The sequence below is a fragment of the Diceros bicornis genome, chromosome 5 (genome assembly GCF_020826845.1).
Source record: "Diceros bicornis minor isolate mBicDic1 chromosome 5, mDicBic1.mat.cur, whole genome shotgun sequence".
In the NCBI taxonomy this organism is placed as follows: Eukaryota; Metazoa; Chordata; class Mammalia; order Perissodactyla; family Rhinocerotidae; genus Diceros; species Diceros bicornis.
The window spans coordinates 27,648,110-27,717,680 of record NC_080744.1 but is presented as its reverse complement, the minus strand read 5'-3'; the positions used below and the strand labels follow the sequence as shown (position 1 = coordinate 27,717,680).

At 39.2% G+C, this 69,571-nt stretch overlaps 1 long non-coding RNA gene across 1 annotated transcript; it reads left to right on the top strand.

The window, feature by feature from the left end:
- Positions 1–54,042: 54,042 nt before the first annotated feature.
- LOC131405813 (uncharacterized) lies at positions 54,043–63,407 on the top strand. Its single transcript, XR_009220027.1, has 4 exons — positions 54,043–54,370; positions 54,462–54,576; positions 61,719–61,996; positions 63,101–63,407. It is a non-coding gene; the product is annotated as an uncharacterized LOC131405813 (long non-coding RNA).
- The last annotated feature ends 6,164 nt before the right edge of the window (positions 63,408–69,571 follow it).

Genomic DNA, 69,571 nt, shown 5'->3' with positions numbered 1-69,571 from the left:
TTCCCTGGGCCCTATCAGCCTAGCTACCTTCTTCCCATCACTGATCACTACGGGTGCTTTACATTGTCCCTCAAGATCAGGCTCTTTGCCACGCAAATGGATCAACTCCACATTGCTTATGAAAAAAGACTAGAGAAAGCTTTCCTCTTCTCCTAGTTCTCTCTTTCTTCTCAAGTATTTCCTATATCTCATCACACTGGTCTTCTGCAGACAATGGCCCACTTTGTTGTCTATATCAGAGGAAAGATTAACGGTAGTGTCAAATCAGGGAATTAACAAAGTAGATCTGTGGCAAAGAAAGTATTTTGGGGGCAAGAGAAGTCTTTCAGTTAACATTTAAATTAAACTCATGGTGTCTAGAGCTTGGATTAATATTTATAGTGACATCTTAATGTAGTTACGGATTAATTTCACTACTTAGAAAATTTTCTTAGAGTGTTCACTTAAAGCTTTTGCTCCAGAAAATGATTTTAAATGTTTAATTATTTACATCTGTTACCTTTTAATTTTTTAAGTTCTAAGAGAATGATTGCAAAATTGAAAACTGAAGAACTGACCAAGAATGGAGAGAGGGGTTTATTTTAAATTCAATATGAAAAATTTCACCTGCACAGATAGAAAAGGGTGTGCACATTCAGAACTAGGTCTGAAATGAAGACTTCCGTTCCACATCATTATTTTTTTCCTATTTCTGTGGATCCACGGGAAAAAATGCTTTGAAAAATGGAGACGTGTCCAACTGCAGTAGAAATTTGATGTTAGCTTATATTAAGAATATGGTGCACAAAAAGAAAATCTAGTGTCTATTGAATACATTTCAGAAAAATGGGGGAAGACAATTAAGAGCAGAGACAGAATGAAACTAAAATGTCTATAAAACTCACCCTGGGTTGTTTCTGATGCTCCCAGCACGTCCGAAGAGAACTGAATTGTCACAGTCTTGTAGTTTGAACATCAAAAGTATTATTTTCCGGTAGAAGTGAAAATTTGTTTGAAGTTGGACAAGTCAAATAACCCCATTTACCTTTATTTTTCCATAAGGAAATTCAGAGCCCTCAAAGTTCCTTTGGGTCTTGTTCACAGTTTTTGGTAATAGGTCATAGCAGATCTATTTCGTGATATTTTGCCAGAAGTATTTCAGGATTTCTGCAAAAATCACATCTTTTTGTACCTCTATTATTGTCATATTTTTTCAATATGTAGAGCATGTAACTTTGCACTAAGATTTCCCAGAATTGGTTTCCAGTCAGCTGAAGATGTGGTATAGGAATGGAATATTTTTTGCACTTTTTCAGACTGTAGTGATGGGTAGAAGTGATTAAAAGCCACTACCAACCACTTTTGGAGGCCATGCTGGTTTACCAGGATACTTCTATCTCAAACCTTGACCTAATTATTCAGAACCAGCGTGACTGAAGCATCCTGTTTGCAGCACACTCGCTAGGTATAAGTTTTCTATTGCTAGTTTCAGATGGGTTATTCCCCCTTCAAGTACTGAAGGGGATCTGTAGAGAGAGAAAGCAGCTGGGACTGGCAGCTGCAGCACTGGTGTTTTTCTACGTGAATTATATAGGTTTTATGTTCTTGGAAACTTTTAAGCAATGACATCAGCTTGCCCTAGTCACTAGGAAGGAAAACTTAATTCTGTGGGGACTGAAATTACAGACTGCAATTGTCACAAAGAGAATTTAATGAGAAAGCAGAACTTCAACATCTAAATCTTTAAGATGTGTTGATATATGATTAAATGAACTACTATTTAATGATTACTTATTGTGTGCTAAGTATTAGGTGAGAGGCTTTCATATTTTCTTATTTAATCCATATAAAAACACAGGGATGAGGGATGGGCAATGGAGTTAGGATTTTAATCAGCTCTGTGTCAGAGAAGTCAAGGGTTTGGACTCCGGAGTCAGATTGTCTGAGTGCAAATTCCAACATCCTATATGTGTAAATTTGGGCAAGTTATTTAACCTCTCTGGGCCTCAGTTTTATCACCCATAAAACATGAATAACAATGGTAAAAAATGTTTAGAACTCTTGAAATCTTTGCAAAGCATGTGGCAGTTAGCAAATGTGTTGTCTTTATTAATATAATTATACAATATGCAATTCAAAGAAACAAACAAAGAAGGCACCACCAATTACCAGCCAACTTTTTGGCCATCATTTATTCGTTATTTTGGATAACAGTGAAACTTTAGAACCTCTTGCTCTAATTCCCCTTTTCACTTTCTCTGTTTAGATATCTGAGCTTGGTGGTTTAAGTCGGTGAATGAAGAATCTAAAGGAGAGGGATGAAGATTATACTTAAAAGTTTCAATTTCAAGATTGAATAGTTTTGTGGGATGGTTAGGATATATGAAATAAAGAACATGGAGCTAGAAGTAAGCCTTATAGCCTAGTCTACACGCAACAGTGTGTAGAAGAAAAGATGGTAATAGAGGGAAAGTATCAGAAGTTATCAAAAATTCTTATTCCTAAGGACATGTTTCTCAGGCTCCTTTTCCCTACTTTTCTTGTTGGATATATTATCATTGATCAGAGGCCAGACTTGATTGCATGGAAAAAGCTGGAGCTTCCAGAACTTACAGGTATTGCTACTTGGCCTACACCGGGCTTGTATTGTATTGTCACTTTGGCAATAGGGTACATATTAGGAAGAGGGATATGCTGACCATACTAATTCTAGGTACTTTTGGAACCGAGATACTTTATCATAGGCATAATATGCCACGGGTAACATAGATAGGATGTTCAATTGATTATAGGGCAATTACTATCACCACTGTCATTGATAAAATGCAAAGATGAGAAATTAACATTTGACCTCCTATATTACAGTTTCTGTACCATATATACAGTATTCTGTACTGTATATTATAGTTTCTTTCCCCTTCCTCTTGGTAGACCTCTCTCCCTGGCCCACTACTTCCCTCTCTGGCTGTATACAGACTGCCACTTAGGTGCCCCACTCAGGCTTTTTCTCTCTGAAAGTCCCTCAGCTCCAAAATTGTGTGTTCCTATTTCCTGCAAAGAATAAATGAAAACGATTGTTTACACTTGTAAAGCACTTTAGAGTTCGCAAAGCTCTTTCACATTCATTTTTTTATTTGATTTTCACAGCACTCCTGTGAGGGAGGGAGCATTATAGAAAAATTAGACTTGGTGTTAAGTGATTTTCACAGACTATACATGTCAGGTAGGCACCTGAACCAGGGCTTGAACTCAGGTCTTCTGCTGCTGAATCCAGTACTTACTCTATTACTTCACTTGGACTCTGCACTTCATAGGGGAGCAATAGCTTCAAGGTATGAATGATTGGTTGACCTCACTTCCTATGGAAGATGCACACTTAAAAGAGTTGCTCGTTAAATTATATAGAAATTTTTCATTGGTGGAGGGGAGAGATAGCTTTTTGGTATTCTTTGACCCTACCAACTGACTCTTTACTTCTTCCCTTTCTATTCTCTCCATTCCAAAAGATCAAAGTGATATGGTCCTCATTTCTGAAAGGTCACTGATTTCCTGCTAAAAGAAATCAATCGGCAGTCAATAACCTACGGTGTATACAATATTAGACTTAGTGTAGTATGAGGTAAAAAGATCTGTAAGAGTAATTATTCTTTCCTATGAGGAATTTACAGTATAGTAAATTAAGATGATTTTTATTTTAGAAACTTAAGAAACTCCTTGAAAAAAACTTTGGAGTGATGCCGGTAAATTCAGTAAGACTTAGTGTGATGTGACCTTCTGTCCCAGCCTTCACACCAACAGTTTGCATGCTCCTAGTGAGACCATCATTCCACCCCTCACAACAAACTGTGCAGGAATCAGACCCCAAAAGGAAGCTACCGTTAGATCTCATCACATACCCAGCCCCTCCCAAAAAAGACCAGCCAGTCTAATCTCATTTATCTCTGTCCACCTGTTCATTTCAGTCTTCACAATATTTGTGAACCTTCTGTTTAACCCTACAAACTCAAGGGTTGGTACTTTCCCTAGTCAAGCTCTTATCCTACTCTGACCCTGAAAAATCTTCGTTATGCCCTCTAGGTAGAATTTGTAAGTAGAATCCTCAACCCCTTCTTGGCACGTTACCTTTACATCCCTGCTCTAAGTGGCTGTCTCCTGCAGCCCTCTTACGTAGTGCTGTTTTTTTTTTTTTTTTCTCATATGCTAGGTCTCAAGCTTTGGTAGGTGTTCTTTCTTTCTTTTTTTTTTTTTTTAAACAATTGCTGATTCAGATAATTTTTCTTTCCCCCTTTGTAAAAATCCCTATCCTTTGAAGAAAATTCTATCAGACTATTCCATCTGTAACCCTTTCTTGTTGTGTCCTCAACTGTCCTCCTGGCCATTCCCCTGCCTTCCTTGAAGATTTTGGCACTCGTCATCATCCACATAGATAGTCCATATAATACTCTTGTCTCAGTTCTTCGACCTCTTCTCCAGTGACCTTGTCCTCCGCCTTAACTCAGCCATACAACTTTATAGATGGTCTCACCTTAAAGTTTTGATCACAACCACAAATAGCAATTCTACTACATTTTCCATAGTCAATTTACTTTTTTTTACTCTCCGTGGGGATTATTTTACACTCTCTTTACTCAAATCTTTAATAACCCCTTCTACTTTCATAATCTCAGCTAAAGACTTGCTTATTATTGCAATAAGAAATAGAAGTAATCAGAAGAGAATTTTCACCCCATCCCACTGCTAAATCCATCCACTAATTTGCATCTGAAATGCAAATTAGTAACCTGTATACTCTGCCCACTCTTATAATAGATATCCCGCTCTAAGGCCAACCCCTCAATTTGTACCTTGGATGCCATCCTTTCTTACCTTTCAAGGACTTTGTTCCTCTAATTCTCTTTCTCTTGCATCATCAAATTTCTGTCACTGTTGAATCATTCCCACCAGCACACAAACATGCAGTAATAATTCCAGTATTGAAAAGCCCTTCCTCGACTCCACATTTCTCTCCAACCACCACTTAATTTCTCTATTCTTCTTTATAGCAAAGTCCTCGAAAGAATAATCTATACTCATTGTCTCCACTCCTTTTTGAGAGAGGACACGACACTCTCCTGTTTTTCCTCCTACCTTACTCATTGGTCCTTCTAAATCTCCTTTGCTGGACTCTCTTTCTTTTCCTCTAAATAAAATGCCCCAGTGCTCAGTCCTTGGACTTTTGCTTTTCTCTGATTATGCTTTTTAAGTGAACTCATCCAAGTTCATTGTTTTAATGCCATCTTTATGCTGACAACTCAAATTTTTACCTGTAGCCTCAGCTTCTCTGAGCTATAGTTATATATATCCAGTGGCCTATATAACATTTCTACTTGGATTTCTAATGAGCATCCAAACTTTAAAAAAAGTCCAAAACTCTTAATTTCATGCTATTCCAAAGTGATCCTTCCATTATCTTCCCCATTTTAAGTAACTTATCATTACCTTTCACCCAATTGCTTAAGCAAGAATCTTTGAATACAATCTTGTCTTCTCTCTTTCTCTCATATCCCACATCAACCCATTCATCAGCAATTACAAATGATTCTGCCTCAAAATATATTCTGAACCCCACCACAGCTCAGCCATAGTCTAAGACACCATTATTTCTCTCTTCGACTACTGCAATAGCCTCTTAATCTACATCTCTATTTCTGTTCTTGCCCCCCTACAATCTGTGTTCTCCATTCAGCAGCCAGATTCATTCTTTAAAAGCACTTCTCTCTTTTGCTCAAAACCTTCTTTCCTTTACAATAAAAATAAAATAAAAAGTCTTTACCATGTTTTACAAGACTCTCCTTATTAATATCTATATATTATTATCTATCTCTTTTCTGTCAAAGGTCATCATTTACCTCTATCCTTCTTCTTCTTTTTTTTTTTCAGTGAGGAATATTAGCCCTGAGCTAACATCTGTGCCAATATTCTTCTATTTTGATGTGGGTCACTACCACAACATGGCTTGGTGAGTGGTGTATGTCCACACCTGGGATCTGAATCCATGAACCTGGGCCACCAAAGCGGAGTGCACCACACTTAACCACTATGCCACAGGGCTGGCTGCTACCTCTATTCTTCTTTCTTGCTCTCTCAACTTTAGCCACACTGGCTTCTCTTGTGTTCCTTGAGCACACCCAACATTCTCTTTTCTCCTGGCCTTGGCACTAGCTGTTCTCTTTGCCTAGGACGCTTTTCCACCTTATGGTGCATGGCCCTCTGCTTCACTTTCTTCAGGCTTCTGGTCAAATATCACCTCTTTTTTTTTTTTTTTTTTGAGGAAGATAGCCCTGAGCTAACATCCATGCTAATCCTCCTCTTTTTGCTGAGGAAGACCGGCTCTGAGCTAACATCTATTGCCAATCCTCCTCCTTTTTTTCCCCCCAAAGCCCCAGTAGCTAGTTGTATGTCATAGTTGCACATCCTTCTAGTTGCTGTATGTGGGACGCAGCCTCAGCATGGCCGGAGAAGCGGTGCATTGGTGCGCGCCCGGAATCCAAACCCCGGGCCGCCAGTAGCAGAGCGCGCGCACTTAACTGCTAAGCCACAGGCCAGCCCAAATATCACCTCTAAGAGAGGACTTCTTTGACCACATTTTCAAAAAGGAATATTCTCCAAATCTTAATTTTGCTGTCAATGACTTCCAGCCAATGACCACCAAAAAAAACCTGGGTTTAGTGACTTCTTGCAATGAGAGAGACCACACATCATGGGTATCATGGGGAGTCTCAGTAAGATAATACTAGAAAGGTCTTATAGGATTTGTGCTTATGTTAGGTGACAATGGGAAGAGTTCAAGGAAGCAGGGCTTTTCTCTGGAATGAGGGATAATTTCTCAGGAAGTGGGGACAATTCTCTAATTGGATATCTTGATAATTCTCATCTAGAAAGCAGGAAGATTAGAGAAAACCTAAAATTGTAATTGGTAAAAAAACAATAGTTATTCATATAGCCAGGATAGGGAAATATTTGGTTATTTTTGTGCTTTGGACACGTTCTCATTTTTTTTCTGTGTTCAGACATGATTACGGAATGGTCTTGTTTTTATCTTGCTCCATTATGATACAGAGTGGCCTCTTCAGATACTGGTGTTCTGGGAAATTGCTTATGTTTAACAGGAGACCACTATGGCCTAACTATGAGTGCTGGACTAGATACTAGCCACAATTTCTATACAATAGTACACAGCATGATGATAAAAAAGATTAGGTTATGGACCTGGAGGTGGGGAGATTTTCTGGAATATCTGGGTGGGCCCAGTATAATCACAAGGGTCCTTATAAGTGAAAGAGAGAGGCAGAAGAGGCAGAGTCAGAGAAACAGATGTGATGACAGAAGCAGAGGTAGGAAGGATGACATTGCTGGCTGGGGACCACAAGCCAAAGAATGTAGGTACCATCTAGAAGCTGGAAAATTCAAGGAAACAGATTCTCCTCTAGAGCCTCTAGAAGGAATGCAGTCCTATCAACACCTTGATTTAATTTTAGCCTCATGAAACCCATTTCAGACTTCTGACCTACAGAACTGTAACATAAATTTATGTTGTTTTAAGCCACTAAATTTTTGGTAATTTGTTATAGCAGCAATAAGAAACTAATACATTATGGAAAGTGTCAGAAACTTGGAAAAGAGTATGTGTTATTGTAATTTTGGAGTCTGCAATAAAGGGAGATGAACTACTCGGCATAGCTAGATGTTTCCTGGATGTTAGGAAAGTTAATCTAAAAAAATTAGGAAAAAAATAAGTATAATTTCATGGCCAGAAACACTAAAAGAGAATGGATTATCACAGAATTTCTAAAGTGAAATTATGACAATTTGACCATCTTGTTAAAGGAAGAAAAGGCAGAGGCACCTAAAGATACCGTATGACTGCATAAGTGGTTCTCCATTAGATCAAATTTTAAAACACAAAATGTGTGTGTGTGTATGTGTATGTACTTGAGGGATGTCACAGGTAACCAAGAACGTATATATAGGGTCACTTCTTGAAGTTGTAAGAAAGAGTAAACAAATTTAAAGCACAGAATGAACCAAAGTAAAACTTGTTACAGATAAGAAGAGATGGACTCTGGCATAATTTATTAATCTTGGCTGAGCTTCCACCTTCTAAATCAGAGCTTCACGCCTGATGTGCCCTGCCACATTAGGCACCCTGTTGTATTGTAAGTGTTCAGAGATATTAATCCCTTTGCCCTAGAGTCAGCCAGGTGAGGTCTGGGGTGGCTGGAGTTCTTGGACCAGTTGCCTCTGGTTGCATCTGTTTGTTCTAGCACACTGTGCAAATATTATAATTTTCTATGTGTGACATGATGTAAAAAAGTTTGGGAAACACTGTTCCAAATCAGGGATAATCATTCTAAAACTGAAAATGGTAACACAAATGTGGTTAATAAATTTGTGAAGCCCAAGAAAGGTAAAGAGACACTCTGAAAGTGCCGATCCATTTAAAATTGCTCTATGTCACTGGGTCTAGGTGAAATATGTTCCAGAGTACTGGGCTTGCTTGCAGAGAAAGAGTGTTTCTTTAACTTGTGTTTGAAAAATCCTGGAGAATCAGAGAGATATGAGAAGATTAGAACTGGGAAAACATCTCAAAATTCAAAAAAGTTAGAAGTTTTAACCAAGAAATGACAAATAATTAGCTAGACATCAGTCTTTTCTATATTTCTCTAATGGATATACTAGATGAGGATTTGTGAGTATTTAGCAAAGAAAGCGGTGACTGCTGGCAAGGAGACAATGAAACATAGCGGAAAGGAAGATTTGTGATTGGAGTCAGGGTTCATGCTGGAGCTAGTTCAAATCTTGTCCTTTGTTGGTCACAGCATTTTCACAGTAACAACAGTCTAGAACAGTGGCTCTTAAACTTTAGTATGCACTGGGATCACCTGGAGGACTTGTTAAAACACCAAGTTCTGTTTCAGTAGGCCTAAGGTGGGGCCTGAGAATTTGTACGTATATCTAACAAGTTCCCAAGTAATGCTCATTCTGGTCTGGGGACCACAATTTAAGAACAGCTGGTTTAGAACAATTTTCTCATTGTAGTTTTGATTTGCATTTCCCTGTTAGTTAGTGATTTTGAACATCTTTTCATTTGTCTGTTGGCCATCTGTATATCTTCTTTGGAGAAATGTCTGCTCAGGTCTTTTGCCCATTTTTTAATTGGGTTGGTAGTAGATAATATCAACAATAAACAAACACATAGGGACAGAGATTGGACTGGTGGTTACCAGAGGGGAAGGGGGGAGGGAGGAGGGTGAAAGGGATAATTCGGTACGTGTGTGGTGATGGGTTGTAATTAGTATTTTGGTGGTGAACATGATGTAATCTATGCAGAAATAGAAGTACAATGATGTACACCTGAAATTTTTACAATGTCATAAACCAATGTTACTGCAATAAACAAAAAATTAAAAAAAAAAAGAACAATTTTCTTAGAATGTGGAATTAGAATTTCAATTTTCTCATAGCTTTTGGAAATCTCTTTTGGTATAGTTTGCCTTAGTTCTAGTGAAAAATATACATGGTCCTGGCCAATTTGTATTGTCCTAAATTACTCTTTCCAAGAGACATAGAAATTCTGCTGCTCTATCCCCATCAGTTTACTTCTGCCACATTCACAAATTCTGAAATTCTAGAGGAGGGAAACCAGGATGATGAAGGGTCTAGAAATGAAGCAATGAGAAAAAATGCCTGTCGGAAGAGGGGTTATTTCCTACAAACATGAGAAGAATTAGTGATACAAAAACATTTTGAGGTTCCTTGTGTGGAAGAGGGATTAAAAAGAAGGGTCACAAACTTAGATGTGCCAGGGGCCAGGCAGGTAATATAAATGAATCAAGAGAACTGGGTAGTGGCCATGGCTAACTAAAGAGTGAATGCATTTTCTAAAATGGGTGGGTACTACATAGGACAAACTAACTGTTGCTGTGTGGGTATGTAGGCTAGATCTTCTGATTTTTCCAAAGGAGGTGGCAATCCTGAGTTTCTTGAAAAATAGCCCAATTTTTAAATATTGTTGATTTAAAACACTTAAAATTCATTATGTGGGACAAGCAATATACATCTGCAGCCTCAATTTGGCCCTTGGTCCTACAGCTTGCTACCTTGGGGTTAGATTTACTCAGTGAAGGCAGACACAGGAGGGAGACTATAATTAAATGTTAAAATAATAAATAGCACAGTAAGTAAGAGTGGCTTTGGAGTCAGATGCATCCATCTTGACTCCACCATTTACTATCATTGTGACCTTGAGCAGATTGCTTAATGTCTTTCAGCTTTAATTTTCTCATCTGCAAACTGGGTGTAATAATAATACCTACGCCATGGAGTTGTAGTTGAGATGAATAGATAATGCATGTAAAGTCTTAGCACATAGTAAGCATTCAACAAATGTTAGTTTTGAAAAATTAGAAATGGAAGATGCAGAATAAAGTCTTAAATCTGCCCAATATCTTTCTTAAATCAACCAAATACAACAAAGAAAAGGAGAAAAAAAGAGGAAACCTCATCTGTTTTAACTAAAAAGGGAAGACTTAAAATGCAAAAATATACAAAGAAGAGCTAATCCATGTATTTGAAATTGGATCAGAGTAAGGGAGGAGGCCAAGAGAGGATGACTGCATTACAGAGTTTGGGCAGAGTCATCAAAGCATAGATTTCTCCACAGAGGAATGATTGGCTGCTCTTTTGGAACATAATTAGGAATGGCTATAAGAGTCTCTGTAACCTACGTGGCATGACAGTGTGGCAGAAGAGGCAGGGTTCAATGAGGAAACTTGAAACCCTATCTTTGCAACAGTGGTGCCTGTGGAGGAGAATCTGTGCATGGCAAGCAACTCTATAGCTATTTATGTTTGTTAACCAATGAGAAGGGAAGGTAAAATCATCTTGCAATCTCGCAGACACAAAACATGTACTATCAATGGCTTCACTGTGAGAAGGGAGAATCCTCGCTGGCTTAGAACATTTCTCTGAAGCTTTCCCCACACTATCTTCCAAAAAATAGTTTGACTAAAAAGAAATCTCCTAATTTAAAATGGAATATTATTGGCCCGCCCCGTGGCTTAGCGGTTAAGTGCGCGCACTCCCCTGCTGGCGGTCCGGGGTTCAGATCCCGGGCTCGCACCGAGGCACCACTTCTCCGGCCATGCTGAGGCCGCATCCCACATATAGCAACTAGAAGGCTGTGCAACTATGACATACAACTATCTACTGGGGCTTTGGGGGAAAAAAATAAATAAATAAAAAAAAATTAAAAAAAAGGAATATTATTTTAAGAGGAATCAACACAGGATTTATATAAAACACTACAATCTGAAAATGAAATTAAGAAAATAATTCCATTTACAATAGCATAAAAAATACTTAAGAAAATATTTAACTAAGGTGGTACAAGACTTGTACACCAAAAACTACAAAACATTACTGAAAGAAATTAAAGAATATCTCAATAAATGTAAAGACATCCTGTGTCTATGGATTGGAAGACTTGATATTCTTAAGATGGTGATACTACTCAAAATGGGTGACAGACTCAATGTAATCTCTATGAAAATCCCAACAGCTTTTTTTGCAGAAATAGAAAAGCTGATCCTAAAATTCACATGGAATTGTAAGGGACCAGATGGCCAAAATAATCTTGAAAAATAAAAATAAATTTGGAAGACTCACACTATCAGATTTCAAAACTTACTACAAAGCTACAGTATTAAAACAGTGGGGTGATGGCATATGGGTAGACACGTAGATCAAGAGAACAGAATTGAGAATTCAAGAATAAGCCCAGACATCTATAGTCCATTGATTTTCAACAAAGGTGCCAGGACCTTTCAATGGGGGAAAGAATAGTCTCTTTGACAAATGGTGCTGGGACAACTGGATATCCATACACAAAAGAATAAAATTAGACCCCTACCTCATACCATACATAAAAATTAACTCAAAATGAATCAAAGACCTAAATGAAAGAGCTAAACCTATAAAACACTTAGAAAAACACATACGAGTAAATCTTCATTATCTTGGATTTGACAATGGATTCTTAGAAATGACACCAAAAGCACAAGGAAAAAAAATATATACATTGGACTTCTTCAAAATTAAAAACTTTTGTGTTTCAAAGGACACCATCAATAAAGTGAAAAGACACTCTACAGAATGGGAGAAAATATTTGCAAGTCCTATATATGATATGGGATTTGTATCTGGAGTATATAAAGAACTCTTACAACTCAACAATAAAAAGACAACTTATTTAAAAATGGGCAAAGAATCTGCATAGACATTTCTATAGAGAAGATATACAAATGGCAAATAAGCACACAAAAAAACGCTCATCATATTTAGTCATCAGGGAAATGCATATCAAAATCACGAGATAACACGTCACTAGGACGACTATAATGAAAAAGACATAATAACCAGCGTTGATGAGGATGTGGAGAAATTAGAACTCATACATTGCTGGAGGGAATGTAAAGTGGTACAGCCACTTTGGAAAACAATTTGGCAGTTCTCCAAAAGTTAAACATAGAACTACCATAAGACCCAGAAATTCTACTTCTAGAGAATTGAAATCATGTGTCTAAACAAAAGCCTATAAATGAATCTTCATGGCAGCGTGATTTGGAATAGCCAACAGTGGAAACAACCCAAATATCCATCAACTGATGAATGGATAAACAAAATGTAGTATATCATACAATGGAATATTATTTTCTAATAAAAAAAGTGAAGTACTGATACATGCTACAACATGAATGAGCCTTGAAAACATCATGTTAAGTGAAAGAAGTCATGAAAAAGGCTACATATTGTATGACCCCATTTATATGGATTGTCCAGTGCTATGGGCTGAATTGTTCCTCTCCAAATTCATGTGTTGAAGTCTTAATTCTTAGTACCTCAGATTGTGACTGTATTTGGAAATAGAATCTTTAAAGAGGCAACTAAGTTAACCTGAGGCCAGTGGGTTAGGTCTTAATCCAATATAACTGGTGTCCTTATAAGAAAATGAGATTAGGACACAATCACACACAGAAGGATGACCATGTGAAGACACAGTGAGAAAATGGCCATTTACAAGACAAGAAAACAGGCTTCAAAAGAAACTAACTCTGGCAACACTTTGATCTTGAACTTCTAGCCTGCATAATTGTGAGAAGATAAATTTCTGTTGTTTAAGCCCCTCAGGCTGTAGTACTTTGTTATGACAGCCCTAGCAAACTAACACATCCAGATTAGACAAATGATAAAAACAGAAAGTAGATTAATGGTTGCCAGAATGTGGGGAGAGTGGAGAGTGAGGAGTGACTGCTAATGAGTACAAGGTTTCTTTTTGGGGTGAGGAAAATGTTCCTAAACTAGATAGTAATGATGGTTGCATGATTCTGTGAATATGCTAAAAACTACCAAATTGTAGACTTTATAAGGGTGAATTGTATGGTATGTGAATTATACCTCAATAAAACTATTATTAAAAATATCAAAATGAATAAAAGAATGTAAGAAATTAAACCCTTAAAGTACTGGAAGAAAACAAACAAGGGAGAATTGTTTTGTAATCTTGGAAGGGAAAAGCTTTTCTAGCAATGACACAGTTCAGAAGCTATGCAAGAAAAGACTGATAAATTCAACCACATATAAATAAAATAAATTCCATATGGAAAAAATAACCATAAACAAAGTCTGAAAGACACATGGCAAACTGGGGAAAATATTTGTAACTCAAATCACAAGATAAAGTTTAAAAAAAAATTTTTTTATTGATGTCATAATAGTTTGTAACATTGTGAGATTCCAGTTGTACGTTATTATTTGTCAGTCACCATATAAATGTGCCCCCTCACCCCTTGTGACCACTCCCCAACTCCCTTCCCCCTGGTAACCACCCAACTGTTCTCTCTGTCCATGTGTTAGTTTATATTGCACATATGAGTGAAGTCATACAGTGTTTGTCTTTCTCTGTCTGGCTTATTTCACTTAACACAATACCCTTCAGGTCCATCCATGTTGTTGCAAATGGGACGATTTTGTTTTTTTTTTATGGCTGAGTAGCAGTCCATTGTATATATATACCACATCTTCTTTATCCAATCAACTGTCGATGGACACTTGGGTTGCTTCCACTTCTTGGCTATAGTGAATAAGGCTGCAATGAACATAGGGGTGCATAAGCCTCTTTGGATTGTTGATTTCAAGTTCTTTGGGTAAATACCCAGAAGTGGGATAGATGGATCATAAGGTATTTCTACCTTTAATTTTTTGAGGAATCTCCATACTGTTTTCCACAGAGGCTGCACCAGTTTGCATTCCCACCAGCAGTGAATGAGGGTTCCCTTTTCTCCACATCCTCTCCAACTTTTGTTATTTTTTGTCTTGGTGATTATAGCCATTCTTATGGGTGTAAGGTGATATATTAGTGTAGTTTTGATTTGCATTTCCCTGATGATTATGATGATTATGTTGAACAAAGATGTTGAACATCTTTTCATAAGCCTATTGGCCATCTGTATATCTTCCTTGGAAAGACACAGTTTTAATTTACTTTATATATCCCCAGCTAGCTCAGTTGGCAGAGCGTGAGGTTCTTAATTTACTGTATATATGTAGGGTGACCATATCATTCAAACCACGACCCATTTAAAAGTGCAAAGTGGCACTATTAATTATTATATTGGGATAATAGGCATAGATTAGGACTTTCTCAGATAAACTGGGGTGTATGGTTACCCTTCTTACACTTCAATAATTCCTACGAAATCAATAAAACAGATCAACAGCCCAATAGAAAAACAGGTAAAGGATATGAAAAAAGGATATGATGATGATGATGAGGATGAGAGCAACCACTTATATATGGTGCTGGTCATGTTCTAGGCACTGTTCTTGACACTTTGTGCACATTAACTCTTTTTTATCTTTACAATGGTCCTATAAGGCAACTGAGGTACAAATGAAGAAACAGAGGTCAGAAAGATTAAATAGTGCATAAAAAGACATAAAAATAGTTCTTAAATATATTAAAAAATACCTTATTTATAGTAACAGAAATGAAAAACTACATCTCAATAGTATTTTTCACCTATCAGATTTATAAAAATCTAAAAGTTGGATAATACTGTTGAGGATGTGGAAAAATAGGCACTCCTATAGTGCTGGTGAGAGTACAAACTTTTCCATTGCCTTTGGAGGACAATTTGGCAATATTTACCAAAATTACAAATGTCTTTATCCTTTGAACCAGCTACCACATTTCTAAGAATTTATTCTTTAGCTATGTGCACACATGTAGGAAATTATGTTTGCACACGCTTACTCATTTTGGAATTTTTTGAGGTGGTAAAGATTGGAAATAATCCAAATATCCATCAGTAAGACACTGATCAAATAAATTATGGAACTTCCACACAAAAGAACACACCATAGCCATAAAAATGAAGGAGGTGATCTTTGTGTACTGATAGGGAGGATGGAAATTGGTTGCCTGGGAGGCAAGAGTGGGAGGGAGACTCTATATCCTTTTATACTTTTGAACCATATAAAGATTACCTACACTTCTAAACTATGAATTTTCATTTTCTCTCTCTTTCTACTCCTAGTGCTTGCATGTAGGTGAGAATGGAATTGGTGTCAAGTGGACAGGTAATTTAAAGGAAGCAGAAAGCAGAAATTCCAAATGGCACATAAGGAAATCAAAGCCTGAATAATAGGCATTGATTTTTTAAAAATGAGATAGAATTTTATATTTTCATCACATGAAATAAGTCTAGGTGGTAGAAATTTCAGGAGCGGAATGATAATTATGAAATCAGGGACCTACCAAAACTCCTTCTAGGTCTCTGATTCATCATTTCCAAGCCAAAGACCTTATCCATGTTGCCCAATATGGCTGCTAGAGTTGCAGCCATCACATACTGATGCTGATTTTAAATACTTGATGTTTAATCAAGTATTTGGACAAGTATTTAATCAAGATACGGACAATGGAAGAAGTTATATTTCTGTATTACTTTTCTTCCCAATTTAGTTTATGCCTGCTCAAATCTTAATGAATATTATTATTGAAAGTTTAATAGGTAATTGGAATTTTCTTGACATTGTGTAGAACAATGAGAAGTAAAAGATATAAACATCATGTCAGGTGTTCTGAAAAAGCAGAACTTCACGTTATTTTACGGGACATAGGATCTTATTGCCCTATCTACAATTAACAGGCTAAATCATTCATCTCATCCATGGCGATAGAAATGAGAATTTATTCTTTAGAGGCTTCAAGAATTTCAGGCTAATTATATATACGCTATCCCTCCCATTCGTAGGTGTAGCTTTTCTAGCTCTCTTTCCTTTACTCTCTCTCTTACATACACACGCACACACACACACACAACACACACACACACACACATCACACCACACCACACAGCCAATATTACTGTAAAAATCCACCAGATTAAATGTGGCTTTTGTTTTCTGTAAAATGCTGTAGGAGAAGGATGAGAAAGAGAAAGGAATGGATTAGTCTTTCAACTTTTAACAACATCCTGTGATTTTAAGTTGTGACAGGTTCTAGAAATTATATCCTGATCTAAACTTTCAAAAATATGGGCTTCAAAAACAATGCAAACATGCTTAGATGTATCTCAGTTTTCTTCCTTTTTTCCCAGCAGTGGGAACAGCCTCCATGACACAAAACTGTGACCAATTTCAAAACCACAGATTCACTACTTAGAGGGAGCTTTGTCCCAGCTCTGAAGGAACTGGTTCAGTTTGGAATTTTCTCACCCGCTGATGGATAGTGTGAGCCAATGAGCCCAGGGGGAGGGATCATTTTCTCTCCTTTTCTGGTATAAATAAAAAAGCCTATTGCCTCTGTGGAATCACTGTCTCTAGCTGGTTTCCCCTGATGAAGGAGTCTGCCTTACTCCAGAATGAGACATGAGAGCCAGACTTGGAAGGAGACAATGTGATGGGGCTCTTCTCTGTGCGAGTGTTGGTGCTAAACGAGTTTAGTTATTAGACGTTCATTTTCTTGTTAATGTGGCAATTATTCTATTGAGAAAGATATAATGGCACATAGAAATGCAAAGAAAGTGTGGAGCATTGACTAATAAGCAATGACAATTGTGCTAAATGTTTTTGGGCCTAGTCCAGGAGGTATCTAAACTGACTAATTCCCCATTAATAGAGACCACAATTGCCTCCAGAGGAGACATCACTCTGAAAATTATATCCACTACTGAATATATGCATATAACATGTGCATTTTTATCAATATCTTTTTTTATCATTATCTTTTATCAATATATATTTTTATCAATATCTACATTCTTGAAAACATTTGCAAAAGGCTTATCTGTGGCAACCATGGAAACAGAAGCAAATCAAGATATGATTCTAGTCCATGCCCCAGCTCCCAACCCCCACCCATGCTCCCGTCCTAAGATAGGTTGTCACACTGGTTTGAAAACAAAATCATTAGCAATTAAAAAAAATTGCTTTCATTAGTTTCATCACTGGGACACTGGCAAACATACACAGGATTTGTGGACACAAATATTCACTCCAATATGAAGAATATATTTACAGGTAAGAATTATAATGATGCTTATATGGCAGAAAGTGGCAATGTGGAACAGGGAAGAGTATGGAAATTGATACCACAGAGAGCTGGGTTCACATCCTGACTCTGACTCTTACTAATTGAGTGATCTTGGGAAATTTGCTTAACTTTTCCAAACTTGATTTTCCTTACTGAAAATTGAAAATCGTAATATCTATTTCACAGGATTGATATGAAGATGAATGCATTAATGAAACTATATGTGTACTTTGTGTATATAATTAAAATAAATATATTAAAACTGAACTAATTTAGTTGTTCAAAGAATTAAATAAATTAAATATAATTTAATATAAATCTTGCTTTTTAATTAGATATTCAATAAATGAAGTGTTTAAGAGAGTTACTCTGTGAAATGTTGATGAATACGTGGAAGATTGTGGTGAGGAAGTTATACCAGTTTCTTTTATTTATTTATTTATTTTAATTTTTTGTTTATTGCAGTAACATTGGTTTATAACATTGTATAAATTTCTTCATCTCAACATCTTACAGAATTTAGCAAGGGTTCTTGGAAACTAGGCTACAAATAACATACAAGATTGTGGTGTGGACAGACCTCCTGACTGTGGCTGGGTTGTGGAGTCTGGTTATGGTCAAGAGATCTGAGTTCTAACCTGCCACCCACTAGATGTGTGATTTTGAATAATTCTTTTCACCTTTTTGCTTTTAGTATCTTCTCTTATAAAATCAGGAAGTTATAGTAGATGTCCTCTAAGGTATTTTCCAGCTCCAACATTATGTGTATTTTTTTAGATTTTATTTATTTATTTTTTCCCCCCAAAGCCCCAGTAGATAGTTGTATGTCATAGCTGCACATCCTTCTAGCTGCTGTATGTGGGATGCGGCCTCAGCATGGCTGGAGAAGCGGCGCGTCGGTGCTTGCCCGGGATCCGAACCCGGGCCGCCAGCAGTGGAGCGCGCACGCTTAACCGCTAAGCCACGGGGCCGGCCCTATTATGTGTTTTTTTGAAGGTGAGATGCTGAGTGCACAGTTAAAGATGCTAAGATTTTGACATTCGATTTGGCTATCTTTCAACTCATGAGCATTCTTTTGTATAAAAGTCACAGGCTAATCTTTCTGTTATTCCATAAAATCTTATTTTTTTCTTCCTTCAGTAGTGTGCAGACCTGTTGTCTTTCAAGTTCTATAGCCCTCCCCTTTTTCAGAAAAGAGAAAAAGTCTAGATCTCCTGCATCCACAGTTCCCACATCCATGACATCATGTTTTGATACCAGCAGTCCAAGGAACGTTGGAGAACAGGGCTCCATTTTCTGGGGAATTCAACTGATGTACCTGTAGTAGCTTGAATTTTTCTCACAAAAACTAGAATGTCCCCTAAGACATCTGATCTTTTCTAGGAGGGGGCAGAATATAGTCAGAGTGGCACATATTTCTGTGCCATAACACATACTATGAGCAGAGCTCAGAGACCCATGTACACCAAAACCCTTTGCTTTAGAGTACGCAACAAGGTGGACTGAAGTTAGCAAAGCAGGACCTAGACCTGAGAGAAATTTACAAGGTTTTAAATTGAATTTGTGATCCAAACGTGCCTATGTTCAAAGACTTTAGCAAAATGGTGCTTTAAAGCGAACTTTGTGAAAAGTGGAGATCCTTTTGGAAAACATCGCAGAAGGTAGAATTGGTGTTAAAGACAACTGGACATGTGCACATAGATTTCAAAGTTGTTAAGGAGATTTTCAGAGATATACCCATGTCTTTCATACGTGGGATCATCTTCTAAATTCTTTGTTTTTGGAGAGGTTCTGAATTTTTGTGGTAAATATCTTCCATTCTCCCTTGCGACTTTTTACTCCCTCACTCACTGACATCTTCAATTTTATTCTCACTAAATCAATATCCTCAGCCTATATATATGCTCAGAACTTCCGTATAATTAAAAAATTTCTAATCTTCGTCCTGTTGGCTGATTGGGCTACTATTTTATTTCTTCTTTATTTCACCAACCAGTTATTTGCTTCCAATGTCTAACTATCCACTCACTCTTTACTTCCTGCAATTGGGTTTCTGTACCTGTCTTAGTCTGTTCGGGCTGGTATAATAAAAATACCATATCCTGGGTGACTTAAACATAAAATGTTTATTTCTTACAGTTCTAGAGGCTGGGAAGTCTAAGGTCAAGGTGCTAGCAGATTTGGTATCTGGTGAGTGCTCTCTTCCTGGCTTGCAGATGGCTGTCTTCTCATTGTGTCTTCACATGGCAGAGAGCAGAGAGAGAGATCCTGTATCTCCTTCACTTTTTATAAGGATATTAATCTCACCATGAGGGCCCCACCCTCTGACCTACAGTAACCCTAGTTACCTCCCAAAGGTCCCACCTCCAAATACCATCACATTGGGGTTTATGATTTCATCATATGAATTTTGAGCAGACACAAACATTCAGTCCATAACACATTGGAAACCATTCTATGGAACCCATTCCCTTGAAGGTCACCAGTGACTCCATAATGGTTAGTTCAGAGAGCCTTTTCTCTTTTTCATAACAACCTTATTGAGGTATAACTGTCATACAATAAACTGAACATATTTAAAGAGTACAGTTTGATGAATACCAACACATGTATACACCCAGAAAGCCATCACCACAATCAAATTAATGATCATAACCATCACTCCCCAAAGTTTTCTTGTGCCCCTTTGTAATTTCCCTTTTGGCACTGTCCCACCCTCATCTCCCTTTCCCAGGCAACCACTGATGTGCTCTTTCTGTCGGTATCAATTAGTTGCCCTTTCTGGAGTTGCTGAAATTTTATGTAAATGGACAATATGTACTATTTTTTTTGTCTGACTTCTCTCACTCACCATAATTATTTTGAGATCCACTTATGTCACTTCTTGTATCGATGGTCACTCCTTTTTATTGCTGAGTAGTATTTGATTGTGTGGATCTACTATAGTTTGTTTTTCCAGTTAATATAGATGTGGTTGTTAAAAAAAGGTGGAACATATGTAATTAAAAAGATGCATGGAACGTCAATGACAAGAAGCCCCGAAATAAATGCTGCTATATCTAAGAAACTAATATGTGATTAAAAAGGACAGCATAAGTCAATGAATTAGACAAATTTAAACAAATTATTTTAGAGTCATCGAACAGAAATTTGGAGCAAAAAAATATAATTAGATCCCCCTTTACTTGACACAGCATGGGTAATTAAGCAGTGCAGTGACATTAAGATTATACAGTTTATTTTGTTAAATAGATTGGGATATGACTTTTTTTTTATTGCGGTAACATTGGTTTATAACATTATATAAATTTTGGGCGATTTCTGTGTAGATTACATCATGTTCACCACCCAAAGACTAATTATAATCCATCACCATACACATGTGCCTAATCACCTCTTTCGCCCTCCTCCCTGCCCCCTTCCCCTCTGGTAACCACCAATCCAATCTCTGTCTCTAAGTGATTTTTTGTTGTTGTTTTTATCTTCTATTTATGAGTGAGATCATACAGTATTTGACTTTCTCCCTCTGACTTATTTTGCTTAGCATAATACCCTCAAGGGGGCATGATCTTCTTTTAGGAAGATTATTTGGCAGTGATATTCAGGATAGATTAGAAATAGGAATGACTGGCATATGGAAGCCAAAGCAGAGATTGTGGTAGCACTAGGAACGTGGGTTAATAAGAACAATGGCAATGAGGATGGAAAGGAAAGGGAAACTGAGAGAGATTTCACAATGGCAAAGGAAAAAAAATAGGGCATCGTATTTTCCTAACCACAGTTTAATTAAAGCAATCTTGTAATTTTTTCCCAGCCCTGTTTTCACATGGCAGACAGATTTTCTTTGGAAGAACACTGAACTAGGAGACTAGAGTTCTAGCTTTAGATCTGGTTCAATCACAAACTTTCTGTGTGACCTTAGGCAAGTTGTGTGAACTTCTGGAGCATCTGCTTTCTCTCCTGTAAAATGAGTGGGCTACAGCAGGTAGACTCGAAGACTTCTTCCAGCTCCAAATTTCTTAGATGATAAGAATTTATTATCTTGAATTTCCTCCCTGATTGGGCCTCGGACAACAGACCAATTCAGCTGGAAATGAATAAGTGAATTGTATGGACTAACTACTCACATAGGGCCTGGTGAAGTAGTTAACTATAATCTGGGTTAAAAATCCTCTGCACACTGTGCTTTCTCTTAATGATGGAGGGAGCTGTGCACAAAGGAATAGGGTTGTAGGGTGGTAATTTGCTTCTGCTCTGCTGGGTCAAATGGCACTCAAACTTAGGCGTTTGTAATTGGAGCACACACAAAATTCAGGGAAGGAAGAAGCCTAGAGTTTGGTTACTTTTGACAAATTACAGGTCAATAGGGCCCACCTGTTAAGATGACCTAGAGGAAAATTCAACTTTTTAATTAATCTCCTGTGTTCCTCTGGCCCATGCCAGCATCATAGACAAGACCAGATTATGCCTCAAGCGATTCATTATAACTCTTGCTCTCACTGATTACCCTCTGGTCTCTAAATGCTTCTCTGTGGTAAGAATAGTAGTTAACAAAAGGAGTTGGGTTCCCCAGTGGACCTTATTAAAACCATTGTGGTTATGAGGTGATTAACTTACGTAAATGAACTGTTGTGGCCAATGAACCAAGCCGTGCACACAGTACATGTCCAGGAAGCAGAGAATCACAAAGTCTAGTGAGAACTTGACTCAGGAGAACACTGTTTAGCATTTAAAGGTGAATTCCAGGGGAAAAATGAAAAAGGAACCCTGAGAATTGTTGCTTTGATTTCAGAAAGAGTAAACATGAAATGACAGATGATTAGAAGATCTTTGTATAATATGTGCATGTTGCTTTAGAATAGGTTACTGGAGCAAAAGTAAAAATACCTTGCCATTAGGGAAGGCTGGTCGGCTCAAGAGGCTGTACTCAAGCTACCACTGCATACCTGGTACACATCCTATTTGCAGTCAGCAAACATCACCAGCTCCTTTATTGTGCCACTCATTATATCTCAGGGACAGATTAATCTTACTCTGCTGTGCTGGAGGGGAGAGTTAGCTAGCCTAAGATTTCAAATTTAGGTGCATGGAAGAAACATTTACAGAAATTAAAAGTCGGGAAGAGAGGCTTTGTGTGAAAAAGATAAGTTATATTTTGGCTTGTTTAATAATGTGTCTTGAGTAAACAGAATTGAATTTTTCTGTGAAGAGGTCATTAGTTTCCTCTGTGGTCCTAACTCACTAGGAATGTCAGAGTTAGGGTCATTTTGGCACTTTTATGTGAATTACAATTAGTTGCATCATAGTTGCAATCTACTGATTTTTGTGAGATAAAGTTGCTGGAAAATTGTAATGGAGATACAAATCTATGGGTCTGTGATGTGAATAGTTCTCCTGTGGTTGGGCAGTGCACACTTGCATGACTATACGCAGACCTCTGTCAAGTTAGTTATTTAAAAATAAGTGGTTGACCTACTTCCCCAAAGTTTTGTCTTTGGAGTGACTACCAGAGATACAGGTATTGCTGGGAGATAAAGAGCAGGAGGTAAGGTTTGGAAATGGAACCTGAGGAATGCTCATGTAAAGGGAGAAAAGTCAGGGAAGAAGAATGAAAAGGAGTAGTCTGAGAAGTTTTAGGAGAATTAGGCTTGGCCAGTATTATGAAAGTTCTCAGCATTGTTCCCTCATAGCCATAAGGTGGAAAGCATTTCCTCCTGTTCTGTTTTTTGGAAGAGTTTATATAGGATTGGGGTTAATTCTTGAAGCATTCAGTACAATTCACCAGTGAAGCCATCTGGGCCTGGGCTTTTCTTTTGGGGATATTTTTTTGATGACTAATTTGATCTTTTTACTTGTTATAGGTCTATTCAGATTTTCTGTTTCTTCTGGAGTCAGTTTCAGTAGTTTGTGCCTTCATAGGAATTTGTCCATTTCATATAGGTTATCTAATTTGCTGGCATATAATTGTTTATAGTATTCCCTTATAATCCTTTTTATTTCTGTAAGGTTGGTAGTAATGCTCTCATTCCCAATTTTAGTAATTTTAGTGTTCTCTCTTTTTTTCTTGATCAGTCTAGCTAAAAGTTTGTCACTTTTGTTGATCTTTTCAAGCAACAAACTTTTGGTTTCATTTTTTTCTCTACATTTTTATAGCCTCTATTTTATTTATTTCCACTCTGATCTTTATTATTTCCTTCCTTATGCTTACTTTGAGTTTAGTTGGCTCTTCTCTTTCTAGTTTCTTATGGTAGAAAGTTAGGTTATTGATTTGAGATTTTTTTTCTTTCTGTAATATAGGTTTTTACAGCTATAAATTTCCCTCTAAATCCTGCTTTAGCTACATCCAATAAATTTTGTTGTGGGATTTTATTGTGTTTTTCTTTTCATTCATCTCAATTATTTTCTAATTTTCCTTGTGATTTCTTCTTTGACTCATTTATTTAGGAGTGTGTTTTTTAATTTCCACATAGTTGTGAATTTCGCAAATTTCATTTTTATTGATTCCTAATTTCATTCCATTGTGGTGGGAGAATATTGTTTGTATGACTTCAGTCCTTTTAAATTTATTAATATTTCTTTGGTTCTTTCATAATAATTTCTATCTCTTTATTGATAGTCTCTGTTTGATGAAGCATACATCTTATACTTTCCTTTAGTTCTTTATACATGGTTTTCTTTATTTTTTTATTTTTTTTAAATTTTATTTATTTATTTATTTTCCCCCCAAAGCCCCAGTAGATAGTTGTATGTCATAGTTGCACACCCTTTTAGTTGCTGTATGTGGGACGCGGCCTCAGCATGGCTGGAGAAGCGGTGCGTTGGTGCGCGCCCGGGATCCGAACCCGAGCCGCCAGCAGTGGAGCACATTCACTTAACCGCTAAGCCACGGGGCCGGCCCAATGGTTTTCTTTAGTTCTTGGAAAATATTTAAAATAGCTGATATAAGGTCTTTGTCTATTGTTGTTATTATCTACTACTTAATGAAGGAAATCATACGGTATTTGACCTTCTCCCTCTGACTTATTTCACTTTGCATTATACCCTCAATGTCCAAGATAATAACAACAATAAACAAACACATAGGGACAGAGATTGGATTGGTGGTTACCAGAGGGGAAGGGGGGAGGGAGGAGGGTGAAAGGGATAATTCGGTACATGTGTGTGGTGATGGGTTGTAATTAGTATTTTGGTGGTGAACATGATGTAGTCCATGCAGAAATAGAAGTACAATGATGTACACCTGAAATTTTTACAATGTTAAAAACCAATGTTACTGCAATAAACAAAAAATTAAAAAAAAAAAAAAAAAAAAGGTCTTTGTCTAGTAGGTCCAATATGTAGTCTCCTCAAGCTCTGCTTTTTTCCTTTGAATCTTCTTTTTTTCTATATGGACCACATCTTCTTGTTTCCTTGTGTGTATTATCATTGTTTTTAAATTAAAAACTGGACATTTTAAATAATATAATATGGTGACACTGGAAATCAGATCTCCCATCCCCTTGAGGTTTGCTGCTGCTGTTGTTTTTCATCATGTTTGCTTTCAGTTTGTTTAGTTACTTTCCTGAACTAATTTGTAAAGTCTGTATTTTGTCATGTGTGGCTACTGGAGTTTCTACTTTATTAGCTCAGTGGTCAGCTAATGATTGGACAGAGATTTCCTTAAGTGCCTGGAACCAGTAGGCCTCCTACTCTTTGCCAAGGGGCTTTGTGTGCATGTTTGGGCAATCCTTCAATAATTAGCCAGGCAGTTTACAACTCTGCCTTGTACTTCGTGTCTTGCTTTCACAGAGCTTCAAGGTCAGCCCTAGGTGAAAGATTAGGGCCTTCTTAGATCTTTCCTGGGTCTTCAAATGGCCCTTGGCATGCATACAGCCTTCTCTATGCCTGTGCATGGCCTTCTAGATTCCCGGGAATATGCTGGAGTTTTTCAGGGCCCCCTGTGGACATCTCATTCCTCAGTTTTTCCTTTAAGTGTTTTGGTCAGCTTCTTGTTTGTCCCACTGTTATCACCTTCTCAGGTAGTGGCAGTGTTAAACAATTGGTGTTGATTACTTTCAATAAATCGGCCTGAGGAAAAGGTTGTCTGCAATGAGCAAGCTTTGAGTCAGCTCAAATAAATGCAAGTCCTACCAATGGAGGTTTCCAGGGATGTGCCAGGCAGCTCAAATAACAACAATTCTCTGAGAATGTTGTTTTGGAGTGTTCCAAAGCAGTTTCAGCTCCTCCGGTGGCTGCTAGGCTGCTGTTTTCACTACGTAGTGAGGCTGCTGGTTTTCAAGGCTATTGCAGAACTGGGGAGAAGGGGATGAGAACAGGGCAATTTAAAATACCCTAAATTCACTTTCTGTTCTTACCAAAATTCAGACACTTTCTTGAATAAATGCTCTTTGGACTGTTGCAAGCCTTAGGTTAATTTCTGGTGTTCAGAAAAAGTTAATTTTGACATTTTTTTTTTGCCTGTGTTCTCATTGTTTTTATGGAGGAGTGAATTTTTGGAGGTCTTCACTCTGCCATTCCCACCAACCTCACTCGTGCTGTTTTGTCGTGCCTCAGTCAACCTGGGTCACAGAGAACAAAATCTTTATCGTTTCCAACGTTAGTTTGGATTTCCAAAAAAATCCAACTACAGTAGATAACTAATTTTTAATAGACTTTATAAAAGTTTAGTTGAAGAATCTGAAGAATTCACTGATAAGGTCACATTGCATGTTCATTGCTTTTTGCAATCTGGGCAGCTCCACCATTATTTACCCTCTTTTTTTCTTTAGTTATCTCCCACCCCCATCTCCATGCACCCCTCCCTGTAATAATAAACACATTCTTTCCCCTTTGAAATCTATTTGGTGTTATTTTCTTTTCTAATCACTCTCCTAAACACTGTAGTTCTCTTAGGAAGAATTCAAATGGATTCGAATTTTATCTTGTCATAAACATTACATTTAAGTCTTTATAGATGAGATGCATATAGATCATTTCACAATGTCCATTCAATCTATACAAAGGCATTTTGGCTGGCTACTGCCCATGTAATCAACAACACCCTACTGCCCCTCTTTTCTTTTTCCTTTCCTCCACACCTGAATTTATTTTTCTCCATTCATCAATATGAGAATTTTTTTTGTAACTTGGAGAGGGGAGAGAAAATTTTGCTGAGTAAAGGGGCTCAGGTGAATAGAAGAGTGGAGAGGGAAGGCATAGCATCTGCTCTCCAGTAGTCTTCCTGTACTGATTTTGAGCTCCCTGTAGAGGCAGGAGTTTAGAGGCAGAAGCTGATTGAAATATACTCAAAGGGAACTTTGTGAGATGTACAGAAAGTACACACTCTTTTCCAGCACACATGGAACATTCTCAAAAATTGAGCGTGTACTAGGCTACAAAGGATGTCTCCATATTGGAGACATTTTAGTTGCATTCTCTTTATGGTCATAGGCAAGAAGGGATAGCCTCTATCATCATTGCTCATTATAGTCCTCTAGGAGTAGGTATGCGGATGTATACTATAGTGTGTGTAGTGGGGACTGTGTCTATCAAGGTAGCAATGGAAGCGCTTTGGGTATTCAATACTGAGTGTCCTTGCGGCTGGTTAAGGGATTGTGTGGTGTTGGTGCTGAGTAGTGATGACAGTTGATTGCTTGATTAGAGCATTCCCCGTGGTGTGTTTGAGCATTGTTTTTGGCTGTGTAGTGTTGAATCTTCACTACCTACCTCTTCTGTAGAGTCTATGAGCTACTTAATATCTCTTAATATACTCTTTTTCTGCTTCAACTAGCCAGAATGAATTTTACTGAATTGCATCTGAAAATCTGACTGATTAAAGGGGCATCTTGATAAAGCATATTGCTTGATAAAGATAATAAAAACAGTATGGTAGTGTTTCAGAAAGAAACAACTAGGTCAATAAAACAAACATAAAACTCACGAAGAGACCAAGTTCATAGATAACTTTATACATAATAAAGATGTACTGCAAATCTGTAGGGGAAAGGTGGATTTTTTAGTAGATGGTGCTGGGAAAGCTGTCCTGTTTGATGGAGAAAAATAAAGTTGCAAATATACACGCAAATTTCAGATGAATTAAAACCTAAATATAAAAGAAAAATCTATAAAGATAATAAAATACAATGTGGGAAAACATATCTGTGGCCTTGGGGTGGGGGAATGATTTCTAAGTCAAGATCCCTGAAACTCAAATTATAAGGTGAAAAAAAAAAGGTGATAACTTTGACTCTATAAAAATGAAAGATTTCCATTTAAAAAAAGGACACCAGAGACAAAGTTAACAGACTAGGGGTATACCACATGAAGGTATTTGTGATGTTGAACACATCAAAGAATCAACATATGAGTAACTCCGGCAATTTACTGAGAAAAAGACTGAAGGTAATTTAAAAATGGGCAAATGATTTGAAGAGGTAGTATCAGAAAGGAAAACATGAATGGCTCAATTTCAATAATAATCAGACTAATACAAATTAAAATGAGACTCTGCACTCAGCATATTGGTAAAATTTAGACAGTTTTACTATTTTACAATACCAAATGTTGTTGAGCATTTGGAGAGTCTTGAACGTTTAGCCACTGCTGGTGGGAGTGTAAATGGCTATTGCTACTCTGAATGATTAATTAGGGAAATTGAGTATGTGTACATACTATGATTTGACAATCCTTGCTGGATACATACCCCAAAGAGATTCCACATAGTTCATAAGGGAGAATATAAAAATACGTTCATTGCTGTGTTGAGGGAAGTTAGAGGCAGCCAACCAGCCCACCACTAGGGGATCGTATAAGTAAATGTGGAGGAAGCATATGCTAAAATACTGTGCAGTAGTTAGGAATTTTGAACCAGAAGTGCATAACCAGTAATCTAAGAAGTTTTAAGTTATTTATAGCTGTATACTATTTGGCTTCAGGAAGAAGCTGCTTGAACACTTAATCAGCTTATTTGTAGAATTGTATTCCCTTTGTGTTTCCTTTCATGTTTCAGTTGTCAGAAATTTCAGAGCTCAAATTAATTACAGTAGCTATATTAGTCCTTCCACTAAATGAATCTGTGTCTACTCGTCTTTTAATTTTCCATCCTAATTTTACAGCCATATAGGAATTCTGTATTGTATTTGGAAGCTTTTTGGGGTCTCAGATATAAATAAAAGGTCTCAGATCTAAACAATCATCTCATCATCATTAAGGAATCTGTTAGTAAAAAAAAGAGAAAAAAATTAGGGAAGAAACTAATTTGTCCTGACCTAGGACACTATTAAAAAAGGAAAGGAAATGAATCAAGCAACCATCTTAGGATGAGAAAGAGAAATATTTTACTCCATGGAAGCATATTTTTAAATAACCACTCACCTGAACAGAGAACATCTTTTGGTAACCAGAAGGCTTTCCAAGAAGGCAGTTGTTTCCTCTGCATAGCCTTCATATCCTTACAGAAACTGAATGAGGATGAGGAATTTGAACAAAAGCAAAGGGCATGAAATCTCTTCAAGATGTGAGAAGCTACCGAGACTGTCTCTGGCTGCCTGGGGAAATGATTTTCCATTAGTTCCCACGTAATCCACTAGGAGGTGGTGGTGCACATCAAAACTCTACTCCATAGACTTTGAATTGCCTCAAACCTTGTTTACTCTCCTTTTTCAAATAAAATCCCAAGAAAATTCTGCATAAAACAATAAAAGCCAGAGGGGGAATGATTAAATCCTGCATTAATAACAAAGGGGACAGTCTCAGGCTACAAAATGAGAATAGGTACCACCCAAAAGAGATCATCTCCAAATGCAGCTTTTGGGTCTTTCTTGACCCCATTTCTTTCTTTCTTTTTTTTTTTTTTCCGTGAGGAAGATTAGCTCTGGGCTAACATCTGATGCCAATCCTCCTCTTCTTGCTGAGGAAGATTGGCCCTGGGCTAACACTTTTGCCCATCTTCCTCTATTTGATATGGAATGCCGCCACAGCATGGCTTGACAAGCTGTGTGTTAGTCTGCCCCCGGGATCTGAACCCGCAAACCCTAGGCCGGTGAAGCGGAGCGTGCAAACTTAACCGTTATGCCACCAGGCCGGCCCCTTGATCCAGTTTCTTTTGGTTACAGAAATGTGTAACTGAGATTCTCTTTCCATACTTGTTCCGGAAACCACCTTGGATGCAAGGAGTCCAATTTTGATGAATATGTTTACATAGAAATTTTTGTGCCTTAAAAAAAACTCATCTCTCATCTACTACAGTTGCTAAGATTTCATGATCATTATTTTTAACATGTTAGTGTATCATCATATCACGTGATAAGTTCAACATACTTTTTGTGTGAATACGTCACTTTGCTTTGAATGACGAAGCAGTCTCCCATCAATTATGTGACTCCTTCTGACACCCTTAGAGGAGGACGCAAGCTTCTCGAATGATTAAATTTGCACAGTGTGGTGACCTCCGAAAAGACACATTCCCTTTAAGACCACCTTCACAGAACAAAGCACGGTTGAAGTCACTATTAAGCAGCCTCACAACTGTAGTCACTCTTCAGAGTTCGCAGATTCTGGCTGTGATGTCATGGACACAAAGAAGAAAATGCAAAACAGGTGGCCTTAAATCAGCTTCCTGGTGAGCATCATACTTACAGCTGAGGCCTGAGACCAGCTGCATTTTGGCCATGGCTTTACAGGACACTCTGGAAGCAGTGTGGCTGGGGCTCCTCCTCAGCTTTCTCTGGAAGCGTGAGGAGGCTCCTTCACCATCTGGTCTTGGAAAAGCGTATGCCATTATTTTAAAATTTTTTGGAAAAACGAAACAGTCAGATTTATTAATACTCAGGGTACCTAATGGGTGATCAGCAAGCCAAATAGCAGCATAAAAGTCACAACCTTCTTTATTTGTTTTCTGCAGTTGCAGAGAGCAAGGACCAAGTACTCCAGCCTTCCACTGTGGTATCTTCGGAGGGATCTGTGGCGGAAATCTCCTGTAATCACTCTATATCCAATGCTTACAACTTCTTCTGGTACCTTCACTTCCCTGGATGTGCGCCAAGACTCCTTGTTAAGGGCTCAAGGGCTTCTCAGCAGGGACGCTACAACATGACTTATGAGCGATCCTCTTCATCACTGCTCATCCTCCAGGTGCAGGTGGCAGATGCTGCCATTTACTACTGTGCTCTGGAGGACACAGAGACAGGGAACCCATGAAGAGCTGAACAGAAATGGGGAGAGATCACAGCCTTTCCAGGAGGTGGAAAAGAGATGAGCAATAACTGCTTTTCCCCCTAATGCAGTGTTCCTCAAGCTTTTCCATTTGGCACTGCCATCAGAAAACAAATTTGAGTCCAGACACACTATATATTAGCAAATGTACATAGGAACCTATGTTTTCAGGGAGTGATTCAATAATGGTGCTATAAATCCATATTTCAATAGTCTTCTTGATGACTTAAAGACTTTTGACCCATTTCTTTTGAGATCTGATTATCTTTGATTTTTCTCATAAAATGGCCGATGAAGAGCTTGTGATAGGAGTAAGAGGCATGCCAACTCTGCCATTTTCTTCTTGCTCTCTGTGCTTACATTTTAAATCTCATCTGCTAGCTTCAGTGTCTTTGTAGCAATATTTTCAAGGCGTATCCATTTTGTAAAGGGTAGTTTAGTTGACATTGATAATAGAATAAGAAGAGGAAAGGGAATGAATGAGTCAGTGGCTATTACCAGCGGTCTTGAGTTTGGAACCTCAATCCTTCCCTCAGGATACTTTGCTTATAATCTAACACATGGACCCAGTGAGGATCCCAGTGTCAACCAGTATATGACATACTAGTAAAACTCAATTTCATTCCTAATTTTTAAACTAAAAACAAATACAAATTGAAGTTGTAATATATTCTTCCCATATCCTTGTTAAATTATCTTAGTCTTCCCACCTGGAAACGTCCCTCCCACTTTAGAGACCAATGCCCTAGGGTAGATCAGTGTTTCCTAAATCTTTTTATCAGAAGTATCTGCAGTTTTGTGAAAAAAATTGATTTTTTTTGCTGTATTCCAGATCAACTGAATCAGAGTTTGCAAGGGTGGGGCCTAGAAGTCTGTATTTTCTGTAAAGGTCTCTCTGGTGATTCTGCTGCTCAGCCAAGTTTGATCCTGGAATCCCAGACTCTGGACCCCAAATCTTAAGGCTTTAAGCACTATTCTCTACTTCTTTTCACTTAGAATTATAGTAACAGGGAAGGGTTTCAGGAAGTGATCCCCACAGGCCAGTGCTTGCTACATAGTAGGTTTTCAGCAGGTATTTACATATGGAATAAGAAGCGAAGGGCAGTTGCTGACCACAGAAGAAAAAAAATGTTCTAATAAGATTAAATATCATAAAGCTTTACCATTATGTCTTAAATAGCTTGGATCTGAACTCAAATTTTTAACAACACCCAAATATCTCCATTGGATACAAATATTAATTGGTATATGTTTGTACCACTTCTTTAGACATATTCTATTCTGGATTATTGCTTGTTTAAAAGCGTGTTAGTCTTATCTTTTTAACCAAATGAAATATTGGAGAAGAGGAACTATGTGTGCTTCTTCTTTAAGAGTCCTGCACAATGCCACGTGAACGGTTGTTGCTCAATAAAGAGTGAATAAGTGCGTGGCCCTCTCACTGCCTTGGCAAGCAAGAAAAGAGACAGAAAATTCCCTTTGGTCATACTAGGAAGTTCTTTTCAGTTCACTGGGGAGTATGTGTGTGGTGTATTGAAAACCCTACCTTCTACATTGGTGTTTTGATTCTATTGTTTAAATTGTCAACAACCAGACTTCCTACCAGGTTTTTCCAGCTCACATGTAGAACACTAAAGGCATTATTACCCAAAGGGGAAAGTGGAAAAAGAATAAACGAAGAGGAAAATGCAGTTGATGGGAGAGGAATTACAAAGAAGTGTGGCAGTGGTGGCTCCACCTTAAAGGTAGCTTGAAACTCTCAGTTCAATGGTGACAAGGAGAGAGGAATCCACAGCAGAATAAAATTCCCTTTTCTCTCAAATCCTGGGAGTTTGTATGTATATAAATGTTGTCATCTTTTTTTTTTGTTTACTTCCCATAAAAACAAAATAAAAAATTTCCTAGGTGAAAAAGCTGTTGTAGGGATCCTGAGACTAAACATGGAGGCCAGAGCTGGAGAGCTTGAGTGACAGGCCAATGCGGGTGGTGTGGAGCTGTCCGAGGTCTCTCTCTGGATTGGTCTGCTCTGTCAGCTGCTAGTTGTGTCTGCATTGATGGTAAAGTTTTCTGGGGGCAGCATCTAGGTTCGCCCAGGCTCTTCAAATGTCTGAGGACCTTCCTAGAGGGGTATCTGTGTCGCCATTGGCTCCACAAGAGATCTAAGACCCCAACTCACTCTCAGGACAGGGTTTATCTTGCCTCACTTTTATGGACCATGTCTTCTCTAACCTCACTGCTTCTTTTTTGGGGGTATGGAACTCACCTGGGGTACTCTTCAGTACCTTCTGGGGATCAGGGCACCACAGAGAATGAGTGGGGATTGGAATGCTGAGTTGCTTTCATTTTCTTCAAAGGGTTGGTGTTATGGGTTGAATTGTGTCCCCCTGAAAAAGATATGTTGAGGTCATAGCTGCCAGTACCTCAGAATGTGACTTTAGTTGCAAATAGGGTGTAGATGCAATAAAGTTAAAATGCCAACAGGACTGATGTCCTTAGAAAAAGGGGGAATTTGGACATAGAGACAGACACGTATAGAATGAAGACAATGTGAAGAGACACAGGGAGAAGATGGTCATGTGACTGGAGTGATGCATCGGTAAGTCAAGGAAAACCCAGGATGGCCTGCAAACACCAGAAGCTGAAAAAGTCAAAGAAGGATTCTCTCCTAGAGCTATCAGAGAGAGCATGGTCCTGCTGACACCTTGATTTTGGACTTCTAGCTTTCAGAACAATAAGGTAATAAATTTCTGTTGTTGTAAGCCATCCAGTTTTTGGTACTCTGGTCTACTTGCTTCAGAAATATCTAGACCAGAGATGGACATCAATTTCTATGTTAAAGAACATCCTATATTCCCTGGGATACAGGGAGTTTATTTATTTATTTTAATTTTTTGTTTATTGCAGTAACATTGGTTTATAACATTGTATAAATTTCAGGTGTACATCATTATACTTCTATTTCTGCATAGATTACATCATGTTCACCACCCAAATACTAATTACAACCCATCACCACACACATGTGCCGAATTATACTTTTCGCTCACCTCCCTCCTCCCTTCCCCTCTGGTAACCACCAATCCAATCTCTGTACCTATGTGTTTGTTTATTGTTGTTATTATCTACTACTTAATGAAGGAAATCATACGGTATTTGACCTCCCTTTGACTTATTTTTCTTTGCATAATACCCTCAATGTCCATCCATGTTGTCACAAATGGCTGGATTTCATTGTTTCTTATGGCTGAGTAGTATTCCATTGTGTATATATACCACATCTTCTTTATCCATTCGTCCCTTGATGGGCACTTAGATTGCTTCCAAGTCTTGGCTATTGTGAATAACACTGCAATGAACACAGGGGTGCATGTATCTTTACGCATTGGTGTTTTCAAGTTCTTTGGATAAATACCCAGCAGTGGAATAGCTGGATCATATGGTAGTTCTATCCTTGATTTTTTGAGGAATCTCCATACTGTTTTCCATAGTGGCTGCACCTGTTTGCACTCAGGGAGTTTTTTTGAGAACTCCTCCATCTCTCTCTGGCTCCATTGACAGCAATGGGACATAAAGGGAAAGTGGCAAAGGAAGGTGTTTGAAATACTTTGAACTCCAGGATTCAAGTAGCTTTATAGTTCATAAAGAGTTGTAAGGGAAAAGAGTATAACTGAAAGCCATGCCCTTGAAGCTCTGTTAACTGTCTGGATTGCGGAAAACGAAGTGACCAGTAGGGACCAGGCCATTAAGGCAGCATTGCAGCAGCACTGTGGAAGGCCCAGCTCCCATGATCAGAGTTCTTCAGGGTTTTGTAATGTTATATAGAAAAAAGAAAACAAAACCAACAAATCTAAGTAGTAGTACCCTCTGCTCAGAAAAGCTCCCATATTATAAACCCAATAACAATTTCCTGCTTTCCTTTCTGCCAGCACACTCCATGATCCCGTTGGGTCATTAAATAGATTTACTCTCTAACCCTTCCGACCTTTTGGCATTCTCTCCTATATGACTCATATCAGTTTATTTTTTTTGCCTGAAATGCCCTCTCCCTCCCCATGAGATAATAGAAGGTATATGTATTGGTCTCTGCCCCCTGTTCCTGTCACAGAGCTCTTAAAACCCTTGCAATTTCCTAAGTGATAAGAGAACTAGGAGCATCTTTTGTTCTCATATTTAGTCTTGGACTCCGGTTCCTGACAGAGAGCTCCTAAATCCCTTGGAATTTCCTGGGTGATAGCAGTATCTTTTGTCCTAATGGAATGACTCTTGGTGGGCTCCTGGATGGGGCCTGGTTGTCAGAAAGACAAAGCCATGATTAGAAGCTTGGAATTTTCAGCTCCACTCCCCATTCTCCAGAGAGGGGAGAGGGGCTGGAAATGGAGTTAATGATCCCTCATGCCTATGTGATGAAGCCTTCACAAAAATCCAAAAAGTATGGGGTTCAGAGAGCTTCAGGGTTGGTGAACAGGTGGAGGTGCTGGGAGAGTGGTGCACCAGGAGAAGGCATGAAAGCGCCGCTGTCCCTTCTCACATACTTTGCCCTATCCATTTCTTCCATATGCCTGTTCATCTATATCCTTTTCACATATTTTTATAATCAACTGGTAAACAGTAAGTAAACTATTTTCCTGAGTTCTGTGAGCTGCTCTAACAAATTATTCAAACCCGAGGAGGGGGATGTGGGAACGTCTGATTTAGAGCTATCTATCAGAAGCACAGGTAACAACCTGGCCTTGTGATTGGTATCTGAATTTGGGGCCTAGGGGTGAGTCTTGTGGAACTGAGCCCTTAACCTGTGGGATCTGATATTCTTTACAGGTAGATAGTGTCAGAATTGAGTAAATTGTAGGACACCCAGCTGGTGTCACAGAATTGCTTGGTGTGGGAAAACCCCCCATTCACCTGCTGTCAGAAGGGTTGTGAGTGTGGTAGTAGTGTGAGAGTAAAGGAGAAACACAGGAGGAGGACTGAAGTTTTTTCTTCTCATTCCTCATATTCAGAGTCAGGCTCAAACCCCATACTGCCTGTGCTGAGGACTCTCTCCCGTCTCTGTGCTGCTGTAGTGCAATGATCTCCATGGTTTTTGATTGTGTATTCCTATCAGTAAAATATGTTACTCTTCCAACATATGCATATTTATATGCTTATAGATTATGATCATGTATGTGACAAACAAAAATAGAAATTAGAACAAACAAAAATAGGTTGAGATAAATACAAATACTAATTCTCATGGTTTTCTTTTTGCACTCAAGAGGAACAACTTGGGAAGTACATCCCTGTCCCTACTACAGGATGAACTAGAATAATTCTGTCTTTAATTGGGTAAATTCTCTAAACCTTGTGAGATCCTTTCTTTTCTCATTTGGTTGAAATATCCCTAATGATTTCTTCATTGCTACAATTCTAGCACATTTTACATTAGTTTGTTAATGGTTTATCTCCTGAATAAGAGTGCCATCTACCCAAACGGATGGAATGTTCTTGAGGAGGAAGACTATAACAGGTACTCAGTAATTTGTGAGGATCAATTGACTTGCAAGGTTTTCTCCTGGGGTTATCAAGATGCCAAGGCAATTCCTGAGTGAACCCTTGGGAGAGGGGACATCTGTGAAGGCAGTTCATTCATGATGAATGAAGGGAAACAGAGCTCTGACTCTATTGCTTGGCATCCAGCATGTAAAATGGCTTCTCATTACACGGATTTCTACTAGTTCTGTGTACTTATTTAAAATTTCAATCATCTGAAAAATATTTATTGAACGCCTATGATTTGCCAGTCACATGATTTTTCCCTTTGCTCCTGTCTCATTAAAACAAAACAAAACAAAACAAACAAAAAATTCAACCACAGAGCTTCTCTGTAAAATAGACAGACATCAAACTAAAAACAAACAAAGCATGAATCTCAGAAGGTAAAGCTCTAAAAGGCAAGCTAGACCATCTGTCCATGAAATGCTTGGATCCCCTAGCGTACTGGTAATCCAGGACCAGTACCAGTATTGGTAATCCAGTACTGTAATTTACAGGGAATTACTAGTATTTTCTTGACAGCTTCTTGAAACATGGCCCTTGCTGTTCCCCTACTGTCCATTCAAAACTTCAGGCAGCTGTGAATTAAAAAGCAATTATCTTTATATTGAGGCAGCACCTGTGTTCCTGTGGCTCCTACACTTTTGGGAATCTGAACAATTCACGTGTCTCCTTCACATATTTTGGATCAGATCTAACATTTCCACTGAGTAGTTTTCTCCATATTAAATATTTATGTTTTCCTACCGATTTGTTATATGTATGCAACAATTTTGATTCCTGTCTCTATTGTGCACATCAAAAAGTTTCCAGCTGGCTTATATTTCTCTAAAAATATAATTCCTAGAACTTTACAACATACTTCAGATGTAGCTTGACCTCTTATTAAACAAGAGGGGAACTGAAGAGACTGGGTCCAGGTGAAGGAAGGTATTAGACGCAAAGAAACTAGAAAATCTCTTCAGTCCATGGAGACACAGAGGTCATTGATTTATGGTCTATGGAGGTAGGAGAGCAGAAAGGTAAATCATGGATTTCCCCTTTTTCTTTTGAGAGTTCCCTAATTTATGTGGGAAACGTATGATTTTCTTAGTTGGGCTGTATTCTTTATCAAAGTTTTAAATAAATAGCGTTGATTTTCTTCCTTGCTCCAGCAACTTTATTTTGTGCTTTTTCTCTGATATTTCTAAAATGAATATAATCTACATTTCAGAGTCTGATGTTTGCAAAGAGCTTTCTCATTATTTTGCCTGAGTCATGTTGTCTCCTGGGAAATCAGTGACATTTAGAGAGCTCTGATTTTTATAAACAGTTTATTGGGAAGGGCAGGAGGCAGTCTTACAGAAGTGCCTGCAGTCTCACATTGAAGCTCCTTTACATAGCTGTGGGCCACATCTTTGGTGCCCTTGAGTTGTGATGTGCATGTCTCAGTGGTAGTCACATGAGAAGGAGTGAAGAGAGGTACCTCTTGGAGGGGAGTGACCCTGGAGGAGAGCAGGGACCACCACCTGCAGCATTTTGGGAGCATTCCCTATTGGCTCACACGTCTCACATTTGGCTGATCTCCAAATAGACAGCACTACACTCAGTTTACAGTGGTTGGCAAAAGAGTTCATGTCAATTTTCTGTGAACTTGATGGTTCTTTCAATAGAAATTGCAGAGTTGGGCAGAACAGTCAGAATGCGGTCCAGACTGGGCACATATAGGAAGATGACAAGAAAAAAAAGTGAGAGTTTTCATCAGGTTATCTGTGCATAAACCTGTAATGGCATAGAAACGAGCAAGAGGTGCTAGAGAAGGTGGATGATCACTGTATGTCAGAGGTGGTTTAGAAGCAATTATCTAGGGGCCGATTTGGTTAGTGGCACATACATGTGAAATCAGCATTTGGGATATACTCAATTACAAGATGATCTCTAAAGTTCTACTTGACCCATTCAAGTCTATGATTGCATAATTTTATTATGATAATGGGGCTACTTTCCAATATCATAAGGTTTTTAAAAAGGAAATCATCAAAATTTATATTCTCAGTGTGATTTAGTGGAAAGAATGCCTTTGAAGTCAGAAAAGCACCAGTTAAAATCTTCATTCTATTTCTTTAGGGGTGACTTGAGTAAATTATTTAATTTTCCTGAATTCCAGTGTCCTCATCTCTAAAATGTGGAATGTTAGGGAGAATAAATGTGACACGGAATGCAAAGGGCTTAACGTTATGCTCACAGTAGGCATTCGATTAATAATTTCCTCATTAATCTCATAAATCAAAGCGCATAAGCAGAACAGCTATTGAAACTATGTTGTCCAGTTCTGAAAGCTCAGTTGATGCCCTAGGAATTCTTTGAATGTGCTAAGTATTATGTGGAGGTCCTCGAATCCTTCCCTACCTCGTCAGCAGTTAAGGAGTAATTCTTCAACTGGAAGCAATCATGAAGACTGAAGTTCTCTACTTTTCAAGAAGGAGAAGAGTAAGGCTTCCGCATCAGTCCTGCCATTGCAGATGGATGCCCATAAGTTCTAACCATAGCATAAATTCAGAGGAAAACTTCCCTCCTCCTATAACTAAGCATACTTAATAAGTATGGTCAGTTCCTCCCATGAGCACTCTTTGAGGGGAACCACTAAACAATCAGTCATTTCTAGTGTGAGATTAAAAATATGTCTCCTAAAGATTTAGTTCATTTTTAGCTCTTGAGATTAATTACTAAATAGTTGAAGGCAAAGAATATCTGAGCCATTTGCACCATCTAGGCATAATCTTGTGTGCTGTATGTGCTGCATCTGTAGAGGATAGAAGAAGTAGAGATTGGGCAATTACCTGGAAAATTTAATTGAGGCACTAAAGTCTATACTGGACTATTGTTTTAATTTGACTCATTTGTCTTTCTACATTGATCAAAATGCAGCATAAATATGCCCATAAGTACACTTAGGACAGACAGACGTCTCTGCCTGAGTGGCAGGGCAGCAGTAAACCAATTTCAGGGGGCTGGTTGTTCAGTTTTCCTCTCCAGGGCTCCTCTCCATCCTGCTCTATGCCCAGCTGGCTGACTTCTATCCACTGCATCCACTGGTCTCCCTTGTCCTTTTGTTTCTGGTTGGGTTTGGCTCAGTGAGAGGCATCAGCAGAGAGAGTGGTCAAGATATTTATATTCTAAGGTGCTTTCTCTCCTGTACTGAAGTCCACAGGTCCTGTTGGGTGGTATTTTCCCTCAGTTACAGGTCTCCCCAGACTAGGATAATTTCTTCCTTCTCTGTCCCTTCTGGCCTAGGACTGGTGAAATCTTCTGGCTAGCCTCAGGGTGCTTCACCTTCTCTTGTAGGTTTCCCTTAATTCTGACCCCACATTTAAAATATTGCTTTCATTCAGCTTTTTTCCAATTATCCTCTTGAGGTGATTGCCAGGACCCTCAAAGATACAACACTAACACTTATCTTAGGCTCTAGGGAGAGAGAGAAGAAATTTATTGTATGTTCCCATTCATCACAGGCCTCTTGGGGCTTGAAGGTTAGAATTTAAATATAATTTATATATTTCAGAAAGACGTTATCATAGGTTCAAGGTTTCAACTATAAAAGTATGAGATCCTTAGCAAAGCTTTCAGAAACAGTTACGTTCTGCCTTTTTTCTGATTCAAAGCAAAAAGATTTCCTTTCCTCTTTTCAAAATACATGGTTTATTTGGACATTATTTAAAGGAAAAATAAGGCAAATCAGAGGAATAACGTCTTTATATTGATACTTGCTTATGTCCTTTATATTAAAAGCTGTTGAATAATAACTCTGCTGCTATTGTGGCATTTTTTACTACAAAACTTTTGCCTGTCCTCCCCTTAAAATGAGCCCTTTGTCATCATAATAATACCTCCAACTTAGTTAACTACCAATTTTTACCCAGTATGCACTTGTCTTGAATTCTTTTTTTAAGTAGCCTCTCTATGTAGAAAATCTCTATTTTTTCAACCCCTTCACAGAGAGTTTGTGTTTTGTTTTTTGGTTTTATAATCGACTGCTTAAGTAATCAAAAACCTCCCCAAAAATAAAAGTCCAGGACCAGACGGCTTCCCTGGTGAATTCTACCAAACATTCAAAGAAGACTCAATAAATATCTTTCTCAAACTCTTCCAAAAAATTGAGGAGGGGGGGAAGCTCCCTAACTCATACTATGAAGCCAACATTACCTTGATACCAAAACCACATGAGGACAACACAAAAAAAGAAAATTACAGGCCAATATCACTGATGAACATCAATGCAAAAATCCTCAATAAAATACTAGCAAATCGCATACAACAATACATTAAAAAGATTAGACACCGTGATCAGGTGACATTTATTCCAGGTATGCAGGGATGGTTCAACATTCGCAAATCAATCAACGTGATACACCACAATAATAAAATGAAGAATAAAAATCACATGATCATCTCAATAGATGCAGAGAAAGTATTTGACAAGATATAGTATCCGTTTATGATAACTCTGAATAAAATGAGTAGAGAAGGAAAGTAGCTCAACATAGTAAAGGCTATATATGACAAACCCACAGCTAATATCATCCTCAATGGTGAAACACTGAAAGCTATCCCTTTAAGAACAGGAACCAGACAAGGATGCCCACTCTACCACTCCTATTTAACATAGTATTGGAAGTCCTAGCCAGAGCAATCAGGAAAGAAAAGGAAATAAAAGGAATGCAAATTGGAAAGGAAGAAGTGAGACTGTCACTATTTGCAGATGACATGACTTTATACATAGAAAACCCTAAAGAATCCACCAAAAAACTTTTAGAAGTAATAATTGAATATGGTAAAGTTGCAGGATACAAAATCAGCATACAAAAATCAGTTGTATTTCTATACACTAACAACGAAGTAGCAGAAAGAGAAATTAAGAATACAATCCCATTTACAATTCCAACAAAAAGAGTAAAATACCTAGGAATAAGCTTAACCAAAGAGGTGAAAGATCTGTACATTGAAAACTATACAACATTGCTGAAAGAAATTGAAGAAGACACAAAGAAATGGAAAGATATTCCGTGCTCTTGGATTGGAAGAATTAACATAGTTAAGATGTCCATACTTTCTAAAGCAATCTGTAGATTCAGTGTAATTCCTATCAAAGTTCCAACATTTTTCACAGAAATAGAACAAGGAATCCTAAAATTTATATTGAACAACAAAAGACCCTGATTAGCTAAAGGAATCCTGAGAAAAAAGAACAAAGCTGGAGGTTTCACACACCTTGATTTCAAAATATACTACAAAGCTATAGTAACCAAAACAGCATGGTACTGGCACAAAAACAGACACACAGATCAATGGAATAGAATCAAAAGCACAGAAATAAACCCACATATCTATGGACAGCTAATCTTTGACAAAGGAGCTAAGAACATACAATGGAGAAAGGAAAGTCTCTTCAACAAATGGTGTTGGGAAAACTGGACAGCCACATACAAAAAAGTGAAAGGAGACCATTACCTTACACCATACACAAAAATTAGCTCAAAATGGATTAAAGACTTGAATATAAGACCTGAAACCATGAAACTTCTAGAAGAAAACATAGGCAGTACACTCTTGGACATCAGTCTTAGCAACATACTTTCAAGCACCATGTCTGACCGGGCAAGAGAAACAATAGAAAAAATAAACAAATGGGACTACAACAAACTAAAAAGCTTCAGCACAGCAAAGGAAACCATCAACAAAATGAAAAGATAACCTAAAAACTGGGAGAAGATATTTGAAAACCATACATCTGATAAGGGGTTAATCTCCAAAATACATAAAGAACCCATGCATCTCAACAACAAAAAGACTAACAACCCAATTAAAAAATGGGCAAAAGACCTGAACAGACATTTCTCCAAAGAAGATATACAGATGGCCAACAAGCACATGAAAAGATGTTCAACATCATTAACTATCAGTGAAATGCAAATCAAAACTACAATGAGATATCACTCACACCCGTCAGAATGGCTATAATTAACAAGACAGGAAACAACAAGCGTTGGAGAGGATGTGGAGAGAAGGGAACTCTCATACACTGCTGGTGGGAGTGCAAACTGGTGCAGCCACTATGGAAAACAGTAGGGAGATTGCTCAAAAAATTAAGGCTAGAACTACCATACAATCCAGCTATTCCCCTGCTGGGTATTTATCCAAAGAACATGAAAACACCAATGTGTAAAGATACAGGCACCCCTGTGTTCATTGCAGCATTATTCACAATAGCCAAGACTTGGAAGTAACCTAAGTGCCCATCAAGGGACAAATGGATGAAGAAGATGTGGCCTATATACACAATGGAATACTACTCAGCCATAAGAAATGATGAAATCCAGCTATTTGTGACAACATGGATGGACATTGAGGGTCTTGTGCTAAGTGAAATAAGTCAGAGGGAGAAGGTCAAATACCATATGGTCTCACTCATTAAGTAGTAGATAAAAACAACAACAAACACATAGAGACAGAGATTGGATTGGTGGTTACCAGAGGGGAAGTGGGGTGGGAGGAGGGTGAAAGGGATGATTAGGCACATGTGTATCATGATGGATTGTAATTAGTATTTGGGTGGAGAACATGAGAACACGGTGTAATCTATGCAGAAATAGAAGTATAATGATGTACACCTCAAATTTATATAATGTTATAAACCAATGTTCCCGCAAAAAAAAAATATATATATATAATCTACTGTTTAAAGGAAAAATTTGCCAGGAGGTATTTATAACACCATCCCTTCCTTTTCTCTCTCAAGAGAAGATTCAAGTTCTTTTCGTATGAATCTTTAACTCAAAGAGGTTTACACAGAAGCCAGCTCTAAATCATTTCTAAAGAGAAGAACAAAGTTCTTATTCTTTCTTATCATTTCTCTTCTCTTGTCTTACTCTTTTCTCTTATTTTGCCTTTTCTTATCTCTCATTTTTATTTTCCTCCCTTTATTTTCTTCCTTTATTTTCCTCCCAAAGCTACGCTTTCCCTTCTATTTTCTATTTATTTTCCCATCCTATTAAAAAATTCTATTTCCCTTCTTTCTGTCTCTACATTATCTACACCAAATTCCCCCTCTGTCCCTCATGGAAAATGTAAACATCCAGCGGTCTGGTCCTGTGATAGGACCTGGAAGCACTGGCCACTTGACGGTAAAGTCACGGGGTTCTGTGTGTGGGCTCTAGGGGGTGTTGCAGTGTGAGGCTTGTCCCGGGTGCAAGAGAAGCAGCAGTCCTGCTCCCCACAGAGCTCTGAGGAGCCTGAAACAAGAGCTTTCTCAACAGAGAGGAGACACAGGTGCCAGGAAGCACCAGGTTCCCTGAAGAAGGGCCATCTGTAAAAATGCTGTGCTGACACAGAGGTGCTGCTCCCTCTAGAGCCCAGTCTCTGGGGTGGGGCCGTATCTCCAGCTGAGGTGGGCTGGAAAGGAGACCCCAGATAGCTCAGCTTAAGCCATGGCCTCCGGGCGCATCTCAACACTTGCGATTCTCTTCACACTGAGTGAGTATTATCCCCTTCCCATTTTCCACCTGCATTATTTGCTTACATTCTTTTCAGCAGCTTCCCTGATGCAATGTGGATTAATTTACAGGTGGCCTGAGAGCTCAGTCGGTGACTCAGCCGGAAGATCAGGTCACTGTGGCCGAAGGGGATCCACTCACTGTGAAGTGCACATATTCATTTTCTGGGAGCCCTTATCTCTTTTGGTATGTCCAATATCCAAACCAAGGCCTCCAGTTCCTTCTGAAATACACCACAAGGGACAACCTGGTTAAAGGCAGCAACGGTTTTGAGGCTGAATTTAATAAGAGCCAAACTTCTTTCCACCTGAAGAAACCATCTGTCCTCGGGAGTGACTCTGTTGTGTACTTCTGTGCTGGGAGTGACACAGTGGTGGGGGATGCAGGGAGAGCTGAACACAATCCTCTGAGAACGGTAAAAACCATTTCCCTGAAGCCTTTATGTCCCTCCACAAGAGGGTGGTGTGGTTCCAGGTTATGTCACTTATTATAACTAAATTACAATTTAAAGCCACAGAATTTGTTCATTTGACATAAAATTATTGAATCCTTATGTGCCAGATATTGTAGGCATTGATCATAAAGAGGTGAAAGAAGTGATCTTTGATCTCTATGTGCCAGGAGTGATCCCAAACATTTATGAACCCATGAAATTCTCACAACTATTGTCACGAACTTCACTTTAGAAATGAAGGAACTAAGGCACAGAGAATTTAAGAATCTCACTCAAGTCACAAAACTATTAAACAGCAAATTGAAACTCAGCACTCTGCCTCTCGGGTGCATGGTCTACCCACTCACTTCCCAGCGTATAGGCTCCCTGAGGCATGAGACTGTGGTTTCAGCGATGATGTAGCTCTAACTCCCAAAATGGCCCCTGTCAAAAAAAGTGTGGTTGTAGGAATGAACAGTAAACCAACAACTCAAAACAGTTTGGTAAGTGCTAAGATAGAGGATGCCATGTGAGATGAGGAGGTAGCAGTAGCTTAGCTGTGAAGGGAGGAGAGAAAGAAAATGTATAATGGAAGGAGAATTTGAATCAAGGGAGGATTTAAACATATAGTTCTAAGCGTGGCTGCTTATAGCTCCTATGCCCACATCTTCTTATGTACACCCTTGAGAGGGACTGGACTGGATGCTCCTCCCTCCCTCCTCCCTTCCCTCTCTCCGTGTGTGTGTGTGTGTGTGTGTGTGTGTGTGTGTATGTGTGTGTGTGTGTCTCCCTCCCTCCCTTCCTCTCTCTCTCTTTCTCTTGCTCCAATTTAGAATATCCTGGGAAGGGCTCTGGTTGACTCAATGTGAGTCAGGTCCTCTTCCCTGGACTAACCACTGGTGGCCGTGGGTCTGGGCTGCTAGGATTAGCCCAGTTTGACTCGCACATTTAGCCATTAATGGTGGCTGGAGTGATGATTCCTGTAAGAAGTTAGCAGCTCCATTTTGAAACACATGATTCAAAAGAGTATATCCCAAAAGAAATTAATTTTTACTTAGGGACTTATGTTTGTTTATTTTTCCCAAACAGATAGCCAATAGTAGGAACACCACTTATTGAAAAATTCACTCTTGCCCCATAGATTTGGAATACTACATTTATAGTATACTAAATTCCATACATACCTGTATCTATTTTTGAACTCTATGCTTGTGATTCTGTGCTGGAATGTTCTGCATTCAGGGAGAGTCACCCTCCAGCCTCTGGCTTATATTTTGTGATCTACTCCCCTAAGTCCAGCACATACCTTGAGGGGCTTTAGAGGTATTTAAACTTAAACTTTAGAGGTATTTAAATACATTTAGAGGTATTTAGACTCCAGAGGGCCATGTCCCCTTTGCCTTGTGGACTTCTCATAGGGAGTAGGGTGTGGGCAGCTGGAGGAAGGCTGGGGTGGAGCCTTTTAAAGTGCACGACTAGAGCAGGGACATTGCTTGCTCAGGTCTAAGAGTGCAGTGTTGTGTACCATTATTGCCCCTAATACATTTGTGTTCGTAAAACCATGGGCCCTACTCTAGATTTAAATATATAGTTGCCATACCTCTAGGTAAACCCTCAGCTGCCACAACTCTTTCGCTCCAAAGGGAGTTCATTCCCAGAAGGATATTCTCAGCACACTACACCATGAACCTTGCTCTGTGGCCTGGGCTTACATCCGTGCCCATCTTCCTCTATTTTATATGGGACATCACCACAGCATGGCTTGACAAGCAGTGCGTTGGTGCGCGCCCGGGATCTGGACATGCGAACCCTGCGCCGCTGAAGCAGAGCTCGCACTTAACTGCTGCACCACCGGGCTGGCCCTGCCTCTGATACTTTTAAGTAGGTTTTATGCAAGTCCTGCAAGTGAAAGAAGGACATTTACACAATTACAACTCATTCATTCATTTACCCAACAATAATTTGTAGCATTCCCACTATGTGCCAGACATTGTTCTTGTCACTGGGAGTACAATGGTGAACAAACTCTTCCCAGTCATTTCCCAGACTTGGAAAGTGTTGATACCATTTCTCCACCCAAATAGAACTATATCTTAGTCAAAGACACACAATTCTCAAGAATATTTCCTTCTCAGGAAGACTCTCCAGGGTCAGACTAGCCCTCAGATGTTCATTTTCATCATGTGGTGTGGTGTGATGGGAGTCGTATAGGGAAATTGGAATCTATATTTTCCCCATTTTTTGAGGTGTCTAGGAGGGAGCAACTATGTTTCCTTAGATGTTCTGTTTTGTCATTTGGTTCTGGTAATTGATCTATTTTATTTTGAGGAGGAAAGTTAACCTAGTATTCTTTTTTTCCTATGCTTATTGGAAAATACTCCTTATAACCAGGTAACCTTTAGGCAAAACTAGAGATTCAAGAGTTTTTCTTCATATTATCACCTTTTTTATCCCCTCTTTTATCTCATTTCTAGAACTCTGTGGAAAGAGGATTAAATTAAGAATTAGGAAGCGTAGGTTGTGTTTCCTGCTTCTTCTTCTAGATAACTATGTGCCTCATCTCCTAATTCATAAAAGTGAGACAATTGGAAAGATTGTTGTGAGGATTGTCTATGTAAAACTATGTCTTAGATCCAAATAAAAGTGGGTGTTGAGTGCGGCATAGCAACCAGATACTTGGGTCACTGCTATAGACTGTTGGTGTCCCCCCAAAATTTGTATGTTGAAATCTAATCCCCAGTGTGATGATATTTGGAGGTGGGGCCTTTAGGAGGTGATTAGGTCATGATGATGGAGCCCTCATGAACGGGATTAGCGTCCTCATAAAAGGACCTCCAGAGAGCTCCCTAGCCCCTCCCTCTATGTGAGGACACAGCAAGAACATGGTGGTCTATGAACCGGGAAGTGGACTCTCACCAGACACTGAATTTGCTGGCACCTTAATCTTGGACTTCCCAATCTCCAGAACTGTGAGAAATAAACGTTTGTTGTTTAAGCCACCCAGTCTATGGTACTTTTTTTATAGCAGCCTGAATGGACTAAGACAGTCACCAACATATCTGCTCCCATATCTGCTCTGAGCCGCTTATATTTGGACTGAACATGAGAAGAAAATAAACTGCCATCTTGTTTAAGCTACTTTACATTGGCCTTTGCCACATCAATTGGACCTGTATTCTAATATCATCTTCTATACCTGAAAACCTGTTTTTAGGAAAGGAGCTAACATTATCTATTTATGTTGTGGTTAAATTGCACATAAGCAACAACATTTTTTTTTCTATCACTTGTGGAATCACAGTTTTTGTCCCTAAAATATAATTCTAAGCACATTAGAGAAGGTAGGGATAGAGAAACATTTTGGGGGTCAGAAAAGTTGTCCTGGTTTTCCTGAGAACACTGGGTGTAGACAGCCACTTGCTCCATCCACGTGAGAACTTGTCCCTGCCTGGATGCTAGGGGGACACCTCCCCTCAAGAGGAGCCACCCTCCACAGAACCATCTTATGCTCCATCCAGCCCTCCTTCCTCTGATCTTTTTCCAATTGCATAGTGAGCTTCACTGGGTTCTCTGCAAGAATCCAGAAGCACCTCAAATTGGATGGTGCAGAGCTTAGCTCTTCATCTTTTCCCCTTCCCAAAACAAAATGAAACAAAGCAAGACAACACGAACTCACTCTTTCTATTTTCATTTTCTATATCAAATAATGGCACCACCGTCTACTCAAGTGCCATCCACTCTCTTGCTTCCAGGTCCGTCAAGATGCTGTTCCTTCTACCTTCCTTCTTTCCACTTGGCCCAGGTTCATTCTTTTTTTTATTTATTTTATTTTTTTATTTTTATTTTTATTTATTTATTTATTTTTAATTTTTTGTTTATTGCAGTAACATTGGTTTATAACATTGTAAAAATTTCAGGTGTACATCATTGTACTTCTATTTCTGCATAGATTACATCATGTTCACCACCAAAATACTAATTACAACCCATCACCACACACATGTACCGAATTATCCCTTTCACCCTCCTCCCTCCCCCCTTCCCCTCTGGTAACCACCAATCCAATCTCTGTCCCTATGTGTTTGTTTATTGTTGTTATTATCTACTACTTAATGAAGGAAATCATGCAGTATTTGACCTTCTCCCTCTGACTTATTTCACTTTGCATTATACCCTCAATGTCCATCCATGATGTCACAAATGGCTGGATTTCATCGTTTCTTATGGCTGAGTAGTATTCCATTGTGTATATATACCACAGCGTCTTTATCCATTCGTCCCTTGATGGGCACTTAGGTTGCTCCAAGTCTTGGCTATTGTGAATAACACTGCAATGAACACATGGGTGCATGTACCTTTACAAATTGGTGTTTTCAAGTTCTTTGGATAAATACCCTCAAAAAATCAAGGATAGAACTACCATATGATCCAGCCATCCCACTGCCAGGTTCATTCTTTACTAGGTTCATTCCTCCTCTTCCCTGAGGTTTTAGTTTAGGTGTCACTCTGGCTGGGAAGTCTTCCTGAAGCCCTACAACCAAAGAAGTTTCTCTTCTTATATATTCCTATAGTACTCGGTACTTTCCCTGTCACAGCAGTTACCAAAGGACTATCACTGCTGTTAAAATTCTCTTCCTTATCGCTAGACCACTGGGTCCTTCTTATCATTGAATGTCCTGTGTCTAGCTCAGTGCCTGACCCAAGCAGGGACTCCACAAATATTGTTTGATTGAGTAAATTAATACTGACCAAGAGTACTGAAATAGCGGCCGGCCCCGTGGCTTAGCGGTTAAGTGCGTGCGCTCCGCTGCTGGCGGCCTGAGTTCGGATCCCAGGCGTGCACCGACACATCGCTTCTCTGGCCATGCTGAGGCTGTGTCCCACATACAGCAACTAGAAGGATGTGCAGCTATGACATACAACTATCTACTGGGGCTTTGGGGGGAAAATAAATAAATAAAAAAAATCTTTAAAAAAAAAAAAAGTACTGAAATATCCTTATTCTTTAATCCAGGAAATCCCCTTTGTAGAAGCTAGTCTAAAGAAATAATTGAAAGTTTAGGCAAAGATTTATTGACAGGCAAAAATGTCTGGGAAATAACGTAAACTTAAAAAAAAACCAGGGTACCCAAATGTGTGTGTGTGTGCATGGGCGTATGCATGCAATCCAGTTTTGGTAAAAATATTTATGCATAGATAAAGGACTGAAAAGAAATATATCTAAATATTATTCAATGATATTTCTGGGATGTGGCATTACATCTGATTTTTATTTTTTATATTTTTTCATGTTTTCCAAATTCTATATTTGGAATTCATTATTTAAATAACCAGAAAAAAACCCACTTTGAAAAAATTTAAAATATTCCTTTGGTTGGTGGCTCTTGCTATAGGGCATAGTTTTCTTAACCTTGGAAACTTCCTAAAATTTAAAAATAGTTTCAATTTTCATTATAATATATATGTGTGTGTGTATATATATGTATAAAACAAGTAACATTAAGGCATGTGATGCACTCCTGTGTTTACCCAGATCTTTTGAACACAGAAAATGTTTTTCAAAGAAGCACATATATAACATAATTATTGGCACCATGTATTAGTTTGCTGGGGCTGCCATAACAAAATACAACAAACTGGGTGGCTTAAACAACAGAAATTTATTGTTTCACAGTTCTGGAGGCTTGAAGTCCAAGATCAAGGTGTCAGCAGGACTGGTTCTTCTCGGGGCTATGAGGGAAGGATCTCTTCCAGGCCTCTCCCCTGGGCTTGTAGATGGCCATCTTCTCCCTGTGTCTCTTCATGTTGTTTTCTCTTTATTTGTGTCTGTCTCTGGTCCAAATTTCTCTTTCTTTATAAGAACACCAGTTATGTTGGATTAGAGTTCACCCAAGTAACCTCATTTTAACTTGATTACATCTGTAAAGACCTATCTCTAAATAAGGTCACATTCTGAGGGACCAGGGATTAGGTACCAAGGATTAGGATTCCAACATATCTTTTTTGGGGCTGGGGGAGGGACACGATTCAACCCATAACACCACAGCCATTAATGACTACTTTCATTCCAAAGGCCTTTCCTTCCACGAGCCATAGAAAAACTTTTGGTATTTCTTCCTCTAGTTGCTTGATATCCCGTATTATTCTCCTAAGTGAGATAATAGATAGCAAGACAGAAACACCAAGTTCCATTTATTGTCCTGAAAAGGTAAGGTCATTTTGGTTTTGTGATATTTCCTATGTTAAACCTAGTTGGTACTTGTATAGAACACTGTGTTTTAGAAAGAACTTTTTTGTGCTCACTTAACTGACCCTTGTAATGTCTCTTACAGAGATGAAGAAACTGTGCCTCTCAGAGGGTAAGTGATTTGCACAAAATTGCAGAACTAGCAAATCCAGAGAATTGCTTACAGTCTAGTTTATCTAAATCCTCATTCAGTGTTTCTTCCATTCCATAGAATAGACTCCATGCTCCACGTGACCAAGCCAAACTACCTGCTACTGCATTTAACAAAGAAATGTGAGATTCCATAAGTTGGAGAGTGTGAGACTTATTGACTTTTGTGAAACATTTCTTCTGTTCAAGTATATTTACCACAAAGGGTCGCTGTTCCGATGCGTTGAGTCTAAAGTGTAACCTTTTTATGTTTTATTTCTGTGCAAGGTGTCCTAGCATCTTCAGTTCCCTCATAAATACTTCTTTTCTCCTCCACTTGACACTTAGGGCAAGCTGGTTATTTATTCCATCATCTTGTGACATCTACTCTGTCAAAATGTTACTAGAAGTCATCAGCTCTCACTGATCCTTTGCATGGGAAAAGGGAAAAATTGCTCACTCAGAATACCTTGGGCAAGTCTGGACCTGGAAGAGGCACTTCTCAAATATTTTCTAGTGGTTTTCCATTCCTGTGTTATTGAACAAAGAACTCAAACAACATACCACTATCTTTTCCACGTTAATGTGAGTATCTAACATGTTTCGATTACTGCAGTTGACTGATTCAATTAACATTATGGTGTCTGTTGATTTGACTCTTTTTCTGAATGGCTGTTATTAAAAAAAATTTTGTGTGTTACTGTTATTGAGTTTATACTGGGTAAATACCCAGGAACAGTGAATTAAATTTTTAAAAAAAATCACATAAAAAATCCTACACAACTGCTTTCTACTGACAGTGGTAAATTGCCAGTGATTCAGATGAGAAGGAAGGCAGGGGGAAGGAACTACAATTTGCCATTGACTATATGCCATAGGCTGACTCTGAAGTAGGTAATATTGTTCCTATTTTACAGATGAAGAAACTGAGGCTCAGAGGAGTGAGTTGCCCAAGTTCACAAGGTGGCAGAGCTGGGATTTGGGTTTAGGTCTGTCTGACTGTGAGCTTGTGCCTTTTCTTCTTCTTCGCCTCAATTCCTCCATGGTCAGGGGAATGATTCCACCTCAAATGTCCTTCCCTAGGTGGACAGTAGGGACTAGTGAGGGGTCTGCTCCCCTTTTTAACATTTGTTAAGTGAGATCTAAGAAGCAGATGTGGTCAAGATATTTACATTCTAAGATCCTTTCTTTCCTGTACTGAAGTCCACAGGTCCTGTTGGGTGGTAATGTCGTTCAGTTACAGGTCTCCCCAGGGTAGGATGATTAATTCCTCCACTGTCCCTTCTGGCCTAGGAGTGGTGAATCTTCTGGCTGTTTCTAGCCCCAGGGTGCTTCACCTTTTCCTGTAGGTTTCCCTTAATTCTGCCCACACATTTAAAATATTCCTTTCATTTAGCTTTTCTCCAATCATCCTCTTGAGGTGATTGCCAGGACCCTCAAAGATACAACACTAACACCCATCTTAGGCTCTAGGCAGAGCGAGAAGAAATTTATTATATGTTCCCACTCATCACAGGTCTCTTGGGCTTGAAGATTGGTATTTAAAGATAATTTACATATTTCAAAGAAAGACATTATCATAGGGTCAAGGTTTCAGCAATTAAATTATGAAATCCTTAGCCAAGATTTCAGCTATATTCTGCTTTTTTTCCTGATTCAAAGCAAAGAGATTTTCTATCCTCTTTTCAAAATATATGATTTATTTTTTTATTTTTTATTTTTTTAAATTTTATTTATTTATTTTTTCCCCCAAAGCCCCAGTAGATAGTTGTATGTCATTGTTGCACAGCCTTCTAGTTGCTGTATGTGGGACGCGGCCTCAGCATGGCCGGAGAAGCAGTGCGTCGGTGCGCGCCCGGGATCCGAACCCGGGCCGCCAGCAGTGGAGCGCGCGCACTTAACCGCCAAGCCACGGGGCCGGCCCTCAAAATATATGATTTATTTGGACATTATTTAAAGGAAAAATAAGGCAAATCAGAGGAACAATGTCTTTACATTGATACTTGCTTGTTTCCTTTAAATTCAAATCTATTGAATAATCACTCTGCTGCTATTGCGCCATTTTTAGCACAAAATTTTGTCTGTCTTCCTCTTAAAATGATCCTTTTTATCAACATAGTAATACCTCAAACTTAGTTGACCATCAATTTTTACTCAATATGCACTTCAGTTGAATTCTTTTTTTTTTTTTGTGAGGAAGATTGGCCCTGAGCTAACATCTGCCAATCCTCCTCTTTTTGCTGAAGAAGACTGGCCCTGGGCTAACATCCATGCTCAGCTTCTTCCACTTTATATGGGACGCCGCCACAGCATGGCTTGCCAAGCAGTGCGTCGGTGCACGCCCAGGATCTGAACCGGCGACCCCCGGGCCGCCACAGCGGAGTGCGTGCACTTAACCGCTTGTGCCACTGGGCCGGCCCCAAGAATTCTGTTTTTTTTAGTGAGGAAGATTAGCCCTGAGCTAATACCCATTGCCAATCCTCCTCTTTTTCCTGAGGAAGGTTGGCCCTGAGCTAACATCTGTGCCCATCTCCCTCCACTTTATATGTGGGATGCCTGCCACAGCATGGCTTGATAAGCAGTGTGTAGGTCCGTGCCCGTGATCCAAACCTGTGAACTCTGGGCCACCAAAGTGGAGTGTGTGAACTTAACCACTGTGCCAATGGGCCGGCCCCTGAATTCTTTTTTAAGTAGCCTCTCTGTGTGGAAAAATCTCCATTTTTGCAACTCCTTCACAGAGTTTTTTTTTATTTATTTTTATTTTTTATAATCTCCTGTTTAAAGGACAAATGTGCCGGTAGGTGTTTATAACACCATCTCTTCTTTCTCTCTCTAAAAATATTTCAAGAGAAAGTTCAAGTTCTTTTTGTATGAATCTTTAACTAAAGATCATCGTGGGGAGGGGTCCCAACAGGCCCAAGCTAGAGAGAAACCTGAGTTATCTTTTGGTCAAAGAGGTTTACACAGACGCCAGCTCTAAATTATTTCCAAAGAGAAGAACAAGGTTCTGATTCTTTCCTGTCATTTCTCTTCTCTTGTCTCACTCTTTTCTCTTATTTTGCCTTTTCTTATCTCTCATTTTAATTTTTCTTTCCCTCTTCACCCAAAGCTATACTTTCCCTTTTTTTCATTTATTTTCCTATCCTATTAAAATATTCTATTTCCCTTCTTTCTGTCTCTGTGTTATCTTAAAGCTTGATGCACTCAGCATGCATTTTTTCCACTTTGACTCACAAACTCCTGTTTCTTTCCCTTGACACCAAATTCCCCCTCTCTCTCTCATGGAAAATGTAAACATCCAGAGGTCTGGTCCTGTGGTAGGACCTGGAAGCACCAGCTACTTGACGGTAAAGTCACGGGGTTCTGTGTGTGGGCTCTAGGGGGTGTTGCAGTGTGAGGCTTGTCCCGGGTGCAGGAGGAGCAGCAGTCTTGCTCCCCACAGAGCTCTGAGGAGCCTGAACCAAGAGCTTGCTCAACAGAGAGGAGACACAGCTGCCAGGAAGCACCAGGTTCCCTGAAGAAGGGCCATCTGTAAAAACACTGTGCTGACACAGAGGTGCTGCTCCCTCTTGAGAGCCCAGTCTCTGGGCTGGGGCAGTATCTCCAGCTGAGGTGGGCTGGAAAGGAGCCCCCAGACAGCTAGGCTTAAGCCATGGCCTCTGCACATATCTCAACGCTTGCAATTCTCTTCACACTGAGTGAGTAATATTATCTTCCCATTTTCCACCTGCATTATTTGCTTACATTCTTTTCAGCAGCTTCCCTGATGCAATGTGGATTAATTTACAGGTGGCCTGAGAGCTCAGTCGGTGACTCAGCCGGAAGATCAGGTCACTGTGGCCGAAGGGGATCCACTCACTGTGAAGTGCACATATTCATTTTCTGGGAGCCCTTATCTCTTTTGGTATGTCCAATATCCCAACCAAGGCCTTCAGTTCCTTCTGAAATACACCACAGGGGACAACCTGGTTAAAGGCAGCAACGGTTTTGAGGCTGAATTTAATAAGAGCCAAACTTCTTTCCACCTGAAGAAACCATCTGTCCTCAGTAGTGACTCTGCTGTGTACTTCTGTGCTGGGAGTGACACAGTGGTGGGGGCTGCAGGGAGAGCTGAACACAATCCTCTGAGAACGGTAAAAACCATTTCCCTGAAGCCTTTATGTCCCTCCACAAGAGGGTGGTGTGGTTCCAGGTCACGTTACTTATTATAACTAAATTACAATTTAAAGCCACAGAATTTGTTCATTTGACAAATATTTATTGAATCCTTATGTGCCAGGTACTGTGTTAAGCACTGATCATAAAGAGATGAAAGAAACGATCCTTGTGCCAAGGTTGAATCCACATTGAATCCCTTGTGTGCAAGACGTGATCCCAAATATTTACAAACCCATTAAATTCTCACTCACCACCATGATCATGAGCTTCACTTTACAGATGAAGGGACTAAGACACAGACAATTTAAGTATCTCACTCAAGTCACAAAACTATTAAATGGCAGATTGAAACCCAGGCACTCTGCCTCACGAGTGCATGGTCTACCCACTCCACTTATCTGCCAGCCTATAGGCTCCTTGAGGCATGAGACTGTGATTTCAGCGATGGCGTAGCCCTATCTCCGGAAATGGTCCCTATCAAAAAAAGGTGTGGTTGTAGGAATGAACAGTAAATCAACAACTCAAAAACAGTTTTGTAAGTGCTAAGATAGAGAATTGCAGAAAATGCAATGTGCAGTGAGGAAATAGAAGTAGCTTAGCTGTGAAAGAAGGAGAGAGAGAATGCATAATGGAAGGAGAATTTGAACCAGGAGAGGATTTAAACATGTAGTTCTACACACGGCTGCTTACAGCTCCTATGCTCACATCTCCTTATGTACACCATTGAGAAGGATTGGACTTGATGCTCCTCCCTCCCTCCCTCCCCCTCTCTCCCTCTCTTCCTCCCCCTCCCTCCTTTCTTTCCTCCTTCCATCCCTCCCTCCCTCCCTCCCTCCCTCCGTGTGTCTATCTCCCTTCCTCTCTCTCTCTTTCTCTTGCTCCAATTTAGAATATCCTGAGAAGGGCTCTGGTTGACTCAATGTGAGTCACATGCTCTTTCTAGGACTAACCAGTGGTGGTTGTGGGTGTGGGTTGCTAGGATTAGCCCAGCTTTGCTTGCACATTTGGCCAATTAATGGTGGCTGGGGGGATGATTCTGCAAAAAGTTAGCAGTTCCATTTTGAACTACGTGGGTCAAAGAAGTATGCCCCAAAAGAAATTAATTTTTACATAAGGACTTATATTTGTTTATTTTTTCCAAATGGATAACCAATGATAGGAATACCACTTATTGAAAAACTCACTCCTGCCCCATAGATTTGGAATACTACATTTATAGTACACTAAATTCCCAAATATACCTGGGTCTGTTGTTAAACTCTATTCTTGTAGTTCTGTGCTATAATGTGCTCCTTTAGGGAGAGTCACTCTCCAGCCTCTGGCTTACACCTTGTGATCTACTCCCCTTCTTTTCCTATCCCTAAGTCCATCACATACCTGAGGGGCTTTGCAAACAAGGATGTGGACACCTTGCAAACAAGGATGTGGACCTTAGTCCACATGTCTATAATCCCTGCAAACAGGCATCCTTTGGCGCCCCTTGAGCCGAGGATTGTGTACACTAGTGGGCTATCTGCATCTCGGAAGGTGGTTTTTGGAAGAAGCACATGCAGACCTTAAAAGTGGATCTGGGGACATGTGTGCAGGGAATTTTGGGATCCTGAGTACCCAGAGCATGGTCTAGATGAGGTATTTAGACTCCAGTGGTCCATGTATCCTTGGCTCTTTGGATTTCTCATAGGGATTAGGGTAAGAGCAGCTAAAAGAAGGCTGGAGCTGAGCTTTTTAAAGTGCACAACTAGAGCAGGGACATTGTTTGCTCATGTCTAAGAGTGGGAGCATTGTGTACCATTACTGCCCCAAATGCATTTTGGGGTAAATGGCTATTCTCAGCATACTACACCATCAACCTCGCTCCGTGGTCTGCTTCTGCCTTTGATACTTTTAAGTAGGTTTTATGCAAGTCCTGCAAGTGAAAGAAGGGTGTTTACACAATTACAACTCATTCATTCATTTACCTACTCATTCAACAATTATTTGTAGGATCCCCACTACGTGCCAGGCATTGTTCTTGTCATTGGGAGTACAATGGTGAACAAACTCTTCCCATTCAGTCATTTCCCAGACTTGGAAGGTGTTGATACCATTTCCCTACCCAAATGAAATTATTTCTCAGTCAAAGACACACAACTCTCAAGAATATTTCCTTCTCAGGAAGACTCTCCAGGGTCAGACTAGCCCTCAGACACTTGTTTTCATCATGTGATGCGGTGGGAGGGGAGTCATGTAGGGAAATGGGAATCTATATTTTCTCCATTATTGGAATTTGGAAATCAGGTTTTCACCTAGATTTCCTCTCCCCATTCCTAGTACTCAGAGTAAAACCAGGGCTCCTGAGTTCTGAGATGTCAGAGCTGGAATTTGTTCCTTCTCCTCTTGTTGTCCCCAGTCCAGGACACTAACTAGATAGAAATCATAATTCTTCCCTTCCAAGGCTGCCCACATCCAGGCCCCTCATGGGTTTGTGCTCAGCCCCCTCTGCAGTACCCCCCCACTGTGTCTCTCAGAACACAGTAGTACACGGCCGAATGTGACATTTGCACTGAGGGTGCAATGGATATCCATCAGGAGAAACCACCCTCCACAGAACCATCTTATCCTCCATCCAGTCCTCCCTCCTGTAATCTTTTTCTGATTGCATAGTGAGCTTCACTGGGTCCTCTGCAAGAATCCAGAGGCACCTCAAATTGAATGGTGCAGAGCTTAGCTCTTCATCTTTTCCCCTTCCCAAAACAAAATGAAACAAAACAAGACAAGACAAACTTACTCCTTCTATTTTCATTTTCTATATGAAACAATGGCACCACCATCTACTCAAGTGCCATCCACTGCCTTGCTTCCAGGTCTGTCCAGATACTGTTCCTTATGCCTTCCTACTTCCTACTTCTTCCTACTTGGCCCAGGTTCTTTCTTTACTAGGTTCGTTCCTCCTCTTCCCTTAGCTTTTAGTTCATGTGTCACCCCGGCTGGGAAGTCTTCCTGAAGTCCCACAACCAAAGCACTTTCTCTTCCTGTATATTCCTATAGTACTCGGTACTTTCCCTATCACAGCAGTTATCAGAGGACTATCACTGCTTTTAAAATTCTCTTCCTTATCACTAGACCACTGGGTCCTTCTCATCATTGAATGTCCAGTGCCTATCTCAGTGCCTGACCCAAGTAGGGACTCCACAAATATTGTTTGAGTAAATTGATACTTACCAAGAGTATGGAAATATCCTTATTCTTTAATCCAGGAAATCCCCTTTGTAGAAGCTAGTCTGAAGAAATAATTGAAAGTGTAGACAAAGATTTACATACAAAGGTGTTTATCATAGTATTCTTTCTAAAATCCAAATATTTAATACTAGGAAAATTGATAAATAAATTATAGTACATCTCTATCATGGAATATTTTGAAGCCATTGAAATTGAAATTTTGTGTATATTTATTGACAAGCAAAAATGTTTGGGAAATAACTTTAAGTTAAAAAAAACCTAGAGTACCCAAATGTGTGTGTGTGTGTGCACATGCAATCCAATTTTGTTAAAAATATTTATGCATAGACAAAAGACTGAAAAGAAATATACCCAAATATTATTCAATCATATTTCTGGGACATGGCATTACGCATGATTTTTATATTTTATACTTTTTCATATTTTCCAAATTCTGTATTTAGAACTCATTATTTTAATAACCAGAAAAAGACCCACTTTTAAAAAATTTAAAATGTTCCTCTGTTTGATGGCTCTTGCTATATAGGGCATGATTTTCCCTCTCAACCTCCGGAACTTTCTAGAATTTGCTTTAACAATTGTTTTGATTTTTTATTATATGTATATATATATATGTGTGTATAGCAAATAGCATTAATGCATATTATGCATTTATCCAGACCCTTTGAACACAAAAGATGTTTTTCAAAGGAGCACGTATATAATATATAATTATTAGCACCATGTGTTAGTTTGCTAGGGCTGCCATAACAAAATACTACCAACTAGGTGGCTTAAAGTCCAAAGAGGCTTGAAGTCCAAGATCAAGGTGTCAGCAGGAATGGTTCCTTCTGGAGGCTGTGAGGGAAGGATCTCTTCCAGGCCTCTCTCCTTGGCTTGTAGATGACCATCTTCTCCCTGTGTCTCTTAATATTATTTCCCCTTTATTCGTGTCTGTCTCTGTATCCAAATTTCCCTTTTTTAAAAGGATATCAGTTATATTGGATTAGAATCCACCCAAATAACCTCCTTTTAACTTGATTACTTCTGTAAAGACCTATGTCTAAATAAGGTACCCGGGATTAGGACTCTAACATATCTTTTTTTGGGGTGGGGGAGGGACAAAATTCAACCCACAACACCACAACAATTAATGATTACTTTCATTCCAAAGGCTGAGACATAGAAAACTTTTGGTGTTTCTTCCTCTAGTTGCTTGATATCCAGTAATGTTCTCCTAAGTGAGATAATAGATGGTGACACAGAAACATCAAATTCCATTTGTTGGCCTGAAAATGTAAGATCATTTTGATCTTGTGACATTTCCTACGTTAAACATAGTTTGTGTTTGTATAGAACACTGTGTTTTAGCAAGAACGTTCTTGTGCTCGTTTAACTGAGCCCTGTAATCTCTCTTACACAGATGAAGAAACTGTGCCCCTCAGAAGGGAAGTGATTTGCACAAATTGCGCAACCAGCAAGTCCAGAGAATTGCTTACAATCCAGTTTGTCTAACTCCTCATTCAGTATTTCTTCTGTCCCATAAAATAGACTCCATGCTCCACACGACCAAGCCAAACTAGCTGCTACTGCATTTAAAAAAAGAAATGTGATGTTCTATAAGTGCATGGGTCTGAGATCCAGCGATTTTTGTGAAACATTTCTTCTGTCCAAGTATATTTACCACAAGGGGTCGCTGTTGCAACGAGTTGAGTCTAAACTGTAACCCTTTTATGTTTTATTTCTGTACAAGGTGTCCTAGCATCTTCAGCTCCCTCATAAATACTTCCTTTCTCCTCCACTTGATACTGAGGGCAAGCTGGTTATTTATTCCATTGCTTTATGATATCTATTCTCTCGAAACGTTCCTAGAAGTCATTGGCACTCACTGAGATTTTGCATGGAAAAATTGCTCACTCACAGTACCTTGGGCAATTCTAGACCTGGAAGAGGCACTTCCCAAATATTTTCTAGTGATTTTCTGTTCCAATATTATGTAATCAAAGAATTCAAACAACACACCACTATCTTTTCCACGTTAATGTGAGTATCTAACATGTTTTGATTACTGCGATTGACTGATTCAATTAACATTATGGTGTCTTTCGATTTGACTCTTTTCCTGAATGGCTGTTATTTAAAAATATTTTGTGTGTGTTACTGTTATTGAGTTTATATTGGACATTTCTTGAAGGAAGAGTGAATGGTGGTAAAAAAGTCACGTATATAATCCTATACAAGTGCTTTCTACTGACTGTGGTAAACTGCACGTGATTCAGATGACAAGGAAGGGGATGGGAAGGAACTACAACTCACTGTTGACTATATACCATAGGCTGACTCTAAAGTGCCTATTATCGTTCCTAATTTACAGATGAAGAAACGGAAGCTCAGAGGAATGAGTTGCCCAAGGTCACAAGGTGGCAGAGCTGGGATTTGGGTTTAGGTCTGTCTGACTATGAACTTGTGTCATTTCTTCTTCTGCACTTCACTTCCTCCGCGGTTAGGGGAATGATTCCACCTCAAATGTCCTTCCCTAGCTGGTCAGTAGGGACTTGTCAGGGGTCTGCTCCCGTTTTTAGCATTTGTTAAGTGACATCTGAGAAGTCGTTGTTAGATATGAACCTAGTGAGATTATAAAAGGACACTAGGGTGTCAGGAGATGAAAGGTCCAGTTCAGATGGCCTCATGTGCTCTTTTGTGGACTAAGATTAGGATTCTCTGTTTCATCTGGCTACACAGGGATCAGTGGAGGATTTCTGGGCATAAAGTACCAAGTCAGAACGGTTATTCTCAGAGCTCCATGTGTCTCAGAATGACTACAATAGATGGCCACCTTCTGGGACTGTGGAAAAGTGATGTGAATAAGGAGCCTGACAGAATCTACCCTCTCCTGCATTTGCTTCTTTCGGACCAAATCTATAAGGGGTTAGACCTTAGCAAAGATCTAAAGGGAAATCCAGGTTGCTATGCTGTTGGCTGGAAGTTTTTACCCCCTATTCTTCCAGAGTGTTCAGTTGAAGCTTGAAGGGAAGCCCATTCTGAGGAGTCGCCACCCTGCTATTGGCTGGCTCCTGGGGACAGCCCCGGGTGAGGGCTGCTAGTGTGGGCTCTGGAAGGTGCTGCTGTGTCTCTTCCCTGGTTCGTATCCTGGCCCAGGCTCAGACTCAGCAACAGAGCCTAGACCTTGGGTCCTGGTTTACACCTAGAATATGAGGCAGGTGACAAGACTGACAGTGCTCCTGATCTTGGGTGAGTTATTTTGGGATTAAGAAGAATGGAATCTGGATCTGGACAGGGATCTGCAAGCTCACCTGCTACCAGTGCTCTTTATCCAAGATGTTGAGGGCTGGCTTTGAGGTCCTGTTTTCTCAAGGCAGTTATGTACATTATGTGAGGGGTGTCTTAGTGCAATCAAGATGTTCTGGGTTAGTGAGCCCCAGGTCCATCCATAAGAGGGAGAAATTAGACCTGTCCCATCTATACATGTGCTCCTGGGATTCCTTGGAATAAATATAAAAAATTTTGTCCTGAAAAAAATGAGAAGTAAATTGTATGTGTCTGTTTATGGTGGGGAAGTAGGGTGTGGGGTGGATTTGACCGTGAGAGAGAAGCTGCAGGGTGCTGAGATGGATCTTCAATTCACCTTGATTTCAAGATAGGACTAGTTTTGTGTTTTTACTCCCACAGGTACTTTGAGCCTTGCTAAGACCACCCAGCTCGCCTTCATTGACACATATGAAGGACAAGAGGTGAACATACCCTGTAACCACAGCAACATTGCTACGGATGAGTACATCTTCTGGTACCGACAGTTCCCCAGCAAGGGACCACAATTTTTTATTCAAGGATTTAAGAAAAACGTGACAAATGAAGTGGCATCTCTGTCCATCCCCGCCGACAGGAAGTCCAGCACCCTGAGTCTGCCCCAGGCTGCCCTGAGAGACTCTGCTGTGTACTACTGCATCGTGAGTAACACACAGTGAGACAGACGGGGCTGCACCTGTGCAGTATCCCCTTGGGGTGGGCACCACAGCCCGGGGGAAGCTGAAAAGTAGTGCTTTCTAAAATGCTTATTTTATTTTCAGAAGGTATTAGAAAATCCATGCATCCTTTTACTATTTAAAAAATTTTTGATCTTATTTATTTCTTAAATAGGCATTCTGCTTACATGATCTAAAATTCAAAAACTATAAAAAGGCATACGGTGCAATGTCTTCATGTCACCATTGTCCCTGAGCTGCTCGTTATTCAAAATGAGGCAATCTTGGTATTTATGCTACTGTTTCTTAGCTCACTGGTGCCCCTCAGTTCATGTGTGTACACACACACACACACAATGCACACACACATAATATGCACACATATTATGCAAACACACACTCCACACGCTTACATGCACACTGCACACAGTCAATGTGAACAACATGTTTCTCAGCTTTTGAAAAATTTAGCCCAAGTGTCGGATTATTATTCATTGTTGTACAAATTTTGAGCACACCTTTGGTCATTTTCAAGCACCTGCAAGATGGTTTCCAAGTCTCCTGGGAGTTTAGCCATCTCACTCTCTCTCTCCATTGTCCCTCTTTCTCTTTTCTTTCGTCACATTCCCCCGTTGTGGATGGTATGGCAAGGAGAATGGAGAAGACGGTAGAGAAGGGGACCGAGAGAGTTTTTGTTTCTGATTGGTGTGAACCTCTGCAGAAACAGAGGTTCTGGTTAATCATCATTTTTCAGAGTTGGGTCCTTTGGGGGCCCAAGGGAGACAGGAATAATGACAAAGTTCCTGGCAATCTTGCTAGTGCTCCTGTGGCTTCATCAGGACTATGAGGGTATTGTTGTTGTTATTATTATTATTATTTTTATGGGAGGTTGTCTTTGATTTTGGCAACAGAGAAAGCAATATTTGATATTTTCTTTGAGACTGATAGGGCGAGACCATGGGATGGGAGGGTGTTTCCATCTAGCTCATCTTTGGTTTGAGTAGGGGAGTAGTAGTATGAAAAAACAAATAATGGTGGAGTGTTAGAGCCCATAAACTCATCTCCTTTGCCTGATGTCTTTCTAAACAGGGATGAGGAGCCTGCTGAAGGTGGAGCAGAGTGCTGAGTCACTGAATGTTCAGGACAGAGCCAGCTCTTCTCTCAACTGCACTTAAGAAGACCACTGTTTCCAGTACTTCATGGGGTACAGATAGTGTCCTGGAAAAAGCCTAGGGTTTCTGATTCCCAGACTCTCAAATGGAGAAAATGAGGAAAGGAGATTCACAGCATCTGAACAAAGACAAGATATACACCTCCCTGAACATCACAGATTTGAAGCCTGGAGATTCAGACACCCTCATCTGTGTAGCAAGTTCACAGTGATCCCCAAGTCCTTGGAGCCTCTGCTCAAGCCAGCGGTGGAGGGTCCAGCCACACTCCTGACATGAGAGTTGAGAGAGTGGAGTAGAGGGGAATCTCTGTAATGTTTCTATCTACTTACAAAAATAAATACCCATATCTGAGAGGCATGTGTGTTTATCTAAGGAAGACATTAGACTATTCTACCTAGAGGAATTTCCACCTAAAGGAAATTATAGGTAGAATATTGGCCTGGGTAAATGATCAAAATGTTCTCTATCCTCATTGGCATTTCATCCCATCTTTATTCATGGTATCTCAGTTGGATGATGTCTTGGTTGTAGTCCAGAGGAAAAGAGCCCTGTCTTGAAGACGGGGGAACTAGGAGTACAGTCTGTGTTCTGTGAAGAAGTCGCTGACTATAAGGAAGCAACACAATTAGGTTTAATTTCAAGGTCTAGTTTTACGAACAGGAATCTGCATGTTGAGCACTTTGAACGAAAGCCACTGAGGGATGGTAGAAAGAGCACTGGGATTAGAAGGAGTAAATTCTAATTCTAGTCGTATTTCATCTTTGCTATGTGCCCTTGGGTAGCAAAACGGAGTGGAAAAAGAATAAGCATGGAAACCAGGCAATCCTGGGTTTGAATTTGAGACCTGTTACCCTTAAGAGTTTGACCTTTGTCATATACTTATGGGATCTGAGCTTTAATACCTCCTCCATAAAATGGGGATCATAATACTATCTTACGGCATTACTATGAGGTTAAAATAATATCACACCAAAGGTCCTGCACTTAAACAGCACTTATCAGACAAACTCTACCAATGTCCTGTGTTATCATTTCTCATAAAGGAGTTGTTAAACCTGATCGGCCAACCCTACAAAGTTGTTTCAAGGATGACATAAAATTCTGTGTGTTCAGATTCTTCATAAATTGAAGAAGACCTAAATAAATATAAGAAATTTTTGGGAGATAAATCTCTTGGTCTTATCTCTGAACAAAAAATCAATAAATTGATCAGCTGTTTCTCTGTATAAAGATCACATGACTTTTTTGCCAAATGATCCCCAGGACGAGGCTTTCAAAGTTCAAGTAGATAAATGGCGGCTCATGAAATTATTGGTGTCTCTGGGTTCCCAGGGATGGATGGGTAACTCTCTGCCTCTAGGCTGAAGACAGCCTGTAAGAATGAATGATTACAAAATGTTCAGCGCTTTGTATAATTACAGAGACCAGGATGAGTTTTCATCTGTGTTTCCAGCAGTCAACAGTTTATCAAGGAACACAGCCCTGTTCTTATTTAGTGATAGGACTTTCATCTTAGTGATCAGAAGCAGAAGTATTTATCAAGTGCTCGTTAGAGTAGGGCTCTGGCTTAGATCTCACCACTACACTGAGCAGTATAATTTATTCTACCAAATTCCATTTCTTCCTAGAGACTATTATTCTCCTGTTCCAGTATGATCTGGTTGTTTAGTAACTTTTCTTCGCAGACTGTTAATTAGAATTTATGAAAAGTTTTTTTCTGTTTACTGAATTATCTTTGTTTTTTTAGGGTCATTTAAAATTTATCTTGACGTTCATCATTCATATTGCAGACTTTCTCTAAATTTATGCTGATCCCTGGCTTATTTGAGAACGAAGTAATTATAAAAAAACTAACTGGAGATCCATGTAGGTGGCAAGGGATTGTAAGCAGGCAGGATTTCCTTGAAAGCAATTGGGTAAAGAGGTGGCTATTTTTCTGAAACCTCTAAATACCAGCATGTGGAAGCGTTTGCTCTGAGAGTACTAATACCCATTCCAGCGTCAGTTGACTTCCTTTACATTTTACCAAAATTTTTTTAGAAGTTTCTTTTTCTTGCCCGGCAGGTGAAGCTTGGCTACAGAACATTCATCTTTTATGTATGTCAAAATGTGTGGGAAGGACAGAAGCTTTCAACTGAATGAATTACTAAAGTTTTGATTCAGACAAGATGAGGCTTGGAGTGACATCATCAAAATGGTTGCATAAGAATTTTTACCACTCATCTCCCCCAGAAACATATATTTGAACAATTATCTGCCTTCACAAGGGCCTTCACAAGAGCCAAGGATTACAGGTGAGGGATTACAGTAACTGGGTGAAGCACAGAAATAAGAAAATATGCATTGAGGAGGGTAAGGAAAGATAGATTCACATTACACTCATCAACCCTCCCCCAAGCCGAGACAGCCCATTGTGGAGAGAGACACCTTCCCTGTGGGAGGAGAGTAAAGTGAGTACCTGAATTCTCCCCTGCTCACCCCTGCATCTGCCAGCTCCAGTGGCCCCAGGTGCTTCCTGCATCCCCAGGTAGATCCTGTGGCACCAGGTTCCCAGTGGGCTCCTGTGAGCCAAGGCTCCCTGGATCACCTTGGCACCTACCAGCTCCAGTGACCCCAGGCAGCTCCCAGTGCTCCAGGTTCCCAGATTGCTCCTGTGAACTGAAACCCTTGATCCACCCCAGTATCTGCCAGCTCCTCTGGCCCCAGGTGGCTCCTATTGCTCCCAGCTCCCATAGGCTCCTGGTGGGATCCTATGAAGCTAGTCTCCCAGGTCTCCCAAGCACCAGCCAGCTCTCATGAGCCTGGGCAGCTCCTGTGTTCCCAAGCTCCCAACTGGCACCTGCAAACCCAGAACCCTGACTGGGCCCAGTGCCAGGTTGACCACTGTGGACCTGGGCTTTTGGTGCACTTCAGCAGTAAGCCTGCCCCTAAACACTCCCACCAGATGGCCTATCCAGAATCTCTGGCTGGTGAATATGACTGTCAAAGCCAGTCTGTAAAGCCTGGAAGAGATGCCTACTTCTTTAAATGTTAAGACACCAATGCAAGGACACAAGGATCATGGATAATCAAGGACCATGAATAACCAACCACCAGAGGAAACTAATAAAACTCCAATGCCTAACCCTAAAGGAGACCTATGAACTGTCTGACAAAGATTTCAGAATGGTCCTCTTAAAGAAATTCAGGGAACTACAAGAAAACACAAATGGAAAACTAAATGAAAATAGGAAAACAATACATTAACAAAACAAGAAGTTCAACAAAGATATAGAAATCATTAAAAAAATCAAACAAGAATCCTCGAGTTGAGGAATAGAATGAGTGAACTGAAGAATTAAAGAGAGAGCTTCAACAGCAGATTCGGCCTCAGAAGAAAGATAACCTAGAAGAAATGGACACATTCTTAGAAACATACAGCCTACCAAGACTGAATCATGAGGAAATAGAAAATCTGAACAGACCTATAATGAGTAAGGAAATAGAAACTATAATAAAAAATTCTCCCAACAAAGAAAAGCCTAGGACCAGATGGTTTCACTGGTGAATTAAATAAGAATTTACATTTAAAAAAGAATTAACATGAATCCTTCTAAAACTTATCCAAAAACCTGTGGTTTTGGGGAGACAACACTCCCAAACTCATTTTATGAGGTCAGGATGACCCTGATACCAAAAACAGATAAGGACACTACAAGAAAAGAAAACGATATCCCTAATGAATATAGATGCAAAAATTCTCAACAAAATAACAAGTAAACCAAATTCAACAACACATTAAAAGGATCATACACCACGATCAAGTGGAAATTATCCCTTGGATGTAAGGATGGTTCAACACGTGCAAATCAATCAATGCAATACACCACATTAACAGACTGAAAGGTAAAATCACAGGATTATCTCAATAGTTGCAGAAAATGCAATTGACAAAACACAACATCCTTTCATGATAAAAACTCCACAAATTGAGTATAGAAGGAACATACCTCAACATAATGAAGGCCATACGTGACAAACCCATAGCTAATGTCATACTCAACCGTAGAAGGTTGAAAGCTTTTCCTCTAGGATCAGGAACAAGACAAAGGTGCTCAGTCTCACCACTCCTATGTAACATAGTACGGAAAGTCCTAGCCACAGCAATTAGGCAAGAAAAAGATATAAAAGACATCCAAATTAGAAAGGAAGAAGTAAAATTGTGTCTGTTTGCAGATGATCTGATATTTTATATAGAAAATCCTAAAGACTCCACCAAAAACCTGTTAGAACTAATAAACACAGTAAAGTTGCAGGATACAAAATCAACATACATAACTCATTTGCATTTCTATACACTGACAATGAACTATCTGAAAAGAAATAAAGAAAACAACCTCATTTAAAATTTCATCAAAAATATTAAAATAATTAGGAACAAATTTAATAAAGGAAGTGAAAGATCACTACACTGAAAATTACAAGACACTGATGAAAAAAATGAGGGAGACAAATAAATGGAAAGGTATCCCATGTTCATATATCAGAAGAATTAATATTGTTAAGATGTCCATACTACCCAAAACAATCTACACGCTCAATAAAATCTCCATCAAAATTCCAATGGTATTTATCATGGAGATGGAAAACACAATCCTAAAGTTTGTATGGAACCACAAAAGACCCAAATAGCAAAAGCAATCTTGAAGAAGAACAAAGTTGGAAGCACCACAGTTTCTCATGTCAAAATATATTTCAAAGCTATAGTGATCAAAGCAGTGTGGTACTGGCATAAAAACAGACACATAGATCAATGGAACAGCACCGAAAGCCCAGAAACAAACTTTCACATATACAATCAACTAATATTTGACAAGGGAGCCAAGAATACTCAATGGGGAAAAGATAGTCTCTTCAATAAAGGGTGTTGGGAAAACTGGACAGCCACATGTAAAAGAATGAAACTGGACTCCTATCTTACAACATACACAAAAATCAATTCAAAATGGATTAAAGGCTTGAACATAATACCTGAAACCATAAAGCTCCTAGAAGGCACTAAAAGGGATAGATCCTTGACATCTGTCTGGGCAATGATTCTTTTTGATTTGACACCAAAAACAAAGGCAATAAAAACAAAAATAAACAAGTGGGAGTACATCAAACTAAAAAGCTTCTGCACAGCAAAGGAAATCATCAACAGAATGAAAAGGCAACCTACTGAATGGGAGAAAAGATGTGCAAAATACATATCCAATAAGGGGTTAATATCTAAAATACACAAGTAACTCATACAACTCAATTGCAAAAAAATACCCAATTGGATTGAAAAATGGGCAGAGGATCTGAATAGACATTTTTGCAAAGAAGACATACAAATGGCCAACAGGTACATGAAAAGATGCTCAACATCACTAATCATCAGGGAAATGCAAATCAAAACCACGATGAGATGTCATCTCACACCCATTAGAATGTCAAAAGACAAGAGATAACAAGCATTAGTGAGGCTATGGAGGAAAGAGAACACTTGTACTCTGTTGATGGGAATATAAATTGGTACGATCACTATAGAAGACTTAATGAACATTCCTCAAAAAATTAAAAATCAAATTACCATATGATCCAGCAATCCCACTTCTGAGTTTATATCTGAAGGAAATGAAATCAGTCTCTCAAAGAGATATCTACACTCCAGTGTTCACTGCAGCATTATTCACAGCAAGCCAAGACATGGAAATACCTAAATGTCCATTGATGCATGAGTGGATAAAGAAAATGACATATATATATATTTCATATATGCTAAATGAAATAATTCAGACACAGAAAGACAAATACTGCATGTTTCATTTATATGTGTAATCTAAAAAAAAGCTGAACTCAAAGTAGAGAGCAGAATAGTGGTTGCCAGAGGCTGGGGGTGGTGGGTGAGAAGTGGGAAGATGTTGGCCAAAGGGTGCAATCATCCAGCTATAAGATGAATAATATCTAGGGATCTAATGTACAGGAGGATGCCTATAATTAACAATACTGTATTATACTTGTTAGTTATTAATAGAGTAGATCTTAAAATTTATCTCCACAAAAAAACAGTAATTATGTGTGGGGATGGAGGTGTTAACTAACCTTCTTGTTCTAATCATTTCACAATACATCAAATCATCAAGTTGTACATCTTAAACTTACATATGTTATATGTCAATAATATCTCAATAAAGCTGGAAAAAAGGGAATAGCAAGCACAAAAAAAAGTAGATATGGTGAGGCTTTCAATACATGAAAATTAGACTGTTTTATTACTTGAAATTGACTGTAAAAGCTATGAGATCTACTGAGATATTAAAGAGGAGAGTGAGAGGAAAATTGGACAGGCAGTGATGGAGAAAATTAAGCTATGTCCTGCTTT